The sequence below is a fragment of the Adiantum capillus-veneris genome, chromosome 13 (genome assembly GCF_014529385.1).
Source record: "Adiantum capillus-veneris isolate H3 chromosome 13, ASM1452938v2, whole genome shotgun sequence".
NCBI lineage: Eukaryota > Viridiplantae > Streptophyta > Polypodiopsida > Polypodiales > Pteridaceae > Adiantum > Adiantum capillus-veneris.
The window spans coordinates 46,961,668-47,023,386 of NC_140943.1; the positions used below are offsets into that span (position 1 = coordinate 46,961,668).

The window sequence follows — 61,719 nt, forward strand, 5'->3', positions numbered from 1 at the left end:
TGCAGTATTGCTTGTAGCAGAAACGGAGGCGGAAATGAGCCCGAATCAAAATTTGAGAACGCTCGCTAAAGCTCACAAAAATTGTAGAAAGTGAGCAAGGGTATACTAGAGCTGCTGGTGGCTAAGCTCGGGAGGATGCAACCTGCTCTGATAGCAATTGTTGGAATTAGGGTTGCAAGAAAATACACACAGCTTGGAGAAGATAAAGGAAGCTCAGGGAACACAATAGAGAGTGTATTACTTAGTGTGCAATGGAAAGATAAGTTATCCCTAGAGTGATCGGCGTATATACAATGCACGGGGGAAAAATCCTCCTCGTGAGGGAAACAATTTCACAGCGGTCCTAAATGTGTTTACATACATCACTACCACATGTATATGGTAACAGGATTCAGAGGTCCTAAGAGTTGGCCCTTACATACAATGAATACTAATTTGAATGGGTTTAAGAAAATCCTCTTCTCCTTGCATCTCTCAAAGACCATTTTGAAGAAGAGAAAGTGCATTTCCTCACTAGATAAGATAGTAAACTCATCCACAAATATTTCCATGATTTATGCAAAAATTCATTGAGTATTTCCATCATACATCTGTAGATGGTGAAGACAATCTCAATAGGCGAGAATTGTCTCCTAGAAGCTGAACAATGGATCAATCAGTAATTTCCACGGCAGTTACCACGGTAACTTTGAGAGGCTATAAATAGGACCCATTACATTGTAATTGGGTTGCTTGTCTTTTGACTTCTTACTCTTAGTCTCTTGATTTTAGTCTCCTAGGCTGTTCCTGAGCTACAATCTCTTCACTTGTAATTGTACTCTGTAATCATTACTACAGTAGTCAATTGTGCTTCAGTCTGTTATACCTTGTACTCGTTCTTCATAAACTCTGAATCTGAATTTGAAACACTTTTCCAGTCATTCAATCTGTTTCTCGTCCCAGTAGAGTATTTCAGTTCAACTAATCTAGGTTGCTTCCCTCTATTATACTTGGTCTTTTGGCATACCACACATTTTGAAACATACTCCTGTATGTCCACTTTCATGGTAGGCCAATAAAAGTACGTCTCTACTCCTCAGAGAGTAGGTTGAATGCCTCTATGTCCCGCATAGGGAGGAGCATGGGATTCATACATGACTTTCTCACGAAGGGAGTGGGTAACACATAGCCTATTGCCATGGAGAAGATAACCATCGTGCAAGGTGAATGGTTCTTCTTTCTTCCCCAAAGCAAGGGCTGACATTATGTCTTTAAAGTTAGGGTCAGTAGCATACTCATCTATCATAGAAGATAGATCATTGTGAGTTGCTATAGACACATCATTAACTTTTGGTCGTCGTGAAAGTGCATCAGCCACTTGATTGTGCTTACCAGCAATGTGAGCAATGTGAAAATTAAATTGCGAAAGAAAATTTGCCCACCTCATTTGTTTGTCGAAAAGCTTTGTTTGCGTCATGAAGTACTTGAGACTTTGATGGTCTATTCGTAAAATGAATGGAGTCCCCAATAAATAGTGCTTCCATGTGTCTAGGGCATGTAGAACAGCTAAAAGTTCTTTCTCGTAAATGCCCAAGACATGTTCATCCGTATTGAGCCTTCGGCTCTCATATGTTATGGCATGCCCTTCTTGAAGTAAGACTGCTCCAAGGCAATCACCACAAGCATCACATTGGACCTCAAATGGCTTTGAGAGATCCAGAAGCATGAGGACTGGTTGAGAGGTAAGCTTCTCTTTGAGCTTGTCAAAAGAATTTTGCTCCTTGGCAGTCCATGAATACTTAATGTTCTTCTTTGTTACATCATGTAATGGTCCTTCTATTTGAGAAAATTTTGCTATGAAGCATCTATAGTATGCACACATACCAATAAAGATTCTTAGCTCATGTAGATTCCTTGGATTAGGCCATGCTTTTATTACCTCTAACTTTGATGGATCCATACACATACCATCTTGAGAGATAATATGACCTTAGTATTGAATCTTTTCAAGGAAAATTTTGCTTTTCTATTGGTTGAGAAAAAGCTTGTTCTCCCTCAATGCTTGAAAAATCACTTGGAGATGTTGCTTGTGTTTCTCCAAGGACTTGGAGTACATGATGGTATCCCAATGAACTTGTGATAGGGTCTAAACATTTTCACTATCAAACAATTGAATGTGGCAGGTGCATTGGTCAAGCCAAAAGGCATGACTAGATATTCATAAAGACCAAACATTGTATGAAACGCAATCTTTAGGATATCTTCCTCCACTATCCTTATTTGATGATAGCCACTTTTAAGGTCAATCCTAATGAAGAGGTAGAGCCTTGTAGCTTATCAAATAGATCTTCTACCCGAGGTACGCGAAATCTGTTTTGATAGTGATATGGTTTAGTGCGCAATAGTCCACACAATGACTGAAGCTTCTTGCCCCTTGAAAGCACCATCGGTGCGTAGACATGCTTGCGACAGCTATGTCTCCCAAGCACCAAATGGATTAGTCATCCATCTTGGAAAGATGCCGTAGGGTAAAAAGGGATCCTCTACCCGCTAAGTAAGATTGACTAATGACTAAGGCTTTATCTCTTCTACCTCGTAGTCAAGGACGACTATGATTTCAAGAGAGAGGTAATGTCATAAAAACTAAATTCTAACCAATCCAAATGATTTTCTCATATTAAACTGATCACTTAATGTGGGAGAATAAACGGGAACAAGGGTTAAGATATAGACATGTGCTTATAGATCTATCTCAACACGGGGCCAATGGTAAAGGGGCACAAATGAGAGATGGTCTATCAAAGAGCAAGGCTAACCAATGGAGCATAAGACCTTAGGGTTAGCTTCATTGAAGACCTCCAATAGTTAGTGCAAAAGTCCTTTGACCTTAGGTAAGCTAGGGTTGAGCTTGAGGTGGGAACGCGGCCCAAGCTTGAGGTGCTTGAGGTGGGAACCCGGCCCAAGCTTAAGGTGCTTGAGGTGCTTGATGACTGAGGTGCTTAAGATGCTTGAGGTGCTTGATGATTGAGATGCTTGAGGTGCTTGACATGCTTGAGATGCTAGGGCTATACTTGAGGTGAGAACCGAGCCCAAGCTTGAAGTGCTTAAGAGCCAAGCTTTTGGTGGGAATTGGGCCTAGACTTGAGGGGCTTAAGGTGTCAAAAGTCGAATATTTAATCTCTACAAGGAGGGGGCGAGCCCTACATGAGGGGGGATGAGAGAGAACACATACACACTCACACAAGGCATGCCTAGTACAAAGAAAGCAAAGGGGACACTTGTCAAGTTCCTCCTCATGTTGCCCTCATGGTGTGCCTGAAGCCTATTGGTTGGCCACCCAAGGGGTCCAATGATAATTTAGGAGAATTAATTAATTATCTTTGCATTTATCAAGTCCTCTCTCTCAAAGTGGAAAGGGGGACCCTTGTCTCAAGGCTACCCTTGTTGCTTGTAATGCCTCCTGCTTGTGATTGGCTAGGCCTGGAGGGGTCCAGTGAGCTTCAAGCATGAGCTACAAGGGGGGGTCAACCCAAGCAAGTTAGGGGGTTGCTTAGGGGGTATACTTACCCACACACACTCACACACACTCTCATTGTGCATTGTGAAAAGTGCATGAGCTCCCTCTCCTTCTTCAAGCAAGTACCGACACTCTTGGCTATGGAATGCAAATCCAACCAAGAGCCATGCTTCAATGCTTAAGCTTGCCATCTTCTCCATATTCATTACTATTCTATTATGTATGCTATCAGAAGAGTGATGATAAGTGAGGAACCAATTCTTTCTCCTATGAAATGTTTCTTCTTCCTCTTCCCTACCCTCATTCCCTACTAGCTCTCTCCACCTTCGAAGGTGTTTGAGGTCTTGGGAGTGAGGCTTGGGATAGTTAAAGCTTTCTTCAAAGTTTATGTTATGCTTGTGATGCATGAAGCTTTCCATCTTCATTGCATCACCTAGGTCACAAGGAACACAAAGATTGTATTGTAACAAGTCTCTCTTAATAGGAGAAATCGTAATACAAATGCCTATTGGAGGGGGGACCAGCTCCACCTAAATCCAGTCTTCAAATGTTGTCATGTTCTCTAAATTCTCTCTCTTGCAAAAGTATTGTTCTACCAAGTTAACTAATTGCTATGTCTATGTTGTTATCTTCAATTATGTTCACCCGTTATGCTCACAAAGTAATCTCTCAAAAGTATTCTCATTAATTTCCGCTACTCTCAAGTTAAATAGGCCAATTCCATTATAGAGAGAGCAACAAAAAGCATAACACCTAGTTAGATAGGCATGAACAATACTTCAAAAGAGAGAGAAATTAAGCTGTTGACAACAGTTGAGGACCGGATTTACATGGAGCCGGTCCCCCCTCCAAAAGGCATTGTATTATAGGTTCTCCCCATCAAGGGAGACATTTTACAATACAATTCTTTGTGTTCCTTCAATAACTAGCTAGTGCAATGAAGGTGGAAGCTTCAAGCACTAAGCAAACACTTTAAAACAAAACATCAATTCCCTCATGGTCTCAGATCCAAGACCTCACACACCTTCGAAGCTGGTGAGAGCTAGGGGGGTATGAGAGTAGATTGAGAGGAAGAAGGAGTAGTCTTACAAGAAATAAGTATATCTCCTCACATAATCACTCATAATAGCTTAGCAATTAGCATGGTAGAGGAGATGAGCATGCATTGAAGCTTGGATCTTGGTTGGATTTGCATCACAAAGCCAAGAGCTGTTGGTGAAGAACTACCTTCTCACAAGCTTGGAGTAGATGATGAGCTTTCCATTAAAGCTTGAGAAGGAAAGAGAGAGAGAGAGAGTCTTCTTGCTTCACACATGAGATTGCGTGATAATGCTTTGAAAAATCAGTCCCCCTCTCTCTCTTGGTCGACCCCTCTTGCTAAATCCTCTTGTTGGCTTCCCATTGGACCTCCCCAAGCTTAGCCAATAGGTTTTAAGAAGCCTTATGGCTCAGACGTTTTATGGATGATTTGGGTGTTGGACAAGACACTGCCAACACTATCTACACTAACAGTCAGAGCACATTGGCAGTTGCGAGGAACCCAGTTTTTCATGCTCGCACAAATCACATTGAGGTGCATTGTAACATTTAATGGCCTAGTAACTTGTGTGTAGCGGAAAATAGCATAGACATAGTGAGCATTTCATCAGAATAGATTCCTAATGAGCATAGCAAGAGTGCTTGGATGGAGAGAGCAACAAAAAGCATAACACCTAGTTAGATAGGCATGAACAATACTTCAAAAGAGAGAGAAATTAAGCTATTGACAACAGTTGAGGACTGGATTTACATGGATCCGGCGGTCCCCCCTCCAAAAGGCTTTGTATTATAAGTTTCCCCCTTCAAGAGAGACATTTTACAATGCAATTCTATGTGTTCCTTCAATAACTAGCTAGTGCAATGAAGATGGAAGCTTCAATCACTAAACAAACACTTATAAAACACAACATCAATTCCCTCACGGTCTCAAACCCAAGAACTCACACACCTTCGAAGATGGTGAGAGCTAGCGGGGTATGAGAGTAGATTGAGAGGAAGAAGGAGTAGTCTTACAAGAAAGAAGTATATCTCCTCACATAATCACTCATAAAAGCTTAGCATAGCTTAGTAATTAGCATGGTAGAGGAGATGAGCATGCATTGAAGCTTGGCTCTTGGTTGGATTTGCCTCACAAAGCCAAGAGTTTTTGGTGTAGGCCTCCCTTCTCACAAGCTTGGAGTAGATATGAGCTTTCCATTAAAGCTTGAGAAGGAGAGAGAGAGTCTTCTTGCTTCACACATGAGATTGTGTGAGTGTGTGTGTGATAATGCCTTGCCAAAATCAGCCCCCTCTCTCTCTTGGTCGACCCCTCTTGCAATTTACTCATGCTGGCACCCCATTGGACCCTGCAAAGCTTAGCCAATCATAATTGAAAAGCATAAGTGATAGCCTTGTGACATGTGTCCCCGTTTCCCCTTTTGTGAGAGCTTTAGGTAATCAAATAATGCAATTAAACTCTCATTGGAACCCTTTGTCTTCTGGCCAATAGGAAGCAGGCAAGTCATTGGGCTCTTGAATGCTCATTGGACCCCTTGGGAGACTGTCCAATAGTCTTCTAGATAGCTTAATTCTTATTGGTTCTTTTATTAATTGTTTTTAAACAAATCAAACTAGATTTTCTCTAGCCTAATCCTCATTGGTCCACCTCTATGGCCATCCAATAGGATTTGAATGCACCTTGTGGGCAATTGGGCTAGGGAGCTGACATGTGTCCACTATGCCCTTTGTGTAAAGGGACTTGCATGAGTGTGTGTGTGTGTGTGTGTGTGTGTGTGTGTGTGTGTGTGTGTGTGTGTGTGTGTGTGTGTGTGTGTGTGTTTCTCTCTCATCCCCTACTAAAAGGGCTCGCCCCCATCAAGATAGGGATGTGAGAAGACTTTTGAGTCTTCCCACAAGCATCAAATTTTACCTAGGGTTGGACCGTTGGACACAACCTTTGAATTTTGGAACCTTAGCATTTTGGAAGTCTTTATGGATTGAACCTTAAGGTCTTTGAAGCCCATTGTTGCACATTGCTCTTTTGCAGATGGCCCCGCTTTTGGATCCCTACTGTGGCCGGTCTGCCAGCTTAACCAATATTCTAGCTTTTTCTCCCCTGGTACTTTCCCATACTAAATGATCAGCTTAACATGAGAAAATCATTTAGGAGAATTAGATATTAGTTATTATGACATAATAGCATAGTAATGAAGATGGAGAAGATGGAAAGCTTAAGCATTGAAGCATGGCTCTTGGTTGGATTTGCATTCCATAGCCAAGAGTGTTGGTGTAGGCTCTCAACTTCTCTACTAGCTTGGAGAAGGAGATGGAGCTCTTGCACTTTGCACTTCACACAATGAAAGTGTGTGTGAGTGTGTGTGGGAGAGTATACCCCTCAAGAAACCCCCTAGCTTGCTTTGGTCGACCCCCCCCCTTGTAGCTCATGATTAAAGATCGTTGGATCTTTCCAGGCCTACCAATCACATGCAGGGGCATATCAAGCAACAAGGGTAGCCTTGGGACAAGTGTTCCCCTTTCCTCTTTGTGAGGTCCCCACCCCGCCGTATCAAACGACGGATCTGATGGTGAACCTGGTGGCCACTAGATCTATAGCGGAAGCAAACAAATTGGTTCAAGGTTCAGCTAGCCGACGATCTCTTATCACAAAGTGAGTCGAGTTCGAGCCTACTAGCAATGAGATCTAGCTCCACCTCGCAGGGGAAGCGTACTTAACCTATCTAGCGATCCTAAGACCTACCTTCCAAGAGGGGAGAAATCTCGAGTGCCTTTTTCCCCATGTTTCAGAGGCACGTACACTTGAACTTCGTCGCTCTAGGGGCAATGAGTATTACTAGTGTCGATTTAAACACTATGGGGACAGAGAGTTCCAGACCAATCGGGACCACCCTTCTCATAGGCATTGGCAACCTGAGCCAAGCCCCCACTTTCCACCCCCACACTCACACTTCCTTGATTGTTCAACATAAACACTCACACTTCCTTGATTGTTCAACATAATTACTACCACAATGATTGTTCAACATAAACATTCCTTGATTAGATTTCGAATCACAATGTTCGTTAAGACAGGCCTTCAATCAGTATTGCAAAGCGGCACCAAGACAGTATTCTAGTAAAAATTCTACTCAAACTTATTCATTAAAATTCCAATGTTCTGGAGGTACAACATCCCCCCTCCAGCCACAGTTTACTCCTCCCGTTGTCGCCTAGTTGCCCATACAACTAGGTATGTCCACCGCATGGAAAGCACGACATGGACATTCCCACCGCATAGAAAGCAAGACGTGGATATCCACCGCTTAACCAGTAGACGTGGATTCAAGAGCCCTTAACCAGGAACTCTGCCCCCTGTTGATCAGGAGGGGGTTCAGGACTAGTTCAACATTGGAAATAGAATGAACATGCCGAGCTAAATTTTCCCTAGCAGACATTCTTTCCTATTGCAAATAGTATATCCGTCAATCATTTCTTTCCTACTTTAGACTTAATGTACAAATGAATTCAAATGCCGAGGTTTCCGTCGGATTTCTCCAACATGTTTGGGCATATGTTCTTTCCTAGCTAAACGTGTGCAATGTTAAATGTGCGCTCCTTGCCGCACTGTCGAAGCAAGGGACTTGCCTAACATTGTGTGCGAGCCACAGACAACTCCAAGCACACAACTAGCTTAACTAGTAAGCTCAAAGAAAGCGATGGTGTGTCACTCACCGCTCTACGCTTGCTTCGTGGAGGATTCCTCGCCGCGAAGAAGAAGGAGCCGCCGCTTCGCCGCGCTCAACCGCTTCGCCGCCGCCGTGCCGTCGTCGCAATGCTCGATCGCACTCTCTCTCTCTCTCTCTCTCTCTCTCTCTCTCTCTCTCTCTCTCTCTCTCTCTCTCTCTCTCTCTCTCTCTCATACACACACACACAAGGAGGTGAAGAAGAAGAAGATGGAGATGGAGATGGAGATGGAGCAAGAGCACTCTTCTATTGCACAAATGAGAGAATAAGTGAATTTTAGGTTTAGTTGGCTTTTATATGAGCTCACCCCATTCACACTTGGGCGCCCATGCTTAGCCAACTAATCCCTTGAATGTCCCAGTTAGAGTGCGCCTCTCATCGACGATCACTCTTACCCTTTTCCTATTGGTCCGACAAGCCCGGTACCTGGCTCTACCAAATACATAATACACGTCCATCGTAGGTAATGGGGTGCCCGTGAGCCGTGAGGGTTAACATGCCCCCCTTCCTGATGTAGATTCCGTCCTCGGAAGCTATTGAGTTGAAGCTCGTTCGTCGAGGTGGAAGAGCATTTGAGATGAATGTCCTTAGCCTTCTTCAGTCACTGCAAAATCAAACAACATTGGCACAGTAATTGCATTCTCATAAGTGATTAAAAAGCATATGCAGTTTTAGGTAGACAAATTGATTGGTAAAATAATTTCAAACAATTTGTCAGCAATGAACATTAAATTGCAATGTAATCAAATGCATAAACAGATGTAAAGGTAAAAAATTAAACAAGTCTGGGGTCGCTAATTTGACGATCGAAAGGCACTAGAGATCGAATATTAATACCATGGGTAAGCTTCTTAATTTTCTTTGGTCAATTAAGTTGTTTAATCGCGAGAGCCAAGTATTCATGTTCGAGGACTGACTAGAGACTATATCTAGAAGACCTTGTAGTTAAGCTACCATAAAAGGAATTTCTCATGAAATCATCGCCTGACTGATTACTTTTTCTTTGACCCCCCAAATTCTTTTCACAATGATTCAATTTTGATGTGTGTGCTTATTTTGTATGCCTTGGGTTTTTTGCTTTTCAAGAAAAAGCGCCCATACTGGGAACCTCTAGGGCTCTAGTACCATAGGCGATACATGTGAGTAAAGTACCCAATCAAGCTGAGATTTCTCTTCCAGCTTAAGATTTTACAATGTGGCACTTTGATTTTTTGTTTGTTCATTTTCATCATTTTAATTTTGTAACTTTGGGGGGTCATATAACACTGATACACCTCCCCAGGCTCATCACACTAGTAAACTCCCTTTATAATACTTAAGCTAAAGGTCAATAGGGTCAAGCCCACTAGAAAGCCCTAGTACATTTCACACAATGCTGCCTAAATCGGATTAAGAACCTAAGTAACCATTAATTATTAGGAAGGCATTCCCCATGGTATTAAGAGAAGATCTCTAACACCTAACTTGGTCAAACTAGCTTAGTCGGACTTGCTTGATGTTTAAACCTAGACAAGGGATTATGACAAAAAAGAAATTGAATTAAATGTTCGATACTAAGCAAATGTGCTGGATATTATGCTACCAATCACAATCAAAGCAGACAATCATAGATGCAAAAAAGATAAGGGACAATGCTAATGGACAAGAAACACCTGTTTGTGTTGATGGTGGCGCTTGATTTGAAGTGTGAACGAGAGAAAGGTTCCATGAAGGTCCAAATCCTATCAATAGCAACACGCTCCTGTACACACTAGGAAACAAAAGGAATACCTCTAGGAGGCACATTAGTGGGAAAAGGTACCAACACTTATTGAACACAACAAAAAACATAAGGAACCCTAACCTAATTAGTTGCACTCCCCCTAGAGAGTCAAGGGAATAGGATATTGTAGAGGTTGGGGGGAAACCCTAAGGCTAAACCCCTATCCTCGTCGTCGAGATAAACAAAGTCATCATCCATGAGACCATATGTGCCATCTGTGTAGTCCTGTAAATTTTCTTCTTCATCATAGGTGCCCATGTTTACTAAGAAGGTCACTAGACGCCTATAGTCATCTTGGTCAAAAGGGTAGGCTTGTGCAATGGGAGAAACTCTCTCTACTAAGTATGGATCAGACGTGGTCAAGAGACGTACCAGCCATTCTAACTCCTCAAAATTCCTCTCACATGCTAGCGTACCTATCAAATCCCATTCACATGCAAGCACTGGAAAGACCATGTGAAATACTTGTGAAAAGTAACGAGGGTACCTCTCACCCAAGGCAGGAGTGGATGACTCTAGCGTACTAGCCATATCTGTACACGCAAATAGATGATGGTTATAGTGCAAATATTACAAGGGTCGTGTTCTTGTGTATAATTTGTTTTTATGATTTTGTGTTATGGCTCTTGCTCTTTTACTTTTTTATCTTGTTTTTGTGAGTATAAGGCTTTATATATACATTCCCTAAGATTGGAGATTAAGAGGTCAGGGAGAAAGGTTGAGAGGGAAGCAAGTGAATGATGACTGTCAGCAAACACTCCCCCCTTCCTTGGGTAGATCATACCGTTTGAAATGAGCTCGTCACCCTTTGAAACCAATCGTTCCAGTTGGTAATAGGTGAGGATTTTTGCCAGTAGTTTTCTATTACCCTAGGTACCTCATCAAGTTGCAAGCGTGGTAAGGTACTCTCCCAGGATCGAACTTGAAGTGGTTCATCAGGTGATTCTTGAACACTGGGAGGTGTGGATTCTTTTGTAGCTTCATGGAGGTCCACTACTATAGATGGAGGCTGTGTAGAAGCTTTTACCTCTATGGATGTATTACATGAGGAGCTAGAAGCTTCATGGAACTCCCCCCTTCCTGAGCTAGGTGGAATAAATTGGTTTTTCCTTGGAGCCCAAACTAGCTTTGGACTAGGTGTGTAGCATTCTGTGATCTTTCCCTTCCCACGGTCTGCCATTGGCTTTAGCGTTACACTGTTTGACTCATATGGGTTTGTTGTCGATAGGGAAGGGCACATTTTACGTTTAGGTACCCAAATTTGCTCATTTCCATCATAGTAGCCTTGGGCTTCTAATAGTCGTTTTGGAATCCATCGTGATTTGGTCTTGACTCTCCTAGAGCGCGCTCTTGGTTCTCCAGGGAAATTTTTTCTTGAAATGGATGGGAGGGTTGAGGTAGTTGGAAGTAAGGCCTTGGGGACCCATTGATATGTACTCTTAGGTCATGCAAGTTGAGTACTTGCAATATTACTGCTTGCTGCAACTACAAGTGTTGAAGTGCTAGGTTCATGGGTAGCCGGCAAAGAAGAGTTAACCACCTTGGCTTGTGAATGTTGGCTATCCTTCAACTTTGCTAGAGTTTGCAACGTAGGTGACTTTGCTTGAATGATAGGGATAAGAGTCGGTGGTCGCGTCGTGACACTACCAGTATCCCAATCAATAGTGCATTTGGTTGCCAACATCCACGTGCGTCCCAGGTTTACGTTGCCTTCCATAGCTCCCGCGGGCACGACTAGAAACCTCTACACTATGCTTCCATTGTCATAGACAACAGAGGTCTGAAGGACTCCAAGAATAGCAGTTTTCTTTTTATTAATGCCCTTGACTTGCATCGTACTCGGGGATAGGGTCGGTTTCCCTAATTGACACCAAACTCCATAGGATAACAAATTGTGTTTAGCTCCCGTATCTAATAAAGCATTGTATAGTACTTTCCCATAGGGGCTATTTAGCTCAATTGGGTATCGTAGCGGTGGCTCAGATTCTAATGAGTCGTCATTTACGTCCTCGAAAAATGCTTGCGTGATTCTCAGATTAGCCTCTCGTTGGCGTCTAAGACGTTGTTGTCGTTCTCGAGCCTCAACTCTTGCTTGGATTTTTCTAAGCTCTGCTTGTTCCTTGGCAGCCTTCTTTTGATGGATAGCTTGCAACTCTTCCTGGCTTAGAGGATCATAATATCTTTTGAATTTACTCCCATTAAGGAATCCAATGGTTTCAACTCCATCTAGAGTCTCCACACGAATGGTACCTTGTGGGGTAATTTCACACACTCGATATGGTCCCTTACCAGCGTATTTCAATTTCTTCTTTTCATTACGTACCCCGTACATAAGAACTTTATCACCAACCTTGATGTATTTATCCTTTAAATGGCTATCAAACCACTTCTTTCTCCTATCCTTCTCCACTAGAGCATTTCGCACAGCTAATTGCCTCTCTTCATCTAGCCTTTCCAGGATATATAATCGCTCAACTGAGGGGTTACCATCCCAACCTTCTTGAGAAGCTACTCGAAGACTAGGAATGACAAACTCCCATGGCATAACTGCTTCTTGGCCATACACCATCTTAAACGGTGTGCAATTAATAACAACTTTATACGCAGTACGATAAGCCCATAAAGCTGATGTAAGCTTTAGGTCCCAATCAGTGCAATGAGCCTCAACTGTCTTTGTCAAAATGGAGATGAGAGTTTTGTTGGTACTCTCGGCTTGGCCATTTGCTTGGGGATAATAGGGTGTAGACTTGTGGTGAGATATCATGAAGTTTGATGTGAGTTCTTTTATTACTTCATTTATAAAATGAGTTCCATTGTCACTCACAAGTTCAAAGGGGCATCCAAAACGTGTGATAATGTTCTCAAAGAGGAACTTAGCTCTTGTTTTTGCATCCGCCTTCCGTGTTGCTTTTGCTTCAGCCCATTTGGTTACATAGTCGGTAGCCACAATGATATATCATGATTGCGTGTTACGTGCAGCCGGACTAATCGGTCCTGCAAAGTCTAAGCCGCACTTTTCAAATGGTTGGGTTACCTTGATGGGATGTAGAGGCATCCTATCACTTCTTTGTGGCTTCTTGAAGCGTTGGCATTCATCACATCCCTTTGCAAAAAGTGATGCATCCTTAAACAGAGTGGGCCACCAATAGCCTGACTGTAAGATCTTTCGAGCAGTCAACTTTCCTGAAAAGTGACCACCAGCTACGCCCATGTGTGCCTCTTGTAGAATATATAAATACTCATCCTCGCGGGCACAGCGTCTAAGAACATCATCTTTTCCTCTCTTATAGAGAGTTCCCGCCAGTAAGCAATAGGGTTTGCATTCCTTGATTAATTTTCGAGCTATATCTTTTCGCAGCTCTTTGGGTGGAAAACCATTAACTAAGAAGTTAACAATCTTTTCACTCCATTCAGGCATTGTCTCAACAATGAACAAAGGAGTATCAGGCAATTCATCATCAACCCCCGTAGGAGCTTCGCCATTAGGGATACGAGATAAATGATCCGCCATGACATGTTTTCTCCCAGGCCTCACAACAACGGTGAAGTCAAACTCAAGAAGAATTAACAACCATCGTGTAATTCGACCTGTGGAACACGGCTTGTTTACCAAATATAGCAATGCTTGATGATCCACATAAAACACAAACTTGGTAGCAAGAAGGTAATAGCGAAATTTCTTTACTGCGTAAATCATAGCTAGACCTTCGCGCTCTGTAGTGGTGTAGTTCATCTCGGCATCATTTAATTGGCGACTTGCAAAGCTAATAGGGTAGTCCAATTTATGTTCTCCTGGTTGAGTTAGAACACACCCAATAGCAAAGTTTGATGCATCAATATGCACATGAAAAGGTACATTCCAATCAGGTGTTCGCAGGATTGGAGCACTTGTTAGGGCCTTCTTTAATAACTCATAAGATTGATGACATTCTTCCGTCCAGTGAAACTCGATAAGAAGCTTGTACAATGGACGCGCTATCTCGCCAAAGTTTAAACCTTCGATAATAACCAACATGGCCCATAAATCTTTGAACTCCTTTATAGTTCGTAGGTGGTGGCAAATCGGCAATGGCTTTAATCTTACTCTCATCTGTGGATATCCCGTTCTTGGACACTATATGCCCTAGAATGACTCCATGCTTAACCCAAAATTGGCATTTGAAAGGGTTCAATGAGATGCGATAAAATCTGCACCTTTCAAATATTTTTCGTAGATATAACAAATGCTTCTCCCAAGAAGAATAAACACAAAGGTCGTCTAGGAAAGCTTCACAAAACTCCCTTAGAAATTCTTTAAACGCAGTGTTTATTAATCGTTGGAATGTAGTAGGGGCATTTGTTAAGCCAAAAGCCACGACACGAAATGCAAACACTCCAAACTCTGTGATAAAAGCAGTTTTAGCTTGGTCCTCTAATGCAATTGTGATTTGATTGTAACCAGAGTACCCATCTAAAAAGCTATAAGCTTCGTTGCCCGCAACTTTTTCAAGCACATGTTCTGAATATGGCAAGGGATAATGATCTCTCCTAGTGGCTGCATTAACTTTCTTGAGGTCCACGCACACTCTTAGTTTCCCATTCTTTTTTGGCACAATGACTATTGGAGAAACCCATTTTGGGTGCTCAATAGGGTATATGAATCCACATTGGATAAGTTTTTCAATCTCCTCTTGTACAATTTTGGCGTACTTAGGATTCATTGGATAGGGTCGTTGTTGGACGGGTTTAGCAGTGTTGATCATGGGAATTGTATGTTGCACCACAGAAGGTGGAACGCCCTTCATGTCATGATATGTCCAAGCAAAGATATCCTTGTATTCCTTGAGGAGCTCCTTAAGTACAGCCTCTTCAGTTTCGGTAAGGTCTTGAGCAATAAAGACTGGTTTAGACTCCTCACCTGGTTCTGCTAATTCTATCTCTTTAACTACCGCTGGACCATCATAGACTCCACTGCTTCCATTGGTAGGTATTCATTGGGCTTTGGCATACACAACCTTTCGCTCCCCCGTGGTATAAGATTTAAAATGTTCAGGAGCTGTATGTAAGTCAGCAGGCTCTTGTCCTGACAGAGACCTTTCTTTTAGTTCTGCCTCCTTTTGTTGTTGAGCTAACTCTCGGTTTTGACGTCTTCTTATAGTTCGACTCAATTTCGGCTCTGTAACCTCCAATTGAGCGAGGTCAATGGGTTGCGGGCTGCACCACATGACACTCTGGAGATGTTCACCCCAATTGTTTACTAGCTTTCGATGAGCATCACATGCCCCTAGATAGCTAAGCCATTCTGCAATAGATCTTTCCTTGTTTATCCTAGCTCTCACATTTGCTTGATATCGTCGTCTCTTATATGACCTTTGTTTCTTGTTAAGGTTTTGATTTTGGTAAATGTTTGAACTCGACTCGCCTGATAGGTCTTCGCTTGTATCTTCTTCACTCTCATATAAATTACCATAGACGGTCGTACTAGGCCTTGAGTATTTATTTTCTATACTTGGTTCACTCGATGTTTCCTCAGGTTCTGAATCCATTTCTTCCTGAGATTCCGTTTTCGATATGTATTGGCCTGAAGCCTTTGAGGAATCATCATTTTCACTCTTAGGTAGGTGTGCCTCTTTCTTATCATCGGATGTTACATGCGCTACACCTAACATGTTTACTGGTGCAATGTGTGGTATCTCTTCCCCATCTGGTGTTACCCAAGTTGTTCCTCTAGCTCCCCATGTATCTATAGTTGCCGCTAGGTGCACCCAATCGACATTGTCTGACTCAGCCATTCCGGGTAGGATATCCATATAAGGAGAGTTCTCCCCAATATCCGTGTCTTCGTTACATGTGTAACAATACTGTAATGGAGCTGAGTGAATTGTTGTGTCTGATCGATTATCAATGATGAATTTATTTCCTAGAGGATGCGTTTGACCACTTAAAAGATCAACTCGAATGACAGAGTCTTCGAACTGTAAGTAGACGTGGTTTTTGGACCAGTCATGCACCATTTTTGCTTCCCTCATGAATGGACGCCCTAAGATCATCTCAAATGACATAGGATGCTTGGAAAAATCCATAACAATGAAAGTATGCCTTACCTTGTGTCCCAAGACCTTGATCCTGAGATCCTTTAGCATTCCAATAGGCGTAACAATAGATCCATTAGCCATTTTTACCACTACGCTTGTGGCTTCAAGGTGAGGTCTCCCCATAGACTCCCAACAACTCTTTGTCACCATGCTGACTCCCGCACCACCGTCAAGGGCCCCCTTTACAGTTAATCCTTTAGTAGTGATTGGTAGAGTAGCATTAGATTCATCACCTTCAAAGTATTGCCCCAACTTGTTAACGGGTATTTCAATTACAGATTCATGTCCCGCTAGGTCAGATGGTGGTGCTAAATGTTCCTCATCATTCATCACAGAGTCAGGTTTGTTCATATGTGCAAACTGTGGTAATACGGCCTGTAATTCTCCATTGAGAAGCGCTCGCAGTGTTAGGAATAATTCTGGATCTCCATATAACTTAGATATGATAGTCGTACGTGTTTCTGAGGACATGAAATCCATCAGCTTGGCAACATTTAATGCCATCTTGTGGGACGTAGGACCCTGACAAGAGAATGGTGAAGCTGGAATCTCCACTTCCTCAAGGGGGTCGGGCATTCCCTCATTGAACATTCTCTCTAGTAGGAAAGGTGTGTGTCCACTTTCAGATGTCCCACCCTCACTCTCTTCCCGAATGATATTGGGTATAGCTAACGGCCTGTAGTTCTTGTGAGGTTGAACTTGTGTGGGAAACACTGTGTCCGACATCTGGATATGTTTGGTTTCAGGTTCTAATTTTCGTTGAGTTTCTTCCACCAAACCCCTCAGTTGTTGGACTCGTTCAATTTCCACTGTTGGGTTTGGATAGGTTCCAATCTTTCTCTTGCAATCCTCATTTTTTGTCTCTCGTGGCTTATCTTGGGGGTTCGCAACTGGGTGGTTTAACTTTGAATACTCTTTTGGTATTCGTCGTAATTCCCTCTTGTGATCCTCCTCACTGGCTTTTTCCTTTGTAATAACAGTTTTGGTCTCTGTGGTCTCTATCGAATCTGAGTCATCCTCAGGGTCATTCATATACACGGGATCCTCTCCTGTCCCTATGTTAGTCTTTGAACTAGGTTTTGAGCTAGAAGCATTAAGGGATTTCTTTCTTCGTGTTTTCTTCTTTCTTGCTCGGCCAATGGATGCAACATCTCTCTTCGAGGATGTAATTTTGCTTTTGGAGCATCGACCGTGTGAGTGCATTCACTGGTGCTATGTTTATAGTTGGTGGTGTCCCATCAACAATCTCTATTATGTTCAATGGTGTGATTTTCGGTGCGTTTGGATTGTTAGGACACAACGATTACAAGTGAGATCAAATGATCTATGCCACAACGATTACAAGTGAGTATTGGCATTTCCAATGCACTCCCTTGACTTGTTTGCATTAGTGCGGCATTCTTTTGCATTCTAATGGGGCACTCAGCTACTCGATGTGGTCCACCACATTCGTAGCACTGAAGAGGTGGTCTCCGGGCAAAACTATTAATGTTTTGGCCTCTTGCTGCTAGCGCAGTAGCTTGATATACCGGTTTGATTTGTCCCCAATGGTCTTCCATATAGTACATGGGACACTCCTCAAGCATGTCGACTCCATAGGTGATACTAGAGTCTATGTCCTCTTCGCAATCTACATAAGTACTAGATGACTCGCAACCTATTTGGTTCATAGGTGTAACTCTTGGATGAGGGGGTTGAGGTCCTAGCACTGGAGGTGGCAACGGTGTGGTTTGGACCACATTTTGGGTTCTAGGGACCATGTGCTGTAATGGGAATTGTTGCTCCATGGGTGGGGTAGGCATCAATGCAGGAACTCGAGGTTAGTTTGCCCAAGCTATAGGCGGTCTATTTTCCATGATGCGTTTAAGCATTAGGCAATCCTTCGCTTGATGGCCATACCTACCACACGCGTTACAAGTTCCGTTAAACTTTACTCTGAAAGTAGGGCATTCACTCGTAGTATGTGGGCCCAAACAAATTGAGCACCATTGTTGCTCCCTTCTTGGATACATATGAGTGTTTTGTGGAGCATGATTACCCCTAAGGCTTTCTTGGATGGCCTTGGTGAGATCTGCCAAAGTCATCTCAGATATCGTTTGCTCTTTCACGATTGGCTTTATCTTCATTGGCTCATGCCCTGACGCTTGCGAGCTACTAGACTTCGGCTCGGTAGACACTCTTTCTCCTGCAATCATTAAATTATCCTCCAATTGGATTGCATTCATGGTGACTGCTTCCCAAGTAGTGATACCTCTAATGACTAGGCCATTATAGATACTTTCATGTCGTAGTCCCCTAATGAATCTATCGAGCAATTGGTTGTTGTTGAATCGCTCGTTTGGATTGCATCGAGAATTCAAATTCTTTAGGCGACTAATGAAGTCTCTCACGGATTCACCTTCTTCTCGTTGGGCTTTCTGGAGCTGAGAGGCTACACCCCAAAGTACTCCCTCTCGTATGTGCTCTTTCAAGAACAATCTCCTAAGAGTAGAGTAGATTGTTTTCTCTTCTACTCTTAAGGTTCTATACCAATCTCCAGCCTTTCCGCTTAGCGTCAAACTCAAAGCCTTACACTTATGTAGCTCATTGTGCTCTTCCAAGGAATCGCACACATGTTCAAAGACTTCCATATGCTTTCTAGCATCTCCGTCTCCACTGAATTTCTGTGTGAGCTTAGCTACTTGAACTGCCCTACTCCTAGGCTCTCTATCAGGCGCACTACGCATGTTTTCCGCAATAGAGCGACCAATAGTTTGAGCAAATGCTGCCAAATCTCCTATTTGAGCAGGTATAATGGGTGTATGTGCTCCTGGAACCACATGTGAGATGGGAGTTGGCCTTGGCCTTGGCATACGCGCGGCTCTTGGGTCCCATATTTCGTATGGTGGTGTATCAGACGGTGGTCCAAAGTTTACAGGCGTGGCCCTAGGCATAGGGGGTGCCTGATATGGCATGTTATTATTAAATGGCATGGCTCCACTTGTAGAAGAGCTTGGATAATGCCATTGTGGATTGTAAGCTCTTGGAATAATCGAAGGTGTAGGAGCTACATGAGGCTGAGGTACGACAGGTGCACATGATTGATACATACATGTAGGTATAGTTGGGGGCATTGTGCTACTAGGCATCGGCGCAGTATTAACAAATGAACTCCATGGTGTACTTCTTGCCATGCTCACCACTGGGATATGCATGGTAGCCGTAGTGTCATTAAGAGAAAGATGAGCTAGATCTGGGAAGGTAAAGCTGCCACTTGTGGGCTCATATTGTACTGAGGCTCCTGGCGAAACAACATATGGAGGATCAATGGGGCTCACTGAGGGAGTCTCCATTTGTGATAGGGTTGGTTGGTTGGCCTTTCCCGTATCCAAGAATCTCATTAGGCCTGCTGAAGGCATGTTGATCCCTGTGTTCTGTCTTTCTAACTCGACAATCCTATGGAGGACATCACAGACTTTCTGTTGTTGCTCATCTATGCTAGTAGCACCCGATGTGGATTGTAGAACATCTAACCAACCCACATGATAGGTGTGTCCTGTGTACCGATCAGTTAAAGCTTCTGCTTGTAGGTCATACTCCCAATTTTCGTTTAGGAATATCCCATCTAGGCCTGGCGTGCTGGAGGTTTCTCTCAAGGTGGAAGCATTATTGCTCCCCATCGCTTGCCCCTCCGTGACTGCTACCTTGGGAGCACTCGGTTGCTTGGCTGGCATGATTGTTGTCATAGGAGCCTTTGCTTTCAGGGCTCGACTTTGTTCTAGCCTTCGTAGGTTCTCAATTTCCCTCTCCCTTGTTGCTTGCATATAGCGTTCGATCTCTTGCACTTCGGCAAGACTCCTACCATCGGGTAGTAGAACCTCAGAGGGAGATAGTCCTAAAGGATAAGGAGGTGCAGTGGATGGAACATTCACATGCACACTCTCAAGAAGCATAGGGTCTATTTTAGGCATGAATGACGAATTTACTTCCCCACTCCCTTCATTTATTTCATTAACCGCATGTTCGGAGCGAGTAGCTCTACTATGGGTCTCTTTTAAGCGGCTAAACACGTTGGACCTGAGCCGTGGATCCATTGCATGCATGTCTTGACTTGAACTATCAGGGTTTGGTGTAGGATACCCCTCCATGACTTCGTAGTCAGAGGAAGAATCACTAGACGCGATATGAGGATCTTGGTTCGCGCTACCTTGAGTCCCGGCCGAAGGTCTAGAACCTAGGGTGGAGGAATAATGGGTGCCCGCGTAAATGGAGGCACTACCAATATGCTCGTGCTCTAACACTCGTCCAGAGCGTAGGTACATGTGACCTCCACACTCTAGATGCGTTGGTGAGTGCCCGTGAAGGCCGCTCACTTAGTTTTTTTTTTCTTTTTTTAAGGTGTTTATAACCCAAGTTTTTCGTTATTCTTGGTTATTTTTTGTAACCAAGCCATAAAATATGGCGTGTAATAGCTCAAGACGAGCGTTTTGGCTAAAGGAACGTGCCGTGCTTTACAGCTCCCTATTCGGCTACGTGAAGCCCTAGAAATCCTAAAAATAGTCTTTATAGTCCTCGAAATCCTAAAAATTGTTTTTAAATATAAAAAGGTGTATAAACTATATTTTAAAACTGAGGACTGAGGTCTGGGTTTGAGCTTGGGCTTGGGGATCATCCCGATCCTTCTTTTTTTTTTTTTTTAATTAAGTTTTTTTTTTTTGAAAAAGTCGTCGCGGCCGCGCCGCGCACGCGCGCACACACACACTTAACCTACACCTAACTTATCTACTTACAGCTAATAGAGATACTGCCACACACACTCTAACACTATTTACACAGTACTACAGTAGCTAACAGATCTACAAAACTAACCTTACAGAACTAACATTGAACCTTACAGAACTAACATTCCATAGCTAATACCTTAATTCTAACAGTACATTACAAAAAAATTGTAACTCCTTCTTTCCAGAAAACAAAAAAGACAGTACAGTGTAACAAAAATCTTCTCCACACAACCACACACCTTCCTTCTTCACAAATCCTTCAATTGAAATTGCATCACAAGAAAGTGTAAGGTGCTTAACCGAGCTTAGTGTAGGGCATTTCCCCTGCAGCGGCGCCAAAAATGTGCGCTCCTTGCCGCACTGTCGAAGCAAGGGACTTGCCTAACACTGTGTGCGAGCCACAGACGGCTCCAAGCACACAACTAGCTTAACTAGTAAGCTCAAAGAAAGTGATGGTGTGTCACTCACCGCTCTACGCTTGCTTCGTGGAGGATTCCTCGCCGCGAAGAAGAAGGAGCCGCCGCTTCGCCGCGCTCAACCGCTTCGCCGCCGCCATGCCGTCGTCGCAATGCTCGATCGCACACTCTCTCTCTCTCTCTCTCTCACATACACACACACACACAAGGAGGTGAAGAAGAAGAAGATGGAGATGGAGATGGAGCAAGAGCACTCTTCTATTGCTCAAATGAGAGAATAAGTGAATTTTAGGTTTAGTTGGCTTTTATATGAGCTCACCCCATTCACACTTGGGCGCCCATGCTTAGCCAACTAATCCCTTGAATGTCCCAGTTAGAGTGCGCCTCTCATCGGCGATCACTCTTACCCTTTTCCTATTGGTCCGACAAGCCCGGTACCTGACTCTACCAAATACATAATACACGTCCGTAGTAGGTGATGGGGTGTCCGTGAGCCGTGAGGGTTAACATTAAATTAAACAAATTGAATGAGATTGTGACTACCTCTTCCATTTCTTCGTCAATGGCCCGTGAGATGGCCGGTGCTTGTTCGTCCATGGGAGCTTTTTCTTTTCCATTCACATTGCTCGTTCCCGCCTCGCGGTCGTGGGAACCACCGAAGCGAGTTCTCTTAACCGGGGCCATTTTATACTCACTACCTTAAATGATAAACTTGGAGAAAATAGCTAATGTCCGAGAGCATCATAACAATCCAAATGATAGATTAGAATCATTGAACAATCCCCCTTATACGAGAGGGTTAGATTTTCCTTCGAAACATAGTAATTTTATGGATAATACTTTACTTGTCCTATGGGAACCGGCTCTAAAGTTAATCACTTGGCTTAGATGATTAATAATTTCAGAATTTTTTTAATTAAATTACAAGAGAGATGCATTAAACAAGCTCACTCACTTTCCTAATGCAATTAGAAAGATTCAGAATTACCGCATGCATAGGTGAGAGAAAATTCTCTTCTTAGTGGCTTAATGATGGATTAATTTTGCCTTAATCACATCTTAATGTATGAGAAAATTGAATCTAACTTAGTTACAACAATATTGAGTGGTAAAAGAATGAATTTCATTAAATCTACATCATTACTGGCTTGACAATTAATTACTATGCTACCTAGAGAGAGAAATCTCCTCTAATCTTGTATTAATCATTGATTAAGAGTGATGAATGGCTGCATAATTAGCTATTGGATGATGATTATGTAATGGAATATAGCTAAGGAAAATTAGAGAGCAACTATTGGGAATTATAGCTAGGATTAAGCATAGTAGACGAGAAATTAAGAGAATGATGAAGAGAATTACAGAAGAGCATAAATTAAATCATGATTACCGTGATTAGGGGCTGAAAATCCTCTCGATTTTCTGATCCAAACGAGTTCTCAACACGAGAATTCGGCAGCACTTCCCTCCTTTGCTTCTCCTTCAAAAACTGTGTGTACCGACAGCACCTCCCCAAGGTGTGTGTGTGTATTGGGTGTGTGTGAGCACGTGTGTGTGTGTGTGTGTGTGTATGTGTGTGTGTGTGTGTGTGTGTGTGTGTGAGCACAACTTTAAATAGGCTCCTTCAAGCTGAAAATCGACCAACCTTGCTATTTGCATATGAGTGAGCTCTCACATCATGCATGGCAAGTCTAGTTTCCTGCCTACCAAGTGTCCAGTTAGCTAGTCTAACTGGCTCTCACACTTACTCTCAAGCTTGGAAACTCTCCCACAACTCCCACAAGACAAGAGGGCGCCCCCTAGCTGCTAAAGCTGGCTCTGAGTGGTCTGGAACTTGTTCCCACACAGCCTCGAGCCCCGGTGCCTCCCCGCACAACTTTAGGAAAAATTGGTTTTAGCCTAAAACGGCCCATACGAGTCGGAATTTAATGCCGTAAATTGCTATACTAAGCTGTAACTAAGGCGTACTGGTCCGAGTACTTGCCATATTTAGCAGCCCCCGGGGTCCGAAAATGCATTTTTTTCAAATTCGAAGTACGGGTGCAGTTTTTCGAGACGGTCAAAACTTGACGGGTCAGGTGACCAAAAACTTACTATTTTTGGAATTTTTTCACAAAAATTATTTTAATTCACATTTCGAAGCTTTAAAACATTCTAAACATCATGGCACTAATAGAATTTGAAAAACTGCTAAAATAGTAACTTTTTTCATTATGATCTTTTCATGGTACAATGGTGCTCTTTTAGCTCGGGGTTGGAGACCTTACACTCTTTGAGAGAGAGGACTTGATAAATGCTAAAACGATTAATTAAATAAACAAATTTATCATTGGACCCCTTGGGAGGCCAACCAATAGGCTTTAGGCACACCATGAGGGTAGCATGAGGAAGAGGTTGACATGTGTCCTTGTTGCCCTCTTGGTTTAGGTTTGCCTTGAGTGAGGGTGTGTGTGTTCTCCCTCATGCTCCCAACTTGTAGGGGTCGCCCTCTCCTTGTAGGGATACTTGTTGACTTTTTAACACCTCAAGCCCCTCAACCTTGGGCCCGATTCCCACCACAAGCTTGGCTCTTAAGCCCCTTAAGTTTGGGCCGGGTTCCCACCTCAAGTACAACCCTAGCATCTCAAGCATGACAAGCACCTCAAACATCTCAGTCATCAAGCACGACAAGCACCTCAAGCTTGGGCTATCTTCCCACCTCAAGCTCAGCCCTAGGTTAGCTAAGGTCAAAGGACTTTTTAACAATAACCTTTGGAGGTCTTTAATGAAGCTAACCCTAAGGTCTTTAAACTCCATTAGCTAGCCTTGTTCTTTGACATAGTACCATCTCTCATTTGGAACCCTTTACCATTGGCCCCATGTTGAGATAGATCTGAAAGCACATATCTATATTCTAACCCTTATTCCCGTTTATTCTCCCACATTAAATGATCAATTTAATATGAAAAAATCATTTGGGTTGGTTAGATATTAGATTTTTGTGGGTTACCATGGATTTGGTACTTAAAGTAAAAGTTGATCTTCTAAAACTGGCTCCAGATTAAGGTGAAAGGGATGTGACATAAGCTTTTTCAGGACGGAGAAAGTTTTATCCACCATAAACTCTCCACTATAATAACAAAAACATTCAATCATAAGGAATGCACAATTGAGAGGATGTTGGCATACTAAATCATTATAAGGTTAGTTGTTATTGTCTCTCTTGGATAATGGAAGTATGACAAGGTTTATAAACTTAAACTCTCAATCAAGCCGTTAGAGCTCAACACCCATTGAGACACGCAAAGACAATTTGGTAACAATTTGCATGGCTACCTCAAAATGTTTAAGAATTTGGTCAAGTGGTTTGTGCATGGCCAATTTAGTCTCTCAATAGATTCACATCCACGAGACAAACTGAATAGTCACTTAGCTGAGTTCTTTCCCAAAGACTCGATATTGCAACCCCTATAGCACCAAAACATGCCTAAAAGCCACCAAAAAATAGATTAACCCAATAAAAGCATAATTTTTTTTCACAAAATACCAAAAAATATTGACTATCAATCCCATAGGCACCTTATTCACGACCCCAATTTTTGTTACCACTAAGAGTAGTGTGTTTAGGAGGTTTATGGTCCCGAATGACCATTGTATTGGAATCCGTAGCTCCCTCCAAAGAATCCATAGATTTTATTTTGTGGGCAGAATGTCTCATCTTGAACCAATAGCTGAAAGAGATAGCTTACTAGAGTCAAGGGATTTTAGTTTGGCTTGGGAAGCAGAGTCTCACATCATGGCCACCCAACCTCGGGGTAATCTCAATTGAGATGGGCACTACATTGTCCCTGATGAGACACTTGTTTGTCTAATTAAAGTGTCCACTAACATTTATGGAGCCTATGAAGGTCTTTTGGATACTTCTATGCAATTAAAAGATGTGCTCATAGCAACGCTACAGGTGGAGTGATCTTAGTATACAATGAAGGAGACCACTACATGGGTCTAAACGATACCGCTAACATTTATGGAGCCTATGAAGGTCTTTTGGATACTTCTATGCAATTAAAAGATGTGCTCAGAGCAACGCTACGGGTGGAGTGATCTTAGTATACAATGAAGGAGACCACTACATGGGTCTAAACGATACCGCGTATAACAAAACGCCCTAGGTTGAGGATATGGCTGCCTAGTTGGCAACACCTAGCAAACCCCACCCAAAGAGAGCTCATCGAGCTGACTCAAAGGCTACACACATGAGATTTACAAAACACAGACAATGGTTCAACCAAGAATTCAGGAGGCTGCCGCCGCAGAAGCCCCTTCACGCACATGATGTACGTCGACTCCATGGAAATTGCTCTCTCCTTATGTTGCTTAGCGACTAAATTTCCCAGGCCGCAGTGGCTAACTGTGTAGCAAGCCCTACTTAAACGCATTTGACGCAGCGGTGTTAAGATTCCTGCCACATCACTGTTTTTACCCGCAGCGGTGGACTTTGAGTCTCATGTGCGCACCCTTTCAAAACTCAGCTATACATCTTGGAATAGTCGTAAAACTCTTCTTATGCACTTCTCTCCATTTCTTTCGTTTACTATCTATACTCTTTATGAACGAGCCTCGAATTCAGGCTGCCACGTGTCTTCAAAAGCTTCTTCCGGCTCAAATTAGGCGATCTAAGGAGCCGCAAGAAAAGGTTAGGCGACCCTTCAACTCACCTTGCTGTCGTGATATAAAAGCATGAAATTTTGAATCGTTTCGCTGCTGCTACCCAAGGACGTTTGCAAGGTGAGCGAGATACTCTGTCTCTACACTTTGGCTCTCTCCCGCCACCCTTTGTAGACAGCTAATGTTGTTTTTGTTGCTAGGCGCGGTTCTCTCCACTGGCAGCAGGCGATGCTGGATCTTCCTTGGCAGCAAGCGGTGTTGAATCTTCCTTAGCAGCTAGCTGAAGCTATCCTCTTCGTAGCTGCCCAGGTTCTCTCTCTCTCTCTCTCTCTCTCTCTCTCTCTCTCTTTGCAATTGAGGGCGAGGCTGTGTACTGAGCGAGTGTAACCACCTGCCTCCTGAGCGCCATGCCGTTAAGCCACCTGGCTCCTGCAATTCAGACCCGCCATGCATAAAAAAAACTCCAGCTGCCCGCCATGCATAGAAACTTCAGCTGCCTCCTGAGCGCCAGCTACCCAACTGGCCAACCTTCCTCACCTCCTCCATTCCACGCATGTGCCATCGACTCTCTCCTCCTGCTCTCATGCTGCCTCAGCAATACACAGGGACGGAAGCAATGTCGACCAAGCTAAACAAATCTCTACAATTCGAGTCCGCCACCCTCTCTCCAGTTCGAGTCCGCCACCCTCTCTACAGGCCAAGGAGGTCAAAGTGTGGGCTCTCCCTCTTCCTGATCCACCTCCATCTGCACCATTCCAGGCCTCTTGCTGACGTAATTCCGTTTATGGTTTGCATGCACCAACCCTCCTATTGCATTCGAGGCTTCCAAGCCTCCTGCGCCATCTCCCCCCTCTTGCCCACGACCGGCTAGCCGCTGGTACACCAAAGCAAGGGCTCTCCCTCCTGTTGACCCACCTCCATCTGCGCTGTCCCAGGTATCTCAGCTTGCCGACCACCTCTATTTTTCGCTGGCGTACACCAACCCTGCACCATTCACTTTGTTTTTTTTTTTTGGTGAAACCAGCGTATAAAAAAAGAAAGCGCACCTTGCCCTTGCCATTAATTAACATATGTAGATTTTTCAAGTTAAAGAAGATTCATATGTTCTCAAGGACATTTTGCAGACCGCTTAGAATTTGTGGTCTTTATGTTTAGAATTTTGCAAGTAGTTGGATTACATTATGTTGGCTTTCCTAAGTTTTGACAATGGGGTAGTGAAACTTAGCAAAGGAGGGCCAGAAACATGCACTATATGTTGTTTATGTGATTTTTTGAGTGTGGGCCAGCTTTTCCTCATCCATTCAAAGAAACCTACACTAGCAATCGTCAAGATGCATAACGTGCAATGTTAGCAGAAAGAGATTCTTTTTCTCATGCCCCACATACCTGCAAAAATGGTGCTCCATCTATTGAACTATGTGCTCTTAGATGCACATTGCTCATTGCAGGCATGAATATAAAAATACATTTCAGAGCATTTCGAGTAGAACTCGAAGATGTCAATGGTCATGGTGGAATGCATTTTGAGACGTCGGCAAGGTAATGATGGTGCTCCATCTATTGAACTATGTGCTCTTAGATGCACATTGCTCATTGCAGGCATGCAGATAAAAATAAATTTCAGAGCATTTCGAGTAGAACTCGAAGATGTCAATGGTCATGGTGGAATGCATTTTGAGACGTCGGAAAGGTAATAATGACTATATATACTTATGGGATAGGTTCAACACTTTGTATATATGGTATTCATGACTCAACACAATGCCATGAAACCAAAAATTAGTTAGCAGGTCATAAAAGTAGACACCATATAATGGCTTGCACATGAGAAATACTGCATTTAATGGCTTGCAATGACAAGTTTGTCCCTCCCTCTCTTTCTCTCCTCTCTCTAGAAAATGACAAATCTCTTTCTCTCTCTCTCTCTCTCTCTCTCTCTCTCTCTCTCTCTCTCTCTCTCTCTCTCTCTCTCTCTCTCTCTCTCTCTCTCTCGGTGTGGCAACGGCTACCAGCTCCACTCCCTGCCTCTTCACCTTCCCTCCACTCCCTGCGAGTTGCGACCCATCAACTCCCCGTCGGCTGTGCAGCTTGAATATGAAGACACGTACCAGCTGCAAGGTTTACGCATACGCAAGGTTTACGGAGCTGTTGTCCTAAGTTCGAGCCTGCGTGTGCATGCCGCCAAAATGCCATTTTGGTCAACTGCTGGCAACCGGTTGGCACTGACTGGGAACCGGCTCGGTTGGCTTCTCCGCGCAAGCTTTCGAGCCTGTAGCTTTGTTGTAAGGGCATCATACAACATGCTCTTAGAGTAGGCGCAACACTGATCCTCGCGCGCGCGCGCACGCGAGAGAGAGAGAGAGAGAGAGAGAGAGAGAGAGAGAGAGAGAGAGAGAGAGAGAGAGAGAGAGAGAGAGAGAGAGAGAGAGAGAGACCTTAGGTCCAACCAGTGTTCGAGAAAAATCATTTTTCCAAACATTCAAATCATTTTTCGAAATAAATATAGCGTCCACGATTTCAGTTTGTCATGATCAAGGGAATGAATGAATAGAGAGAGAGAGAGAGAGAGAGAGAGAGAGAGAGAGAGAGAGAGAGAGAGAGAGAGAGAGAGAGAGAGACCTTAGGTCCAACCAGTGTTCGGGAAAAATCATTTTTTCAAACATTCAAAATCATTTTTTGAAATAAATATAGCGTCCAAGATTTCAGTTTGTGCATGATCACTTGCAATGAATTTATGCATCTATTCTCTTTCAGTGATGGATAGCCCTTCTTTTGACTCTGGGAACGTTTCTCAAGGAGATCATGATGTAAATGAAGTCATCATGCCTACACCTCCAGGGCGCAATAGTGTGCGAGTCGCATATTACCAACAATAGATAGGGCTAGGGGCATAAAGTTGTGGCCTATTTTTAGTGGATGTGAAGTGGAGATGTCTCTCTAGATGAAAGCTTGATGCTTGGCCGAATGTAGTCTCCCCCCCCCCCCCCCCCCCCCCCCCTTTATCTATCTTTCTATCTCCCTCTCTATATATATCCATGTTATATGAATCTCATGACTAGGTTTATAATTAATTATAATTTGCCACATGGCGGGCTCTTTTAGGTGCAGCTGTTGCCAAAGAGCATGGACTAGCTATCTATCTATCTATCTCCCTCTGTATATATATTCATGCTATATGCACCTCCATGACCAAGCAGTGACAAGTATCTCTCTCTTTTTAGACCTAAGTTGTTCCACTTTATCATAATTTGTTTCTAGTTAACCATACATGTTGTTACCAACATACATTTTAATGATCATGACTTGCAATTAATCGATGCATCTTTCTCTTTCAGTGATGGATAGCCCTTCTTCCGACTCTGGGAATGTTTCTCAAGGAGATCATGATGTAAATGAAGTCATCATGCCTACACCTCCAGAGTGCAATAACGTGCGAGCCGCAAAGCAGTTGGCCAGATCGGGGGGGCAATTGAATTGTGAGGGTCCTTCAAAGCGTTTACAAATCATTCATGGACTTTGTGAACGCAACGAAGCTGTCCAACAAGAGTGCAAAAACTACTTACAAAAGGTTTGCAAACAAGTTCAAGATGAAGAAGACCACATCACCTTTCGAGAGGAGGTGATTTTGGCATTGCAGGGTATCAAGGACGAAACTGCACGTTTGGAAATCAATCAACATGAAATCTATACATTCATGGAAAATTTTCAAAATGAGTTTGTGCAACAATTGTCTTTGTGCTTCAAAGAACACAAGGACCAAGTTGAAGCCTTGAAAGCATATGTAGCATGTTTGGGGTTTGAGATTAGGACCTTCAAAGAACACAAGGAGCAAGTTGAAGCTCTGAAAGCGCATGTAGTAGATTTAGGGTCTGAGATGAAAACCTTAAAAATTGCAATTAATTGCTTGAATGCCATCGATAGGAGACTTAATCGTGTTGTCATGCCTAACACACAGGGGGGTGTTACTACATCCTATCCTAAAATGTAATGTTTGTGGAACTAATGATGTTGCAAAACTTCAAATTATCATTGTGTTACTACATCCTATCTTAAAATGTAATCTTTTTTGAACTAATGGTGTTGCAAAACTTCAAATTATCATTGTAGTATCTCTCTCTCTCTCTCTCTCTCTCTCTCTCTCTCCCGCCCCCCCCGCCCCATGAACACATGCATGAAATGCTCTGTGTGTGTGTGTGTGTGTGTGTGTGTGTGTGATGTAGCAATACTTCAATTTATCATTGTAGTCTCTCTCTCTCTCTCTCTCTCTCTCTCTCTCTCTCTCTCTCACACACACACACACACACACACACACACACACACACACCCACACATGCAGGGAAAGAAGGTTTTAGGGGTAGGGAATAAACAAAAAGGAAAACATAAAAAGATATAGGTAGGGGTAGAAAGACAAACGGAGAGGTAGCGAAAGGGGGAGGAAAGGAGATATGGAATGACAAGTTATTCATGCCAAACTTATGGTCAGGGACAAGTAGATTGATAGCTCATATTAGATAGATGCAAATCTTTCTATTTAGAAGACTTAAATTTATTGACAACCTTTTGATTGGTGTTAAACCGGTCACCCAAAGTGATTACTCTTTTAAAAAATTTATTTAACACAGATGATGTCTGGACCACGGATTTTGTCCCCAGAACACACACATCAAGATAGATTGTGCAACATTTCTCGAAAAGCTAGGCGAGAAACAACACGGGCTAGGGCTCAACGATCTTTGGAGCAAATCCCATTGGGTATTTTAGGAGATTGTGTGAATATCATGCATTTAAGCCATGGCGGTCAACAAATGGATGCAATGGCTATGCATATTGAAAATTGTACTACAAATTCTCAAAGCACTAGACCTTTAGAAGTACCTTCCGTTATTGGAGTTGCCAACAATTGGGAGGGTCAACAACATCCTTGCATTAATTTTGAAGAAGGAGGATTCTCCAAAATTGAGCATTATTGTCTATCTATTCGTTGCCTTTATCCAAATGCAACAATCTTGAAGCATGACTCTATGCTTGCCCTCTACCATGGAAAATGCTTGGTCCACAACTTGGGTGGCTTATATTTTGTGTGCTCCTTTTGTGGTGCATGTGCTTGGAAGGTTGAAGGTAGGTCTATACGCACATTTGTAGGTAAGTATTGTTGCTTATTAGGAAAATTCAAATTACTTCCTTTGAGTGATCCGCCAATGGAGCTCAAAGAATTGATGCAAGGTGTTACTACCAAGAGCAAAAAATTTCTTAAACACATCAGATCATATAATAATGTATTGGCTTTTGCTTCTTTGGGTGCTCATGTTGATGAGCAACTTACGCGAGGGAGAGGTGTGTACACTTTTAAAGTTCACGGTGCCATCTACCATAATATTGGGCCCATGACACCGTGCAAAAGAGTGGATCAAATCCCTTGCTTTGCACAATTGTACTTTTTTGATACAGAGAATGAGCTCAACAATAGATTGCATCATGTGCCAGATTTAGATAGAGATTCCTTGCATAGTTTGCAGGCTATGATGCATCGTGTTAACCCATATGCAAATGCCTTTCGGTTTGCTGCTACAACAATGGGGAATGAAGGAATCCCAAACATGAAGATGGTCATTACTGAAAAGCGTACAAATGGTTGGCAATATTTAGCTCCACGTGGATCTGAGGTTGCAGCAATTATGCCAGGGCAAGGAGATGAGAGCAACATCGGCCATCGTGACATTGTATTGCAGTATCGTGATGGGGGGCTTAAAAGGATCTCGAACCTACATCGATCATATATGCCTTTACTATATGTTCTATTATTTCCTAATGGAGAGGATGGGTGGCATCCATATATACCACAAACTCCCAATGAGCAGCAATTTATTACACAAAAACAATACTACACTTTTAGGTTGCAAATTAGGAGTGACACCACAGAATGCCTTTTACGTGGAGGACGATTGTTGCAGCAATACATTGTTGATGCCTACAGTACTATGGAGGAGTCAAGGTTATTATGGTTTAGAAACAATCAAAGATCAATTCTTGCAAAAGTGTATCAAGGCCTTGCAGACATGCTTGCTTCCAGTGACAATGCGCATGGGGTCATGGGTGTTAATGTTGGAAGAAGAATTGTATTGCGCGCCTTCATCTTTTGTGGGGGGGCCTCGATACATGCAACAACTCTATCAAGATTCTATGGCAATTGTACGTGAGAGAGGAAAGCCTGATCTATTTATAACTTTCACATGCAACCCAAGGTGGAAGGAAATAGAAGATGCGTTATTGCCAGGTTAGACTACTTCTGATCATCCTAACTTGACTACACGTGTCTTTCATCATAAATTCAAAGATTTGATGGACTTGCTCATTAAAAGGTCTATCTTTGGAAAGGTTGTTGGACATGTTTGTGTGATAGAATTTCAGAAGAGAGGTCTTCCCCATGCTCATATCTTATTGATTCTTGCATCCGAATATAAGCCGACAGAGATGTGGCATTACGATAGAATGGTTTGTGCTGAACTTCCAGATAAAAATTTATTTCCTGATTTGTATGATGCTGTGAGTCGTTGCAATGTTCATGGTCCATGTGGCGCATTGGATCCAAATGCTCCATGCATGGTAGATCGAAGATGTAGATTCAAATACCCATGTGAGTTTTGTGAATCTACTTCTATTGATGGTGATGGATATCCAAGGTATATGCGGCGAGATGATGGTCAATATGTGGTTCAAAAGCAAGAGAGGCTTGATAATAGATGGATTGTTCCCTATAATCCATTGTTGTCTCTAAGATATAAAGCTCACATCAATGTAGAGATATGCTCAACCATATCAGCAGTGAAGTATCTCTATAAGTATGTGTACAAAGGACATGATAGGGCCACGGTTGTGCTCCAAGATGGAGAAGGTGTTCTTGATGAAATCAAGAGTTATTTAGATGCACGCTATGTATCCGCATCAGAGGCAATTTGGAGAATTTTTGGGTTCTCATTGCATGAGGAAAAGCCTGATATATTGCGTTTGCAAGTGCATCTTCCACAACAGAATATGGTTTCTTTTGGAGACTCTACTGACATATCCGATTTGGTGAATAATGATGATAATAGGAAGACAACACTTACAGAGTGGTTTGTAGCGAATCAACAATATCCAGAAGCAAATGATTTATTATATATAGATTTTCCCTCTGAATGGGTTTGGAACCCCACTAATAAAGTGTGGTCGCATAGGCAAAGAGGTGATACTATCGGGATAATGTACAATGTTGTTCCCAATGCAGGCGATCTTTATTATTTGCGTATGCTGCTTACTATATGCAAGGGTTGTAAATCATTTGAGGAGCTTCGCACTTTCAACGGACAAACCTATGCCACTTTCAAGGAAGCTTGCAGTGCCAGGGGTTTGCTACAAAATGATGATGAATGGTTTATGTGTTTGCAAGAGGCATCATGTATAAGTACCGGCTTGCAACTACGACAACTATTTGTTATGATCTTGGTATTTTGTGAGCCATTATGTCCAGGTACAATGTGGCACCGATTCTCCTTGGAGCTTTCTGAGGATTATGTTTATGATTTGCATGAATGTACAAGTGATGAGGGTGTATGTCATGAGATAGCTAAGAATCAAGCATTATGTAGCTTGGAGTCTCTGCTTCAATCATATGGGAAACGACTTTGTGACTACTCTGGGATGCCCGAAGTAGACCGTTCTGTATTATCCGGATGTGGGAGTGGTTTGATAGCAGAAGAGAGGATGTTCAATGCAAACGAGCAGATGACACTAGCCATTCGTATGGAAGCATCTTTGAATTGTGGACAAAGAGCTGCTTATAATGAAATCATGCAAGCAGTTGACTCATCAAATGGGACAGTTTTTTTCTTGGATGGACCCGGTGGGACTGGGAAGACTTATCTCTATAATGCACTACTTTGTCGTGTACGTGGTCAACAAAATGTCGCTTTAGCATGTGCATCCTCGGGAATTGCAGCTTTACTTCTTAGCAATGGACGTACAACACACTCTAGATTTAAGATACCAATAGAAGTGCATTCTGAATCAACATGCAACATCAAAGTAAATAGTCAACTTGCAGAGCTTTTGAGATTAGCATCATTGCTCATCTGGGATGAGGCTCCCATGGTCCATCGTTATGCTTTTGAGGCCTTGGACAGGACATTGAGATATGTTATGCAAAGTGATGCATTGTTTGGGGGAAAGATGTTTCTCTTTGGGGGTGATTTTAGACAAATTTTACCAGTTGTGCCCAAAGGAAGTCGAGCAGATATTGTTGATGCCTCTTTGTGCCGATCTTATGTATGGAAACATGTGAAGACTTTGAAGCTAATAGAGAATATGCGTGTACTTCATTGTTCCAATGACTTGGTTGAGAGAGACTTTGCAAAATGGGTACTAGACATTGGCAATGGGAATGTATGTCATGGGGATTTACTTGATACTGTAGCATTTCCAAGTAGTATGATACTCGAAGATAACAATGTTCAAGGCCTAATTCACAGTATATATGGTGACTTACAAAATGTCCAAAGACATGCAAGCTTCTTTCGGGACAGAGGTATTCTTGCACCACACAATAAGGATGTTTCCATAATCAATGACTTGGCTATGCATAAAATGAGAGGACTTGACAAAAAATACTTGAGTGCAGATTCTCTGTGTACATGAGATTGTAATGGTGGGTTATATCCAATAGAGTTTTTAAACTCATTGGATCTTGGTGGTGGCTTCCCACCACATTGCTTGCACCTAAAAGAGAATGCTCCAATCATGCTCCTTCGCAACCTGGATCCGAGGCGTGGTTTATGCAATGGGACAAGATTGATATGTAAGCATTTTTATCACAGGGTCATTGAGGCGGAAGTAATCACAGGTTCTCATGTTGGAGACAATGTGTTCATACCAAGGATCGACTTTATCATAAGAGGTTCTCAAGGATTACCTTTTGAAATGAAGCATAGACAATTTCCTGTGAGACTTGCATTTGGAATGACCATCAACAAGGCACAAGGTCAAACACTTGGATTTTTAGGTTTGTACCTTGCTACACCTGTTTTTACTCATGGTCAGCTCTATGTAGCAATGTCTCGCGTGCGCTCTTCTACCGCCATAAAGATTTTTATAGATGGTAGTCAAACATCGATAGAAAATTCAAATGCAAATCCAATGGCTTGCAGCCCAAACATTGTCTACAAAGAAGTGCTAGAGGTCAGAAATGTTTAAGGTATCATACTATCTTTCATCCATGCATTACTCTTTGTCATTAACTTATTGTTAAATGAAGTTTTATATTAATCCTAATTTCTCTTGTTGTTTATAGATGGCCATCTGATCTACAGTCAAATACACAATGGATAGGGTGTCTGAATATATTCGAGGTAATTTGTTAAAACTTTACAAAAAATTGAGCCTCACTTTAAAGTTTAAATGATTAAAGCATACTAATCGTGTTGTATAAAGCATAGATCCACTTTTTTGGAGGGGACCCATACCTGCAAATGATGTTGTCCATATCTTAGAAGACTTTGATGTCATAAGGTATGGCTTTTGAATTATTATTATTTATGTCTTGCAATAGGTTTGGATTTTTCTTAACATACTCTTTCTTTTTTGTAGGAAACACTATTATCCAGCCCATCTATTGGTAGGTCTATATGAGTCCACGTGCTATTTAGGACTCATAGGATACTATCATGTTGCCTTAGAGCTAGATGAGGCAACAGGACGGGGTCATGTCTCTCTTAGAGAGATAGGGTATCAACGGCCCATAAATGCACTACCTTCCTTTGGATTTGAAGCAGAGAATTGGAAAGTGAGAATGTATGTTGTCGATGATACTCCAAGGCGGCTTGGACGAAGTGTGCGATACATTGGGCCCTGGGTGTTCAGAGTGCGAACCCGTGTCTATCGCAAGCTTCGCTTTCAACCTAAATGATGCCTTCTACAATGGGTTTGGTTTGATGGTGATCTCTTTTTGAGGTAAATGATGCCTTTTACAATGGGTTTGGTTTGATGGTGATCTCTTTTTGAGGTTGGGATTCCTTATGTTTTATCCCTTATGTTTCTGATGATTACTCTCTTATCAAGAAGCCTCTTTTTTGCAACAAAACTATTGGCTCTTATTTGAAATGAAAATCATATTGCGCTCTTTGCGCGCGTGTATCATGAACTTATGAATACCATGTGTGTCATTAATTTAATTTGTGTCATAATAAGAACGAGCGAGACCTGCCGGTAGGCCGATAGACGGGTCGCGCAAGCTAGTGTTCTTCAAATTGCAATATTATTATTGTCAATCGGGCGAATGGAGAAGGTAAATATATAAGCGATCACGTTCGTGAAGGGAGGTCTCATTAGGGTTTTTCAGAGAGTGCATCTTCTTCTGGCGAAGGAGGCGGCAGCATGGTGCACGTCAGTTTCTACCGCAACTGTGAGTGGCTTTCTTCTCCTTCTACCTGCGCGGTTTCTCTCCTTTCTATGTTATCGAGAGAGAGAGAGAGAGAGAGAGAGAGAGAGAGAGAGAGAGAGATATCTGTGTGTTTTGTGAGTCTCTGCCTTTTAAGTGCGCGATTATATTTGTGCGTTTTCTGGCTCTATCCCTTCGAAGCGCTTACTTAGTTGATCATCTTCGATCTGGGTATTCAGAGCTACTTCTGATGTCTATGGTCAAGAGCCATGCAATTATATAACTTGACTCGAGCATGGAGTGATCTTTCTTCCGAACTAAATTCTCTGTGCAGATGGAAAGACGTTCAAGAAGCCCCGCCGTCCTTATGAGAAGGAGCGGCTCGATGCAGAACTGAAGCTCGTAGGGGAATATGGACTCCGTAACAAGAGAGAACTGTGGAGAGTTCAATATGCATTGAGCCGTATCCGCAACAATGCCCGAATGTTGCTTACACTCGATGAGAAGAACCCACGCAGAATCTTCGAGGGAGAGGCTCTTCTACGTCGCATGTTCAGATATGGTCTTCTAGATGAAAGCCAAAACAAGCTCGATTATGTTTTGGCATTGACAGTTGAGAACTTCTTGGAACGCCGTCTGCAGACTCTTGTCTTCAAGTCGGGCATGGCCAAATCGATTCATCATGCCCGAGTGCTTATCAAGCAGAGGCATATTAGGTCAGGGTTACTGGTTTTGGCTCTTAATTTGTAGATTAGGGTAGCTGTGTGCTTGAAGATGCAATTTCTCGGTGCTTATGTGAATGATACAAAAATGGTCTTGCTTACATGGCTGGTAATTTTACAGGGTTGGCAAGCAAGTTGTCAATGTTGCCTCTTTTCTGGTGAGAGTGGATTCACAGAAGCATATTGATTTTGCACTGTCGAGTCCCTTCGGTGGCGGTAGACCTGGCCGTGTGAAGAGAAGGAACATGAAGGCTGCCTCTAAGAAGGCTGCTGGTGGTGAAGAGGAGGAGGATGAAGATTAAAGTGACAGAGCTTCTGTTGTTTGAAGTCAAGAAACAAAGAGAGAGACTAGACATTTTTGACTGTTAACTTTTTGAATGAAGGCCTGCTAGCATCAGGCGCTTTTGCTACAATTTTGTTATAGAATTTATCAGATTCTGTCTGCTTCTTTTAGTCTCTTTTTGCTGTTCGTCTCAAAAGTTCTGTCTTTTGGCTTACAAATCCTTCTGGTGGATTTGTAAATTCTAGCTGTAGGCTTATTTAGTACTGTGCTTCTGGTGTTTTTCTCCAATTGCCACTTGCTTTGTATGTTGTTTTCCGAGTAGAGTTAGTTGTTGGGGCAAAGCTATGAGGTAGTTTGGTCTCGTGCAAGTGTTATATCATGTTTTCTGACATTGTTAATGGCTTTTCTGGGCAGAAGACCATTTATTTGTGCTGCCTTTACTGCCTTTGCAAATTGTTACTGAAGTCCAGTGTTGATGAGAGTGTTTTTGGTAAGTCGAAGTACTGTGTAGCTATTCTTGCATTGGGGGAAAAGTTTGTGGTCATTGGTGGTGTAGTTCTGCTATTTGTAGTTGTAGTACCACGAGTGAACTCCAAGTTATGACCAATGTGCTTCACGCCTTCAAATCTCGAGTCACAGCTCTGATGCATGGTATGTCCTCGTATCTGTACTTGGCCTGACTGATTGTTTTCCAGACATGAATAGGCATGACTTATGACATTTGTGCGGGAGTTACACAGCTGAGTGCGGTCAGTGGGTAGGCTAGAATCTGAGTTTTACATGAAGCACTCTCCAAGTGGTGGTGCATTGCAGAGATTAAGAATCTTAAGGGCTCGATCTACTGACACGTTTTGGATGTTATGATTTTTTCCATCTACTTAAGGCGTCTATACTCTTTCTTTCACCTCACTGAAATTGGGTAAGTTTGGTACACCTACTTGTTGTGGATTTGAACATCATAACAATAGTCTCTGGGCAAAGTGATGGACTGAAAAACTCCTATGTCAATTATGAGATCATATTTTGCCAGATCGCATCACAGGTGTTTTGTAACTCCCAATTTCTCTTTTGAAATTGTATCAATCCAATATTGTGAATTTATGGCCATTGATGGCTTGCTGCTATTTGATTCTTTGAATTGAAGTACTACATTATTGGTTCTGCTTAAGCTAATTGTTTGTTGATTCCTGTACCGTGTTTAATTTGATGGTGCACCTAAGCAAGTAAATTAATTCATCGGGATCCTGATGTCATTGCGTTCAAGTGACAATTTTTCCACTTTGCAGTGGAGCTCAGAGAAAATTTTCAGGAGGTCTTATCCAGCAAGATGCTTTAAGGGCATCTACCCACATCACAGTGCAACCTGACTTGAAAGAGTAAGCCAGCTTTAAAGTTGTTTTTCCATGGCCATCTTGAAAGTGAAAAAAGCTTCACTGAGACTTCCGAAACTTGTGTGGTAGCTTGATAAAGACTGACAACTTGAGCAATAACTTGCAGCTTCTTGCAATATTACTTCTACTGAAGTGATTTTTCTTTTCGTTCAGAGTGATACTTTGCAAGCCAAATGTCTAGTTGACATCTTGAACCCATACTTGAGAAGTTTCAGGAAGTCTTTGTGTGTGCAAATATCTCAAGCCACTATCGTGGCAAGATATCTATATATAAGACCCTATTTAAACAAAATGTATGCAGAGGAAGGCAGTGGGGAAAACCTTTTATACACTGGTCATTATAGCATACATTACACCTACAAGGGGCCATACCATGGGACTAACTTTCCCAATCGTGAAATTGGTAAAACCCATTGAGGGCAGCCCGTGAGCCTCGAACCCTCAACATTGGGTTTACGTGGAGGCTTTTGTTGCTTTCTAGAAATAGTCTTTTATTGGGCATTCATGATCTAGTTAGCATAGCTATATTCTTTTTGGGGATGATATTGTCGTGTGTGGGATGCACCTTGGTTGTAACCAACTCAATATTGACAGACTGATTGTTGCTTAACCTCGTGCACATCATAATAAGAATCATGTGGTTGTGCAGTGAGTGAGTGGACATGGCCTTTGTTGGGGGTGATTGTGGCTGCTCCCACTGTAACCATGAAACCTAACCCCCCATACTTTGATTAGTTGTGATCCCTTTTCTCATACACGGTCACTAAAGCTTGTATTGTATTTTATTTAGCTTTTAGCTGGTAAGGGAATTGAGGTGGGCAATGAATTTGCTAGGAGGGCGAGATAATTCTTACCTTGATTTGCTATTCTTTGGTTGGATGTCCAGATGCTCAAAATAAGGGAGGAGGGTGGAGCGATTGACAGCACCAGGGTGATCAATACTCTACATTACAATGCTAATATTACTTGGATCAGGGGTCGAGTAATAAATAATTGATATAAAAATGCTGGGAAGTAGTGCATCAGGGTCGGTTTGGCCGAGTGGTTAAGGCGACAGACTTGAAATCTGTTGGGCTACGCCCGCGCAGGTTCGAACCCTGCAGCCGACGCTAATGCAACGTTTACGTTCTCCTTTTCTTCTCCTTTTACAAGAGCTCAAGCCAAATCCCAAGACCTTTGGTGGCGCTCAATGCTCATATCCCAATGAAAATCAAGATGACGAAATGTTCTAGCAAATGAGATGCTTCGTGTGGACTAATGAGAAAATTTTGTAAACAGTTACAATGCACCTGTCACCTTTTGGTTTTTACTTTTGAAATTTGTTTTTGCAATTTAAAAATATCGCAAATTTTTCGTATTTAAGTTGTAAAAAGGATTTTGCCTTGACCATGGAGCATGGGGAGAGCCACTTGGCAACATTTCATTGGACAGAGAATAAAGGAAAGATGAACGAACGTTGCATGGCAATGCGCGTGGAGTTTGGGAGGTGACACAGCAATGACGGCCGATTCTGTAAGGTCACAAGGAGGAGTAGCACAACAGTCGAATTCTGTAATGTCACGAGAAGGAGTAGACATGAGGAGCAGCAGCAACGGCCGAATTCTGTAAGGTCACGAGAAAGGAGAAGCACACATAGATAGATAGATAGAGAGAGAGAGAGAGAGAGAGAGAGAGAGTTTTGACGTCGTAGGAAACTATCCCAAGAGACCTTAAAGAATGGCATAACCAATCTACCACACTTGGGTGATAGAAAGGTTATACCATTTTCCTCTTATATTGTTAGCGCACACACACACCCACACACCCCCCAGAAGAAGAGAGTTTTGACGTCGTAAGAAACTATCCCAAGAGACCTTAAAGATCTAGCCGACAAGGAGTTGAACTCAAGACCTCTTATTCAAGAGGGAAATGGCATTACCAATCTACCACACTTGGGTGATAGAAAGGTTATACAATTTTCCTCTGTTTATTAGCGCGCGCACACACACGCACACCCCAGAAGAGAGAGAGAGAGAGAGAGAGAGAGAGAGAGAGAGAGAGAGAGAGAGAGAGCGAGAGATATTGCTGGATGCCACTTTTCGCTCTAACCTGGGCTCTGGCAATGGATAGAACCATAGGGCAAGCAAATTTATAACACACCCTTCATGTTTCATATCAAATGCGCTACTCTTGCTGGACCACAACAAGTGATTTGACTACCTTCCGGTGCGAGTTGTCTTCTCTTCCAGGAGATTGCCGTCACCTACGCTTGAATCTTGAAGGCATTTGAAGGCAAGTAGTATTATGCATGATGCCATGGGCTTGGGCATGTGATATTATGCAAGAACTTGACATATGCATGGCCAAGGGCTCCTAGAAAAACTGTCAAGTATTGAAATGCTTCGGACATGTGTACTGTGGAGTACTGACAACACAAAATGTTCTTGATGAGCTTTTTATATGGAAAACAAGATCTGGGAACGCAAAATGGGAAAAAGGAACACGGAACTGCAAAGGGCAAGAAACTATCAAATAGGAGGCGGAAGGGGATCCCAAAGATGACCATTTCCTTTGACTATGGTCTCTTGGAATGCGTTGATTGTAGGATATGCCCAACATCGGTAGCACCAAGAAGCATATGGCCAAGAAGCAAGAGATGTTCAAAGTGGGCTAGGTGGTGAAGGTCTAAATTGTGGTCACCTATCCTTGCATCTTGAATGCATCCAAAGGCATGTGGTATTATGCATGGCCATGGGCTCTTGGTTGTTTCATTTGAATGCAATGTGATGGACTCTCTCCAAATAAGATGGCCTATGCTTTCATCTTGAAGGCATGTGGCATGTCCCATCATGCAACACAATGTGAACAAATAATTATTGATGAGCTGATTGCTGAAGGACTATTGAGTGCTTTTCAATTTCTTGGGTTTTGAAGGTTGCATGTGGCAAAATGCAGGAAGCTGGCATGGATAAACAAACTCATTATGAGAATAATACTCAAAGGGCTGTTGGAAAACGATTATGCTTGGTAATGCTTTCATTGACATGTGTGCAGAATGACATCAATTGATCACGAGGAATTACATACATGTGTGAAAGAGGGGACTCAATGCTTCTTTTTTCACTACTTTTGTATATGTCCCAAGGACGAGTCACATGCTCGAAGCGTGTAGCTACGGGGAAGCTACTTTATTGAGCAGTGATGTTAGAGACTATATTTGCATTTGATGATGCATGCCAAAACACCTTGGGAAGCTTTATCAAAGAAAAAGTTGATGAAAAGAGTGTACAGACAACTATGAAAGAGCTGAGCTGGCAGTTTGTTGATGCAAGAAACAGAGGCATTGATAACCTCAATTACATGGGTGATGTCTAAATTTTGCCTACAGCCGGCTCTATCAGAAGCTGAGCAAGGTAAACAATGTTTTCAAATTTGGCAGCCAAAGTGATGCGTGATAAGATGGCGTCATCGAAGACTATCACCCAATTGGTAGTAACATGACTCCGCGGCGATACTCCAACAAGCGAAGAAAGACTCCAGTCAACAGATCCCTCCTCTGCAAGTATGCATCTGCCTCATCCAGCAGAAGGTTCTTGGCAATACTTTAGTAGATATGGATTTCAAGCTTGAGTTCCTTACAAAAGCACTATATTTGTCTAATTGAGATAGTATCTCATGGGATACTATCTTTGCCGCTTATGCAGAGCAGGGGCTTGGTCTACGATCATATAATATCGGAAGGTGTCATACCCAACTATATTACATTCATATGTGGTATCAAGGCTTGTGGTTCTGTGGGAGTCATCAATGGAGTCTTTCAATTACATAATGGCATAATCCTTTTCGGCTTGGAAAGCGATATTCAAGGCATGCCGAACACCGGCTCAACGAGGAAGTATGGGGCTGTTTTAGAAGTATACTGCAAGAAGGGGTGTCTCCATATGCTCTTACGTACGTCTATGTCTTGAAGGTGTGTAGTGATCTTGGGGCATTTGGAAAATGACAAGAATACATATTGAGATTGCAAAGGATGGGCTTGAGTCAGAGTCTCAAGTTGCCAATAACTTGGTGGCACTTACTCCAAATGCGGCATACTCTCTGAAGTGAAAGAAGTTTTTGAGATGATCTCTTGTAGGGATGTTTCTTGGACTGCTCTAATTAGGACTTCAGGTTGGAAGAGAGGTTTTGAACTGTTTTTGGAAGATGTTTGCAGATGGTATCTCACCAAATTGCTTCACTTGACTAAGAGCTTGTAGTCCTTTTGGTTTTCCCATTTTTAGGTTCTTTACACAAATTCAAGAGCAAGGGATATCACCAAATAGTGCAATTTTTGTTGGCATTTTCAAAGCATGTGGTGATCCAACAACCCTTAAGTTGGGAGGAAACTTCATGTGATGCTTTACAGAGGTGCGTAGGGGATAAGGAAGGAGTTCTCATGAATGCCATTATTGATATGTATGGCAAGTGTGAGAGCATGGCAGATGCTCAAGAAGTCTTCAATGCCATGGCATTTAGGGATCTTGCATCATGGAATTCACTCTACCTGGGTTATGTCTGGCAAGGGGAGAGCGACCTTGTATGTCATGCCAAGGGCAATGCCCGGTGGTCAAGGACCAGGCCCAAGGGGCCGGCTGCAAGTGTGGATAGGGAATGAGGCCCAAGGGGGCTATTTGTCCAAGGGGGCTATTTAATGGGAGGTTCATTCTAGGCAGTCCCACCAAGGGTATTTTATTGGTATTAGAGCAAGGGGCTATTTTGGGCATGAGGGTGTGGAGCCACTCTTGCATGCTCATGCAAAACTAAGAGATTGGAGGTGGGCATGGCCGCCTGCTAAGCGACGAAGCCGAAGACGTGGGCATGCTCTACACAGTGGGCAGCCGAAGCCGCAGCGTGGGCAACAACCCTAAGGGGGGAGGAAGGCGGGTTTTCGGCCGGCACCAAACGGTGCGCATGCGGGCTCAGTAGGAGCACGAGGGGGACCCGAGGAAAACCCCGGCGGGTGCATTCGAGCAACGACGACGACTTTCTCTCTTTCTCCCTCTCGGCGGCTCTACTCGAAGCGCCATCGCTCACAGTAAGTTGCCAAATTTTTTAATTATAATAAATTTGTTATGCTTTAGGGCATCCGATTTTGGGCACCCTCCCCCTGCTAAGAGGCACACTCCATGCGAAGTGCATGGTACATTTTTTCAGACATCCTTACATGAGACATATTCCACATGTGGAGAATATGAGTCTCTGGGACAGACACTGGTGCCCTTCAATTATATGTCGCGACGATGTCCCTAGGTGCTGGTGAAATCTACGTTCTAGACCATTTTCATCACGATGTATCATGAGCAATTTCAGTGGCCAAAAGTTATCGGATAGTTAGAATAACTTGTTACGGTACAAGTGCTGCTAAACAACATTACATACGGTTGTTTATACATATAGCAAGGCTATGAGTTGTTAAAGAAAAGGTTTTATTGTTTGTACCTAGAAGTGACTTCTGTTTCATCTTCTTTTATGGTTCAAACGTTTTGACAAGGCTTGCAAATGATTGCAATAGGAGGTATTCAGTTTCTTCTTGTAACTATTTACACTCCTCTTCAATGTGTGCTAGGAGCATCACATTTGCTATAAGTATTGGCACATTTGATTATGGATATTCGGATCTGTTTTTTGCTAAATGCATGCACACTAGGTGTTATGGGCCCTAGTGTTTAGCAAAGACTGATTTGGAACAGCATGCGTATTCATCAAGTTGTTGCTTATGAAGCATGTTGGACTCCATGTGCAGTATCTCTATGAGATTACTTTTGGGTCTACCAATCACCAATAGAGGTCATGGCTCGGTTTGGGTGCTTGTGGATCTTTCAAGTTAACCATGATGGTTATTCAGGACCTTGTTGATTCCTCAACAATGTTGTACGATATTGTGATCCCCGTTTACCAATCATCTAGGAAGACTGTCTGTAAACCGTGGGGGAGACACACCTCAGTACTGTCAGTTATCCAATGGGATAGACAGATTACAAAGTGTAATGTATTGCTAAAGGTTATGCAAAGTGCGTACATTAGCACCACGCAATCCAATTAATAAGCATTTATTGCTCTACTTGGAGTTTGTTTATCATAAGTTAGAGCATGTTTGCGACTAAGTTTAGTCCCTTCATGTATAATTCAGGTTCTCAACCTTGAACAATAGCTATGGTGGGGTTGTTTACCGATATGAGAAGATAACAAGTCACGGACTTAAACTTGGTTGATGAGTTATGTCAGCAAGTTACTTTCAAGGAAAGTGAAAAGAGGTAATCTTTCGGGTACATCTTAGTTGTGATAACTCATTTCGCATACTCAAGTGAGTTCTAAATGGAGTTTTACGCTATATTATCTATGCGATAGTTACACCAAGACGATTGTAACAGGACAACAATATGGAAAATCAAGATGTTACTTTTGCTTTCATTGAACCTTCTATTGAACCATGTTTTGGTCAAGCAAACAGTTGAATCCCTGCAGGATGCCGCTGTGGAAAACATTAGTGTATCATTACTCTTGTTTTCGAGGACGAAAACATTTCTCCAAGGGGGGAGTAATGTCATGCCAAGGCAATGCCCGATGGTCAAGGACCAGGCCCAAGGGGCCGACTGCAAGTGTGGATAGGGAATGAGGCCCAAGGGGGCTATTTAATGGGAGGTTCATTCCAGGCAGTCCCACCAGGGGCATTTCATTGTGTTTCGCCTATATCATAGAATGAGGCAAGATGGCATTCAATGAGATGGATTTAGTTTCCTCAATCTTCTTATTGTATGCAGTAATACCAGTCTTGTGAATGAGGATTGTGACTGCTTCAAATCTATGATCAAGGAATTTGGATCAGCCCAACACCAAACCATCAAGAGCAAGCAAAGTGAGAGCCTCTGTCCACATGCAATCACCTACGTGTCCATCTTGAAGGCGTGTGTCTCTACGCAAGATGCTAATATGGGCTTAAAAATTCACTCTGGTATTGTTAGGCAGGGGTTGTTGCAAAAAAATGTTGATCAAGATGTATGCCAAATGTGGTGTGCTTCAAAGAGAACAAAAAGGTACTTGAGGAGCTTCCTATCTGGAATGTCGTCTCTTGGAGAGCATTGATTGCAGGATACAATCAACGTATGTATGGTGTTTTTTTAATGTCCAAAGCTCTAGGTTTTCACACTTTGTGGTTGAGTTGGATGCCCAAAATGGTCTTGGGACCGGCCATTGAGGGGTTTTTTCCACTCAATCAACATAGCAAGGCAAAAGCAATTACGAGGTGAAGAAAATAGCGAACATGTATGAAGCTTGCATGAGGCACAAGAAAATGCATGATTGTTGAGGACCTTAGAAATCCATGTTTGGATGGAAGAAGGAGCATGGGGTAAGCTTTGAAGGTACCTTGCTTCATGGGAGTTCATATCAATCAAAGAGTACCTTGCACCATGGGAGTCCATAGTAGCCACACTTAAAAGATTGAAGGCCTAGTCAGAGACATATTAGGCCTTAACATAGATATTGCAGTGGTAAGGTGGTGGAGCAATGTAAGGAAGGTCTAGGAGCCAATCCATCCAAGATTGTGCTTTGATGCAGATGACCAATACCAAAGGTACACTTATATTGTGTAGTTTGATTTCCTCTATCTGATCTCAAAAGTATTTAGATTCCATAATGTACACATTAAAGCAATGAGTTTACATCATTTTTATTGAAAAGATTGTAGATTAAGGTGACAAGGACTGAAGAATTTTTGTGATGCGAACAAAGGGACACATGGACAATACACCGCGGCATGGCAACTTGGGATGATACATGTCTTTATAAAACATTGGTAATAAGTTCTTCCTTGTATAATTGCAGTATTTTGAGAAATAGAAAGTCCCTCCAACATTGGAGAAGAAGCATAAGTCCCCCTTAAACAATGGAGGGGATAAAAGTGGCAAGAGGAAGGGCACGCTCCCTACGGTATTATTAATAATGTGGAGAGCAGTGCCAACTACACACCATACATACGTATGTTTTTTTTTGGTACAAGTATCACAATGCATGATATGCATCTCTCTCTATCTTTGAATATTATAATGTGTAAATTTTCACCTCCATACATCTTTTAATGTAAAACCTTATTTGTGACGCGACGTCATAGAGCTTTTGGCGAAAGCTTCGAGGAGAGATGCTATGGAGCCATATCACAAGCTATGCCATGAGGTAAAATTCACACCACTATCACTTTTTTACTCCTTACCATTTGCCTAGTGAAGCAATCAAGGAAAAGTAGTTCCTATTTGTTTAGCAAATTTTTTTCTGGGAACACTGTAGTAATGCAATTTTTTGGATTTGGTGGATAACGATGACCCTAATCTCAGTGCATGTTTGGCAATTGCTTGTTTGCTAATGACTTGTCTACATCTTTGAGAGTGCCTTTGTCCTCTAGACGCCTTGTTTCAATCAATCTCCCTAAAGGTTTTGTGATGCTTTAATGATGGATTAATTCCACATGTTTGAGAGAAATGACAATGGATGGAGGAGCAATGGTAAGGTGGTTCTCATAGCATGAATTGATATGGTGTAGGAAAAGGACCTCTAGTGTCCTTTATAAATGCAACCACATGGTGACCGGCGGAGGCCGGAAGCCATGGTGGGAGCAGCTATTATGAAGAAAGGACACTAGAGGTCCTTTCTTGACCGTCAAGAGTTGGCGAGAGTGTGGCTAGAAAGTTCTTGCATGTTGAGTTATCAACAACAAAATTGATTCCGAGTAAGCTGGTCAGTCTTCATTGGTTTGCAATTTGTGTGTCTCTCTGAAAATTCCAAAGACTGAGGTGTCAACAATAGTGTGAAAAAGTGACGTGAAAAATAGTGTGATTGCTGAGTTGCACGAAAATGATTGTTGTAGATTGTCCATGCTTTTTGACAATTTCCACTAGTGAGGTGTCGTCAATCGAGCGATTGCATGCTAATATTCCGAAAAGTAATGGAAGTTGATTGAACATCCCTAATCATCTACCCCTTGATCGGTAACCTTGACGAAAACGTCACCTCATGACCTCCTCTCCTTAGGTATTTACCTCACATATATAGGACCATTGGGTACCTTCAAGTTAAGTATATACATCAAGGTTGTCCATGAAGGAGAATAATGGAGTATGCAAGCCAAAGGTACTTGGATACAAATACACTTTGTTTTTTTTGGGGTGGGGGGGGGGGGGTTTGGGGGTTTGTCACAATGTGTGAACTTACTAACGCGTGCATTCAAGGCTTTCTCTGAAAACCTCTTACTTATATATTTTTGAGAGTATTATGCAGATTTGAATTTTTTTGGCAAATTTATAAAAGAAAAACCCATTGCCAAATGTAATCCTCTAAATCCTGAGATTTCTTTGGTTGAACTCCCATGGCATGCACATTTTCTTTTAGGTTGTCCTCTTTTGAGTAGGTAGACTCATAGAGGAGCATGCAACCCTCACTTATAAAAAATTCTATTAGGCTTCATTTTGGAAATGGCCAAGGGATGTAGAGGAGAACAATGCTCAGGGACATCTAGATAGAGACACTTGGTAGAGACACCAAGCGTTAACGTTTTGGATAACAATATTTCACCCTCAGGTAATCACGCAGGTATTGAGTAGCTCTATTTTGTGAGCCCCTCTATATAAGGATAATGCATTATAAACAACATAAATACATGGTAGATCCCAAGATTGACATTGGATGGTGGTCGTGTGTGGCCAGATAGCTAGAGAAGATTCTGGAGGAAGTTTGGTAATGTGCCAACTTGGCTACATGCACACACAACTCATTCATTGCACATGGAATGGACCCAGTTTCAATGTGCATATTCACACTAGCCATCTTGGGGGGAGGTGCAAAGAGGGGCGTTCTCAGTTTGTTCAACTTGGCCATTGATTTCATACTTATAATGCAGTAATTGTTAGAATGAAACCCAATGACTTGTAGCAAGTCCCCAAGGATATGCTTGACCCTATTAAAAAGGTTAGGAAGTTGAAGTTAGTGGACACGACACATGGAGATGAATAGAGCTTTGAGAGAAGAGAAAGCAGACTCCTTATATGCCATGGGATTATGCTTTCATGAACGGAGATAGGGACGGTGCATTTTCTCTCCCAAATAAAGGAAAGGGAGATCCTTCTTTTTGGGAGAACCCTTTTTTTTTGTGTGGAAAATTTGGCACCCCATCCCTCTCTTGAATGAAATATCATAACTGCACATATTTTTTCTAGCCTTTGGATCTTGTAGATGGTTCCTATCTCGTTAAGCTCACAATATCCAAGAGATATGGACTTACTTGCAAGCTTCTCGCACATTTTTTTTTTTTTGGAAACATGGTAAGTATGTTTTGCAACCAACAATTCTTAGAAGCACATAAGGTAGATGTTTCTTAGACCATATCTCCTCTAGAACTCACTTGTCCAAGTGACTAATTATTTATATGGAGGGACATCTTCCACCCCAAATTTATGTTGCACCGTTTCATCTTTCATCGGACCACCTACTTCAGACTCTTTCCAATATCTTTTGCTTCATAAACTCGGGAACGTCATCCTCTAGAGGAGTAGCGATCAACTCTCTTTTGATACCATAACTCAAGATACAATTTGGATTTATATTAACCTTCATATGAATAAGCATTTAATATTTTTCCCACACACTGTCAGGTTTTAACATGTGCCAATGACATTTGAAAAAATTGAATTATGTCATCTTTTGTACAAGTAGGATATACCTACAGATTTCATGAGTAATCATCTATGAAAGTTACAAGCATGAAGCACCTCCCAAGGATAGAGTGTGCATAGAGGCCTTCTCCATAGACCCTCTAAAGTTACCTTTGGAGGGCCCTCAAGTAGTGGCATGCATGCCCCATAGTCCTCCACCTATAGAAAAGTCACAAACTAACCAGTACAAAAACATTTCTTTTTCACTGGGGGTGCTTCAACCACCTCCCACATGAATCGAACGACTTTTTGATAAACAATAACCAGTATTTTGAATGAGACAAGCCGGTTTGCGAGCATGTTGAAAAAAGGGCCCTTCATCTTTGTTGGTCTATCCTTCTAGCTTGCCAATGCATTGCATGATCCTCTTTTTGCTTCATTATGTGAGATCTTATAAGATCCTTTATTTCTAGAGGAAAGACTTCCTCTTTGACAATGATTTGGAGGTGACCTTGGAGACTAAAACTTAGGAGGTCTTTAAGCTTTATCATATGTTGGTTGAATGGCTCAAACTTTTCTAGGTGAAACTTTTGTTTGAGCCCTTGAAAGCCATAGGTTGGCATGTAAATATTTTTTGAAGGTAGGAATGGCTACACAATCCTTAGTTGAGAGCTATACGCATCCATCTTCTCCGCATTCTTGTAACCATATTCCCAAAAATTGGTATTGGTATTAGAGCAGCCTTCAACATCCCCACAGTGTTTCCAACACCCTCTTGGCTTATATTTTCTAATTGAGGTGATTTTTGGTGAGCATTCATAGGGTCACATAACTTTGGGTGAGCTCTTCGATATCAAAATTTTGATTTGAGCTCATTTTGGCCTCCATTTTCACTGTTGACGGTACTATGCAAAATTTTGTCCTTTTGTGCAAGTTTTACAACATTGAACATTTTTTTGCAAAATAGAAAATTTGTAGTCTAATGTGGGTTGAGCTATACAAAACATATTGGTTTTGTGAAATCTTTTTTAAACATAAGCAATCTTTGCATCGATTACATTCATGAGGCATGGTTGACAACTATAATGTTTTTTCCATCCTGGCTCCTGCTCTCGAGGAAAAACTAGATGGGAACAAGTACGCACTTTGTGGGCACACATGTTGTCCTTATTGAGAAGGGTGTTTGGAACATTGCGCAAGGTTACGATATAAGACTAGGTTTTGTGGATATAGATTGTGTGGATGATGGTGCAAGTTCTAACAGTTCTATTGGCAGAGTTGTTTTGCATGCTATGACATAGATTAGATTCTTTGTATGTAGGTCCTAACCTAGCAAAAATTTCTTACTTGAAAAAATATCTAGAGTCCAAAGTTATGTACGAGGAGGATGTGGATTATGTAGATTAAAGATCTCAATGAATAGCTAATTGAAATTGGTTAGGCTATTCTTGACAGCACATTTGTGTAGACAATTCTTGATGCTTTGCCAGATTTTTACTAGACTATTTTCCTCCACATCTAGGAGTTGTGTTAAAGAATAGACCTAATGATGTGAAGTTTGTTGGTGTTGTCTCTAAATTGTTACAAGAGGTCCAATCCAAAAAATAGGGTTAAGCAGCGTGTTATGGAACACACATTTGTGATAGCATAACACAAGAAGAGTACCAATGTTTCCACTTTCCATGCTTTTGTAGATAGCAAGCCTACCCCCACAACTGTTGCTTCTATGAACAATAATAGGTCTGAGAATTCTGGTGATAAAGGCAAGAAGAAGCTAAAAATGTCATTTCTCTAGGGAAAATGATCATATCATTAAGCAATGTCTTAAGCTTAATGCTAAAGAGGTTTGTGTTATTTGTTTGAATCTTGACAAGCTCAATGCACTTTTCCTTAAGCACCTTTTGAATGAAATGATACCTCACATCAATATGCTTTGTTTGTACATGAAATGCTAGTTTTTATAAGACCCAAGGAGATTGCATGGGTGATCCTCCTCCCTACTGCCCTTTATATAGGTGTTGGGATCCTAGCCCTTTAGGATCTCTTATTTGCATGTGCAGTCCAGGCCCTTGGCTTAGGTCCGTGACCCCCTAGGTTTCCCTTGGCCTTACAGTTTTCATGCAGGTCAGGTAGTACTCTAACTAGAATAATACAAAATTGAATTTTTGTACTAATGTCCAAATCTCCCACTGAAGGACTAAGCCAAATAGCTTCCATGGTGGCATATGACACATCAACATATTCTGTCTCTCTTGTGGATTAAAATGTACAATGTTCCAAACAAGTTCACTAAGAAACTACACTAGTAATGGATGTAAAGACATTGTTGTCCACATTCCCTACATAATTTTTATATGAGTAGCCAACTATACGTGCATCTTTGTATCCAAAGAATATGCACAATGCTTTCTGTCCCTTTCAAGTATCTTACGATGCCTTTCACGTTTTTCCAACGTTGCTTGCCATTATTTGCCACCATAAATCTACTAACAACTCCATTGCAAATGAAATATTTGCACAAGGCCTAATCATGGTGTACATCAAAGAACCAACAATAGATGCATAGGGAATCTTATCCATCTAAACACTTTCCTCATCAGATTTGGGTCAATTCTCATGGCTGAGTTCTACATATGGAAGCAATATAATAGATATGGGCTTCCCCCTCCATACTGAAATGCTTTTGTATGTTATTATGAAATCTTCTTGTGACACTTAAAGAATCTTATTAATCTATCCACCAAAATATATCACAAAAATTAACTTTGGGTTTACTTAAATGATTTTCTCTCACTATTATTGTCATTCTAGTAAGAGAAAGTGAGATAGTTTGGAAGGGTCAGGGTTAAGATTATGACATAAAGGTGTGCCATAGGACCTTATGGTACCAGAAGGTTCATGATACCTCCATAAAGTGCCTAGGGAATTGTCTAAGGGTTTGTATGCATTTTTATAGAACCAAAAATGACTACACTAGAGAGAGAAAGCACATGTCAAAGAACAATAACTTATAAGGCATGCAAAGAAGTGCACTGATGGCTAAGGACCAAATGCCATTCTAGTCTATATGGATTTTTTACATTTTATGGAGCCACTCTTGACTTTTGGAGAGTTGCCCGTTGACTCTTGGAAAAAGGCACTTGTGAGCCTTGAGAGGTGCATCTAGCCATATGAGCTTCTACCAAACTCTTGTACACATTCTCTTCAACCTCAATCCAATTATTATAATCCAATTATTATCATTGTATGTCATGAGTTTATCATTAATCAAATTATCATGTTGAGTCTTCTCTCTCTCTCTCTCTCTCTCTCTCTCTCTCTCTCTCTCTCATTACTATTGTAATTATCAATGCTACAAGATGAATGCTAGCCTCAATGATCTACCCACCCCAACATAAGTTTATGCTTAAAGCAAGATAAAGCTAATTAATGTTTCATTGGTATCATAGAACAAGGATGGCCTCTTCTTCTATAGAGTAGCCTGATCTTAGAGACTCCACCATCGCAAGGCAAGATTAAAAAATGTCAAAAGGTTGGGTATTTTGGAAAATTTGATGGGCATTTTGGGTATTTATGACAAAATGCTGGGGGTATTTTGGGATTTTTTGAAATTTGAGTGGTATCTTGGAAATTTCCACAAATTAGAGGGGTATTTTGATAATCTCCCTTTTTTATTTTGGGGGCGGGGGGAGGGACAAAGATTTTTTGGACGAGTCTTGAGCTCGAGACCTATTCGTCCACAGCTCGACATGACGTCAAGCTACATGGTCGGGAGGGACCGTACTGCGCTTTTGCTACTTTCACTTGCCCTCGCTCTGCTTCTTGCAACAGGGTGCCTCCAACTGAGCATTACACGCGCATGAGCATTGCTCTCTCTCTCTCATCATGCATCTTAGGCATAGAGAATGGTTGCCGTGGAAAGAAGCCATGTTCAGCTATCAAAGAAAATTTCAAGACTCAATTTACCAAGGTTGTCAATTTTGGGAAAGCTTCGACCATTGATGAGATTGAGCAAAACAGGCACGCAAATTGTAAAGAGCCGATTATGGCTACACCAATCGAGATCGAGCACGACAAAGCTCAACGAGCAAGAGGCAAAGAGCCAACGAGCACTAGCAACTATGCATTGGGTCACCTAATTGAGGCGGCATGGCTCTGGGAAGAATATCAAGTTCGTAGTAGGGAGAACAATGAGGTGCTCAGTTTATCTCCTTTAATTTAATGCAGTCACTCTTTGATTGTTTAGGATTCCCATGTGTGCGAGGTTTAGGGTAGGAAACGTACACACGTGTGTGTGCTTTTTTTGGGGGGGGGGGGGGGGGGGGGGGGGGGGGGGGGGGGCGCAATTGGCTGTGTGTGGGATTCTACGAAATTTGGAAATGTAGTTGTTTGCCCTTTTAATTTGTGTAGAAAGAAAAAGTCCCTTTCAAAAAAGTACCATGTACCACCAAAAGTTCCTCTCAAAAGTAAGCATCACAACATCAAAAGTTCCCACCGATGGTTAATATGTTGGGTAAACTACAAGGATTAAAGTCCCATCAACCAAGGCCCTTTTCTGGGACAACGTCAATGCTCTCCACCATCCCCTGAATCTACCACCCAACCTGCAGGTTCCCGTGCACACCACCCTCAATAAGAAATGGAATGTTAATATGACAAAGAAGCAATGGACCTTCAAGTCCTAGAACATTTGGAATAAAGGAATCCCAACAAAACACTCAGTCCTTCTTTGGCTCATCCTTCACAAAGTAGTCTAGACAGGTTGCAGAATGAGGGTGCTGGAATGGGCACAAGAATCTATAACAACAGGTGCATTCAAAAGGAAGAGGACATCCCCCACCTCTTCATGAACTGTCCAGCCAACTCTACTATTTTGGTCCCTTTAATTAGTGCTGTGGGCTTCACCCCCAACTGGAAACAATTCCTTCTAGGTGATTCAGTTTCAGTGTTTTCAGTTATTTGGAACAGAAAAGAGAAGAAATTTTTTGGCTAATCTGGCTTGAAAGGAATGAGAGCATATTTAACCACACACACTTTCTCTCATTGTGTGGAATGCAAAGTGCAAGAGCACCATCTCTTTCTCCAAGCTTGTTGAGAAGTGGAGAGCCTACACTAACACTCTTGGCTATGGAAAGCAAATCCAACCAAGAGCCATGCTTCAATGCTAAGGTTGCCATCTTCTTCATCTTCATTACTATGCTATTATGCTATGCTAATCAAGAAGAGTGATGATAAATGAGGAACTATTTCTTTTTCCTATGGATGATTCTTCTTCTTCTTCCTTACCCTCATTCCCCGCTAGATCTCTCCACCTTCGAAGGTGTTTGAAGCCTTGGGATAGTTAATGCTTTTTGCAAAGTTTATGTTATGCTCATGAATGAAGCTTTTCATTTTCATAGCATCACCAAGGAACACAAAGATTGTATTGTACCAAGTCTCTCTTGATGGGAGAATCTATAATACAAACGCCTTTTGAAGGGGGGACCGGCTCCAAATAAATCCGGTCCTCAACTATTGTCATATTCTTTAATACTCTCTCTCTTGCAAAAGTATTGTTCATGCCAAGTTAATTAAGTACTATGTTTATGTTGCTACCATCAATTAAGTTCACCCTCTATGTTCTTAAAGTAATCTCACAAAAATACTCACTCTAATTCTCTTAATTCCGCTATTCTCAAAGTTTATAGGCCATTTTTATTACATGAAAAATACCCAATGTTGTCTTTTTGGGTCCTGTTCGACGCTCACATTATAATTCGCAGGAGAAGGAGAAGGGAGGTAAAGCTCAATTTGCTTCGTTAGAGCCTTGCGCTGAGCTAGAAATCTTTGCAAATATCTTTGCAGATACTTACTTGGATGCATCACTTTGCTGACTCAGATACAAAGCTCGAAATATAGTAGCGGCCATGCCGACTACATAGGCGCTGCAAATGTAGCCGACATCGCACGAGTCTGTGTTGTAGTTGAAGTGTTGTTGCTAGCTTGTCCACAAGTCCACAATGCCATAGGTTGAGGAGGCGCTACTATTCTTGAGTAGGTACGACCCATCTGAGGCACTAAATCGTAGCCCGCTGTTGCCTGCTTCTTTGCATATTCTTGTGCCTATGCCACCACATCGTCGTCCCATAATAGCGGATTGACCCCCACCATCTCTCTTGCTGCATTGCGGGCAGTCCTTGACATGCGTTTCTACACTTCCCGTCACCACCAACACCACCACAACTATCAGGACACAACCAACCCTATGCCAAAATCAGCATAGTTGCAAAACTGAACCGATTGAAATTTAAAGTGTGTTAGACCAGGTTGATTGCATGACACATTCATAGCCTGTGACGCCACTGTAGCCAAAGGGAAGACAATGAAGGTGTAAAGTGACCAACCGACTACACCTAGAGGGCCAATGAATCTCTCTCTCTCTCTCTCTCTCTCTCTCTCTCTCTCTCTCTCTCGTGGGCAGGAATTTCAAAGGGCATGGAAACCAGCTGTGGCATGGCGCTCAACCTCCAGGTGGCAATGTGAGGACTCAAGAGCACATTAACCTATAACCTGCATGTGACCACAACGATGCCTTACTAGCCGCATTTATTTTTATATTCCAACTTAATATTTGATAAATGTGCCTCATGTGATCATGCTCCGAGAGCATGTGCCAGGGATGGAGACTTGAGTGAGTCTCATGAATAGATAGTAGACTCTAGAGGAAGAATCTTAGTCAACAATGTAGTGCACATAGTCAGAGAGAGAGAGAGAGAGAGAGAGAGAGAGAGAGAGAGAGAGAGAGAGAGAGAGAGAGAGAGTTGAATTAGGAGGGGATTCCATAGGGGGTGGTAACTGTTTTGAGTTACCCCCTCCACTTTGAGGTGCAATTGCGAAATGGCCTTTTTACCTCCCACCCTCTGTGTATGTATGAGGCTCGTCACATCAAAGCTATAAATTAGCTTTTGTTTTACGATTACCCCCTCAGTATGGGGCATACCTAAGGGGGTGTGACCACAAGATGACTAGTTATTCATAACAAGTTAAAATCGAGAGTAAGCAGATGCCATTATCTCTTCCTCTATCAACGCACTCACAGTTTTACACTCTCCCTTAGGTGTCCTCCACACACGAGGGGTGATTGTGACATGGACTCTCTCACATACATGAGTAAACACAAGGGGATAACTTTTGAGAATGCAACTTAGTGGAGGGAGTAACTCGAAAATAGTTACCCCTCCTCTTGTGGGTGCCTCCTTATATAGTCAAAACTGGGCACATTGGTTGAAGACATCCATTTTTCTATAATTTGTGCATACAACATGTGACCATGATGAAGGTCCCAATTCTCCTATTCATTAAATGAGGGGGTACTTAATTTTACATGGTTCTCCTATTCATTAAATGAGGGTTGTTTTAAAACCATGAAAGCGAGCCATATGTATTAGAAAATCAAAGAAGCTTACAACGGGAAAAGATACACAACACAATGGCCCAAACCCACACAATGGCCCAAACCCAAACTAGGGAGGCAAAATACAATTGGACATCCTAAAAGCTACCTCTTAGATTTGTTCTTTGAGAACTTCTTTGACTTGGACTCTCCATTGCCACTTTGGGGAGTCTCGAGGTATCTCTTATTGTCTCGTTGCGCTTCCATTAGGGTGGGCCAATTCTTCTCTCCTTCCTTGCTTGGTTGCAGCGTTGCGTCAAAGTCATTGACTTGCTCTTCAAAACTCCAATGTAAAACTTAGTCCTCATCCCAAATTTTAAGATCTCCAACAGACTCTAGAAGAGAAAAGGAGGCCTTCGTCTTACCTTTGTTGGTGGAGGTCATGCTATGGAGAAGTTGCTTAGGTGGGCCGCTTGGGGGATCCTTCCAGGGTTGAGACAGAGGAGGGATCTTAACATGAGGAGCGTACTCTTCTTGTTCAAGGGAGGGATTAGCTTTAACTTTCCTTTGTGGACAATCTTTGATGAGGTGACCTTGCAGACCATAGTCGAAGCAAGAGTCTGGTTTGTGCTTGTAGACTAGGGGTTGGATAAAGCAAGGACCATCATCCCTTTGGATGAGAATGCTCTCTGGCCGATCAGTGGAGAAGTCAACCTCCATAAGTACTTGAGGATGCCATCGAGAGTTGCTCTTTCTGTGGTCGCACTCCTAGAATGTTTCCGAGAGGGGCGACAATGAGCTTGATAGTGGAGAGGGAGATTTGGAAGCTCCACCCAAACCGGGAAGATAGCGGGCTTGACGTCGGTTGTGAAGCTAGCCGACCATCTCACAAGGTAGACCAGGGAGTTGCGAAAGATCCATTATCCCGAGCCCAAAAGCTTGACGGACATGGAGACGTCTTTGAGAAGAAAGATGTAAAAGTTGTTAGGCAAGTCTTTTGTGCTAACAACTTGTACTCCTTTCGATGACCATTCCGCATTTTGCCACGCCCTCAATGCTCCGAGGGGTGGACGAGGTCCAAAGAAGTGGCCAACGATGGCTCTTGTAGTCTTCCTCACGATTCTTGATAGTTGTGGAAGGAAGAAGAATAGAAGGAATTGTATCTTGGCTTGGGCCGGCGGGAGTGTCTAAGACCTCTTCCATAGCCGGGGAAGACGCGTGTGTGAGGTTGATTTCTGAGGCCGGGGGTTGAAGATGCTCACTCAAGATGTCCAGTCGTTCAATCAACCGTTTGGTAGAAGTGCTGCATTGACGGGGAAGGTGAAGGAGGTGGAGGAGCTCCATGCCCATTCATGAGGGCACAAGTGGCAAGAGATGGTCGCTGAGGAGGGGAGAATGGTGAGGTTTGCCAGAATGAGCCAGAGGGAGGGGGCTGGCTGCTACCTTGAAGCCTGCAATCTCTATATGTTAACTTTACATGGTTCTCCTATTCATTAAATGAGGGGGCTCAATTTTACATGGTTGCCTGTTATTACACAGACCTATCCTCACATACCCATCTCCTAAGCTCTAGAGACAATATCCATTTGACTATAATTTGTGCAAACAGTGCATGACAATGATGAAGCTCCTACTTCTCCTTTTCAGTAAATGAGGGGGCTCAATTTTATGTGGCATGACAATGATGAAGGTCCTACTTCTCCTCTTCAGTAACTGAGGGGGCTCAATTTTACACCGTTACAAAGACCTATTTTGTAGCAACACCTAAATTCTACCTGCTCCTCTATTTGTAACTTAAAATATTCCTTTATTTCTTAGCTTGTTGCATGCTATTCCAATCACTATGGGCTCTGAAGGTTTCACCCTTTTCAGTCCCACATTCTTGTGCTTTGCATTATGTGGAATCTTCGGAAGATTCCTTATCGCTTCTCGCTCCAGAACCCGCCTCTAAGACTGGCTGGCCACTCCCCTTATCAGGCTCTCTCTCTGTGTCTGCGCAGCTCGAGCAAAAACAGACCCAAGCATCTTTCATCCTCGTACCGCATGACTCTGGAGAGTGGTCCGAAGCCCTATCTGAACAAGCAGTGGAAGCGGCCACGTATCTTGTAGTAGACGGGGCAGTGGCATGTGTAGTGCAACTCTGTCTCAGGCAGGCTCCAGGTCACACAGGAGGCATGTCCTGGCTTCTGCTGGTACTCTGCCGTATCTCCCAGTCCCGTATCTCAGAATTTTAGTCTAAGAGCGAGGTCCCACCTACAGGCAACAAGGGAAAGGAGGAAAATAACCTCCTTGTGTAGAGAAAACCTTGCATTTTTGTAGTCCCTGAATGCTTTATGGTAACCCAATTCTCATTGCAACTCTCTCATGAGTGGGGATCCTCGCACCCAATTCAAACTGTGTGTGTGTGTGTGTGTGTGTATGTGAGAGAGAGAGGGAGAGAGGTTTCTCTTCTGCCTCCAGGCTCCACCTGGCTATTGAAGCAAAGAGAGAGAGAGAGAGAGAGAGAGAGAGAGAGAGAGATAGAGAAGCCGATCATTGAATCAGCCCAAATTAACCGATGTAAAAGAGAAAAAATGAATGAGAGAGAGAGAGAGAGAGAGAGAGAGAGAGAGAGACAGACTATGGGTAGGTTTTGTGCATCATTGAAATACCTTGGACAAAATTCCCTCATCGTATGTAGGAAGCTGAAGTCCCTCTTCAACAATGGAAGGGATAAAAGTGGCGGGTAAAAGACACATTCCATATGGTATTATTAAAATTAACTATGGAATATCAAACCTTATACAAAAATCCCTCATTGTAAGCGGGAAGCTTAAGTCCGTCTTCATGAACAATGGAAGGGATAAAAGTGGCGGGGAAAAGACACATTCCATATGGTATTATAAAAAATGTGGAGAATGGTGCTAAATCCACACTATATGTATGTATGGTCCTTTTTTTTTCAGAGCACAAGTATTCGTGATGTATGTGAAAACATAAAAGTTTTATATTAAATCTCAAAATCGCTTTTTTGAACGGAGGTGTGTCATTTCAAAAGTTTGATATGGACAAACAACATTGGTATGATCGCTAGAGGATCTAAAGAAAAATCCAACCGAGCTAGAAACATTGCACACGTCTTCATTAGTAAGAAGTTTCAAGAGGAGATTATTGAAGAGATTAAAGATTACATGTACATTGTTTCTAGGGAGGAATCCATGGAGACTTCTATAGCAGCTTTAACAAACTTTGATAAACTCATTGTGTTATTTATGGAGTTCCCCAAGAGTGTGGAGTTACCTAAGACTGTGGTATTTAAGAAATTTCTTTCTTGTTTTTTTCTAATGTGTACTACTGCAAAGAATTTAAAGGTCAACCAAAAGAATGATTAAAGTCTTTCGTATTTAAAAGCAACACTAACCTCAACCATAGGGGTGTTGTGCGCGCCCTCGCACACACTCGTCAGTCACCTTGGTTACTTAGATTCCTTCATTTTAATGCGCCTTCCATTGGCGACATAATGGAGTATGTACCCACACCTCATGGAAGCTTCAACATTAGTAGCATCGAGAGTGCTAGACTAGTGCAAGCTTTTCATCAACCATGCACCATTTTTGCTTCATGGACTCGTACAAACTTTGGCTTTTACCCATGAGAAGGGTGTTATTCACTACCTTCACTCTTGGAACATAATGTATGAGTTCATTAGAGAAGAAATTTATGACCTCTCTTCAAACATAATGTTGGACTTCACTATAGATGAAATTTTGCGTGTGTATATCATATGTTTGGGTCTTTTCACTTCTTCCCAAAATATATCTCCAATTGCAAAGAGCACAATATAGACTACCAGAGAGCAATTGAAACTTTGGAAACCACTTTAACATGTCCATGGAACAAATGTCCAAATATAACACTCCCATGGGTGATAAACCAATTATGTGCGTTTTGTTAACGTGTAAAAATTTCTTTGAGCATTACAATAGAGACTTTATGAAACAAGTGCATTATCCCTATTGACATTGAAGTCATCCACAACATAATCAACAATAGTTACCTTAGGAAGAGTGCCACACAAAAGGAGACACTTGCAAACCATAACTTACTATACTGTTAGTTTGAACAATAACATCTTGTCATACATCCGAAGCAATGCTTGCGCCCCATCTCTAGATTGGCATATCTCTCTTCTATACGTATAATTGCAACTTGCACACAGTTTTGATTTGAAGCGATAATGTTTATACTTCTTGGTTCAAATAATTGAGCATGTTACTTTTTTTGTGTTTAATCTAATTGCCTTTACTGTTGTAGCTTACATGAACAACAATCAATGATGTTGACCACATCTTGAACACTAAAAACCGACAACACTACCACAACATAATAATAATGACTTAATAATACATTCGGCTCAAGAATATAGAGTTTGTGCAATTGATTATAGCAACTAAAAAAGTGTATTCTCATGCACACCATATAAAAAGCCAGAATGGTTGTTGTGGATATTAATTTACACTCTTCTTTCCATGCTCCCATCCATGTGATGTCAGGAGATTATGCTAAGCCTAACATGAAATCAATCAGTGCCAGCCTTGAGATTTGATTTAAGATTACAAAGAGAGAGAAAGAGAAATGAAATGTTATATTAACGTCTTCAAAAGGCCAAAGTGACCTATGAGACCAAAAAGTTACAATGTGGTGGATTTGACACAAAGTCAGAGTAACAAAATGACAAAACAAATATACTATGGAATCCTGGACTGCTAGGTGTGAATGAGGCAGAGCATCTAGCTGGGGTAGCTAAATCACAAGAGATCCAGCATCGGTCGCTGGCAGATCTCATCAATCTCCTCCATGGTCAGTAGTCTGACCGGGCGTCCTGCATGCCATTTGAATTCTCATCATAAGTGACGATACCAAGCTGTAGAGAAATCTAACTCTATGAAGGAACTCTGAGTGATGACTGGTGAAGAAATTGGATGTGCAA

At 42.2% G+C, this 61,719-nt stretch overlaps 2 protein-coding genes, 1 non-coding gene and 1 pseudogene across 3 annotated transcripts; all 4 read left to right on the forward strand.

The window, feature by feature from the left end:
- The first annotated feature begins 31,114 nt into the window (after nt 1-31,114).
- LOC147443926 (uncharacterized) lies at nt 31,115-35,141 on the forward strand. The gene is made up of 3 exons (XM_086528051.1): nt 31,115-32,032; nt 32,292-34,476; nt 34,615-35,141. The coding sequence occupies exons 1-3, from the start codon at nt 31,115-31,117 to the stop codon at nt 35,139-35,141; spliced, it is 3,630 nt and encodes a 1,209-aa protein (XP_086384177.1).
- Nucleotides 35,142-35,238: 97 nt separating this feature from the next.
- On the forward strand, nt 35,239-35,853 carry LOC147443927 (uncharacterized; annotated as a pseudogene).
- Nucleotides 35,854-36,190: 337 nt separating this feature from the next.
- On the forward strand, nt 36,191-37,499 carry LOC147443928 (small ribosomal subunit protein uS4z-like). Its single transcript, XM_086526718.1, has 3 exons — nt 36,191-36,348; nt 36,659-37,040; nt 37,168-37,499. Exons 1-3 carry the CDS (start codon nt 36,321-36,323, stop codon nt 37,346-37,348), a joined length of 591 nt encoding a protein of 196 aa, XP_086382844.1. The 5' UTR covers nt 36,191-36,320; the 3' UTR covers nt 37,349-37,499.
- A 2,248-nt stretch (nt 37,500-39,747) lies between these two features.
- TRNAS-UGA (transfer RNA serine (anticodon UGA)) lies at nt 39,748-39,829 on the forward strand. Its single transcript has one exon. It is a non-coding gene; the product is annotated as a tRNA-Ser (tRNA).
- The last annotated feature ends 21,890 nt before the right edge of the window (nt 39,830-61,719 follow it).

Bases quoted from the DNA above. Each gene is read 5' to 3' on its own strand.
- LOC147443926 (XM_086528051.1), top strand. From the start codon at position 31,115: ATGGAGCTCAAAGAATTGATGCAAGGTGTTACTACCAAGAGCAAAAAA. The intron at 32,033-32,291 runs GTATTGCGCGCC...ATCTTTGGAAAG, and splicing joins TTAATGTTGGAAGAAGAATT to GTTGTTGGACATGTTTGTGT. The intron at 34,477-34,614 runs GTATTCTTGCAC...TATATCCAATAG, and splicing joins AAGCTTCTTTCGGGACAGAG to AGTTTTTAAACTCATTGGAT.
- LOC147443928 (XM_086526718.1), top strand. From the start codon at position 36,321: ATGGTGCACGTCAGTTTCTACCGCAACT. The intron at 36,349-36,658 runs GTGAGTGGCTTT...TTCTCTGTGCAG, and splicing joins CGTCAGTTTCTACCGCAACT to ATGGAAAGACGTTCAAGAAG. The intron at 37,041-37,167 runs GTCAGGGTTACT...GTAATTTTACAG, and splicing joins ATCAAGCAGAGGCATATTAG to GGTTGGCAAGCAAGTTGTCA.